Source organism: Suncus etruscus, chromosome 20 (assembly GCF_024139225.1).
Source record: "Suncus etruscus isolate mSunEtr1 chromosome 20, mSunEtr1.pri.cur, whole genome shotgun sequence".
NCBI lineage: Eukaryota > Metazoa > Chordata > Mammalia > Eulipotyphla > Soricidae > Suncus > Suncus etruscus.
In genome coordinates, this window is record NC_064867.1 from 41,137,090 (window position 1) to 41,209,178 (window position 72,089).

General features: G+C 40.9%; 2 non-coding genes across 2 annotated transcripts; one reads left to right on the forward strand and one right to left on the reverse strand.

Annotated features, from left to right (window-relative positions):
* Positions 1-25,563: 25,563 nt before the first annotated feature.
* On the reverse strand, positions 25,564-25,696 carry LOC125998469 (small nucleolar RNA SNORA51). Its single transcript, XR_007492035.1, has one exon. It is a non-coding gene; the product is annotated as a small nucleolar RNA SNORA51 (small nucleolar RNA).
* Positions 25,697-32,321: 6,625 nt separating this feature from the next.
* On the forward strand, positions 32,322-32,447 carry LOC125998483 (small nucleolar RNA SNORA51). The gene has a single exon (XR_007492045.1). It is a non-coding gene; the product is annotated as a small nucleolar RNA SNORA51 (small nucleolar RNA).
* The last annotated feature ends 39,642 nt before the right edge of the window (positions 32,448-72,089 follow it).

Consider the following 72,089-nt stretch of genomic DNA (forward strand, 5'->3'; position numbering starts at 1 on the left):
ATGGAGAGTCCTATAGTAGGACTGGGATTTTGAGAGAGTGTTTACTACCTTATCTCAGAGGCAGTACTCAGATGGTGAACCCAGACTCTGGGTGCATGAATGGTCAGTCTTGTGTTCTTGATTCCTGAGTTGTCGGTCCAGCCTCAGATCTTTACACTCTTCCATGTCTCTGTCTGGTATTGGTTTGAGTGGTTCTGGCCATGACTGCTTTCTTTAAAGGTTTGGGGATTGGGGCTCAGGAGATGCTCAAAGGTCTGAGTACAGTTTTGCATTTGGGATACTTAGATTTAATTCCCAGCACTTAGTGGTCCTCTGAGCACCACTAGGAATAATCTCCCAAGCACCACATTTGGCCCTTAAAAAATAAATCAAAACAGAAAAGGTTAGGTTTTGAGTTAGAGTCAGTAAGAGAGAAACTAGAATTCTTAGCTTCATGCTCAATGAAGAAATCTTAGCTTCATTATTGAGGTTACAATCTCAATAAAAGTTCTCAGTGTGTTTGGAAAGGGACATTTTGTAGATTTTGTAGATTATAAGAGGCCTAAGAAAAGATGACTCTATGCAAATGAGACACGAGAAAAGAGCAGATGTCACAAATATGCTACCCTCTGTGTAAAATTAGTGAAAACATCTCTGGTTAGGTTCCTGTTCTCTCCTGAGGCTGTCTTGCCAGGATATAGTCTCAGATATAGTCTTGGTTTCTGCTTTAGAAGTTTGGAGGCATCAGTATCTAATAATTCTGCACGTCTGTTTCCTGACAATATTCCCAGTAGGATACTAGGAAGTTAATTAATTCTTAATAAAGGATAGGAGGTATTGTAAAGTAGAGTGCATTGATCTATGCCTGGGATTTCGCCCATGCTTAACACTAACAGTCAGACCTCTTTATTTTGGGATTCCTGCTGCTAAAGCGAGCTCAACAGAGCTGCTTCTTGTCATCAAAGGTCTTACGAACAAAAGCTGATTAGCTAAGAAAGACAGTCAGAGTTCTGGCAGACAGATCGGAGTTTAGATGGACTGAAAAGTGCCAAGAAAAGTTGTAAGGACAAAGTAAACTAATTTCTATGTAAAGTTGTTTCGAAAGAGAAGATTACAGAAGGGAGTTAAAACTAACAGGAAAAAAAAAAAAAAGAGGAAAAGCTATAGTACAGAGAACAGAGAAAAGGATGTCAGAAAATGTTATTTTCAAGCATGAATCAGTAGAACATTCATGGAGAAGAAAGATGAACTCGATAAGAAGCACTTCTTTTTAGCTGATTTTAAAATGATCTCAACTGGACAAATTATGTTCTCTGGGTACAAAGAAAAGACTGAACTATGACTATTATCAGTGATCTTTGAGGAGTTCTGACACACGAGAAGTGCTGGAAATAGAAGAAGACATCTCTAGTTCTGACCTTTATTTAATGGAAAGAATATAGTTGAGTGAGTACTGGTGGTGGGTGAAACTATAGAGAATATAATTTTAGAATGGGTTGTTCTTGCTTCTAAGAGGTGGCAAAGGCCTGGCCTGGGCTTCAGGACAACTGAACAAGGCAGAAGAGCTCTGTGTACTTCTGTGAGTGACAATTGTCTGTCTCTGTCAACACAGGGCAAGGCATCCGGCACCCTTGGTGACATTATTATTATTATTATTATTATTATTATTATTATTATTATTAGGTTTTTTTGTTTTGTTTTGTTTTGTTTTTTGGGCCACACCCGGCGGTGCTCAAGGGTTATTCCTGGCTGTCTGCTCAGAAATAGCTCCTGGCAGGCACGGGGGGACCATATGGGACACCGGGATTTGAACCAACCACCTTTGGTCCTGGATCGGCTGCTTGCAAGGCAGACGCCGCTGTGCTATCTCTCCGGGCCCGGTGACATTATTATTTTTGTTTGTTTTTGAAGTAAATCCGTGTTTTATTTCTTTCAGAGGAAGAAGAGGGAGAGAAAGGGAAAGAGTAAAGTGCTCAACAGCACCTCAGAACATATCCCAGCATGAAAGTAGCAAAGTATGAAAGTACACATCTCAGGAGGGGAATTTTTTTATGTATCTTTAAGGGTTAATAATTTTTAAGGGGTGATGACTCCTGTCTGAAATGGCCAATGGACTGGGAAACACCCCTGGAATGGTCAACCTGGCAATTGGAGGAGAGCCTATGAACCAGCATCAGCCATAGGCATCGGTGACATGCGTGTTTGGGCACCATGTGCATACCAGCAGCACAAGTGTGAAGAACTGACACATGGACCCAGGGAGACATTTTTCCCTTCATGACATGCCTGTGATCAAGAGGAAGACAGCTGGTGGGTTAATGTTAAAGGGCAGGCAGCCTTTTCCCCATTGGTGTTGATGTGTAAATCAAACATACGTATTGGAATAATCTGTTGAAAGACTTCTCTTGCCGCAGCATAAGGTATTAATCATATAGCTTCATGCTTTTCTTTTGCTCATACCAGCCCTAATGATGGAAAATCTCCATGTGTCTGCTGCCCAGTTCAGTAACCAGCTCACAAATGATTTTCTCAAATTCAGAGTGTGGGTGGTATAGTGCGAGTACTGAGTTTATCTAATTTGCAGTCCTTTTAAATTAAACTTCCACACATGCCCAGTGGCACAGCTATTACACAGAGTAGCTTTGCACTCTCTGTGGTCATTTTTTTTTAATGAAATGGGCAAAGCATCAGGTCAGGTGTCTTTGCAGTATGTGTCAGAGAGCCGGGATCCAGGAGCTATTTGCAGAGACAAAAGGTTGGAATCGAAAAATGTTTGCAAAGATGGAATATGTTCTGAGAAGGGTCTTCTTTGCTGCAAGCTCAGGACAAAGGCCAAACCCCACTTAAGAGTCACTCCAGGCAGAACTGATGCCTGGAGAAAACGGACAATGTTGAGAACAGCAATGCTGGGGCCAGAGCAATAGGCCGGGCTCTTGCCTTGCACACAGCTGACCCAGGACAGACTTCAGTTCAATCCCCGGTGTCCCATATGGTCCCTTGAACCAGGAGCAATTTCTGAGAGCAGAACCAGGAGTAACCCCTGCCTGAGCTTCACCGGGTGTGGGCCAAAAACAAACAAAAAATTAAAAAGAAATAAAGAAATAAAAAAACAACAGTACCAGGGTAGACCCTACTGCTGCTCTGACATTGATCTACTCAAAAGAGTCTTCCCTTAACACTGAGAAGATTTAAACAACAACAACAACAACAACAACGACCTGCGTACTGGACAGGGCTTTCTGCATTGCCCTTTAATTGTGAGTTGAAATTAGACGACGCTACGCACCATCCTGGCTTCAATGTAGGATATACAGATTCCAGGATCTTCAATACAGAAACATGATACCAACAACAAAGACTGTGTGAAAAATAAAACTGTATTGGCACTACAATGACATGGATTGGACAAACTAGTTTGCCTGGAGACTAGAATTGGTCTTATATCAGGAAATTTCAGGGGTAGGGTCTCCTTGTATTTAGGCCAAGGCTTTTCCTTTCCATGTCCCCCATAGTTTGGTGGGCCAATGCAAATAATAATTGCCACTCTAACACCGTTTTTACTGTGCTCCTTTGACTCTAAACCTTAAAAAAAAACCCACTTAAACTTTAGAGGTTAACTTAAACTAATATACGTGTGCATGGAAATGTAAAAAAACTACTATGTCTTCACATTTAAGGAGTTCCATAAATTTTATGGCTTTAGATTGCTTTATGTACCGCTAAGAAAATGTATAATGTACTACAATCTGGGGTCTTGAGGGACAAAGTAATTGTACATAGGTTCTGTTTTATCTTTCTTTGATTGTAAGTTTAAAATTAAGGTGTTAGCAGGGGGATTTCTTCTGAGAACTTTGTTTTTGTGTGATTGTCCTTCCACTGTAACTTTACCTTGTCCTCTTTCTTTGCGTCATTGTTCACATAATTAAAAATAAAAAATTAAAAAAATTAAAAAAAAAGAACAGCAATTCCTTTAGTTCAACTGAAGGCAGTATAGACAGTAGTTTCATGGCAAGTGTTTCACAGAGGAGCAAAATAAGACCCAAAGGAAATAGATGACTTATTCAGAACCAGGAGGTGCTAAGTAGAATCTTCCAACTCAGATATGAATTTGAATTTTCATTTTTATTTGTACCCCATTGTAGAAAGTCACCTATATATTACAGATCCAGCCCCAGGGGCCACCTGAAGCTTTGATATTTGCTGAAGATAAGTAGTAGTCATGTTAATGCACTGCTAGGGATTGTGAAAAGTGGAATCTCCAGCGTTTATTTCTCACTCAGTGAAGGCCAAAGTTAATTAACATTAGATCCCAATGAGTCAATGCATCTCATTTTTGAGATGGCTATTTTTAGGTCTCTGAACTTCAGGGTTGATTTCTTCTTTTTCCTCCACTCAATTAAAAACTATATTATTTAGGTCTATGTCGCTATGCTAATGTCCTTCTGAAAAGACAAGAGGTACCTGCTCTGTGTAAAACTGGTAAGAAATTACCAGGGAAGGGACTAGAACAATTAAAATCCTACATTCACAAAGGTTGGAAGCAAAGTCTGATTAATAAGATTACAGGCTGTATTCAGAGGAAGGAGAGCGACATGCTTTTCAGGCATTATTTGTATTGAAAAGAACTCATTATTTTTTTTTCTCACTCCGTGAGATTCAGGAAAACTGTCCTTTTAATGTTGAACCAACGAGGTCTGCACATGCTGGTATAATTTTCTTAAGAGAAGAATTGGATCATCCTGATGCCTTTTCAAAGAAAAATGTGTTTATTCTTTCTCTCCAAGAAATAGAGTGGTGAGTAAAGCAAAGCTAACTTGTTCTCAGAAGTGGGCTTTTTTTGCTTTTCAGGGGAAAAAGCACCAACAAAAGAAACTGAAGTGGATCTTTGTTTGGATTATTGGTAAATTCAGATTCTACTGTTTTGGAGCCATAGGAATGTTCTCTCTTATAAGGAAAGGGAGAGAGTTGAAAGAGGGTCTGGACCAGGAAAATACCTGGTTAGCTCTAAGGATGAAATAAGTAATATTTGTCCTCAAGGAATCACCTATGATATGGTCAAACATCAGCTGAGCTTCCGTATCTGATCAGTTTTGGTGCTTTCACAGTATCCTGGTTGCTTTTCTCCTCTGCTCTCCCATGGACCATGTCCCACTTTCATGGAGTCTAGAGAAATAGTTCTAAAATGTCTGCAGTCACTTTCTCAGTGAATGTCCTAGAATGTGAAGACAAGCTGAGTCAGAGAGAGGCCTCTCAGTTCCCAGCTCAGGATTCTTTTCCATCTACTATGTCACATTTCTGCTTCTGCTGAGCACAGATGTTCAGAACTGGCTTAATTTTTCCTCCCAACAGTTTGATCAATATAGCAGCAAAAGCACATATGTTTTATTCTGAGCCTGTCAGAGCTCACATCTGAGAAGAAAAGATGTTTTATTCGCCTCCTACAGACAAAATGGAAAAATGATATAAATGATCTGAACACTTCCCCCCTTGCACTGCTCCCCTAAAAGACTACCTTTGGGACCCATTTATTCTCTTCCTCTCAGTGTGGTCTTCAGTTATTGACCCTGGGCTTAACTGAGATGAAGGATTTGTATTAGCAAAGCTACTTTCCTCTGTCTTTGGCATCACTGCCTGTCCCACAGTGCCTTGAAGATTTGATTACACTACTGCAAACATCATTTGTTAGGGGACGTTCCTGCCACTCTTAGCTGCAGCCATCCAGTTATCCCCTCAGATCCTCATTCCTTCCTTCTTAGCTCTGTTCTTACCTGAATTTATCTGTGGATGAGAAGTAAAGATGGCCTTATCTTTTGTGCCTCTTTTTCTGTATTAAGTGAATGCAAGGATGGTTTTTGTCTCACCCACAGACTAGAACAATTCTTGATGCCAAAGGGTGGACACTAGCTATCTTGGGGATGGATGAGCTACTGACCACTAGTCCTGGCTGACATGGTTCTTGAACATGATCCTGGCCACCTCTAGGGAAAAATGAGATCCTAATGTGGAGCTGGGGTGCCCTTTTGGTCTCTCCTTTGCTAACTGGAGCTCCTCCTTCATCCCTGGGAAAGCCCATTCCTTCCCAGTCAAAGCACAACAACACAGCTTGGCCAACTGCAGTCATTCCTGTTGGGATGGGAAGGTTGAATCAGAGTTGCTGGTTCCTAATGCCCATTGTCCTGTGTTCTCCTGATATCACTATGCAAAACTGATGACTTAAAAATCGCATTAGTGGCATGTGGCATCTTCACCATGTTATAGAGCCACAACTTCTATTTTTCTCAAACATTGTCATCATCTACAAAGTAGTAGAGTTGTAGGTCTGAATATGCCATATATGTAGAATTGGATAATATGTGGCCTTACACTGTTCATAGTGAAAATACTGACCTTTTTTACTCTTCATCAAGTTTTTTTTTGGGGGAGGGTCACACCCAGCAGCACTCAGGGTTTACTCCTGGCTCTACTCTCAGAAATTGCTCCTGGCAGGCTCAGGGGACCATATGGGGTGCTGGGATTCGAACCACCGACCTTCTGCATGCCAGGCAAATGCCATATCTCCATGGTATCTCTCCAGTCCTTCATCAAGTTCTTAAGGTTCATTCATGTTTTAGTCTGTATGTATCGACCTGCTCAAAAGAGACTTCCCGTAACACTGAGGAGACTTAACAACAACAACGACCTGCTTACAGGACAGGGCTTCCTGCATTGCCCTTTAATGGTGAGGTGAAACAAGAGGACACTCCACATCCTGACTTCAATGTAGGATATGCAGATTCCAGGATCTTTAATACAGAAACATGATGCCAACACAGAGACTGTGTGAAAAATAAAAGTGTGTTGGCACTACAGACAATGTCTTGGATTGGACGATCTAGCTTGCCTGGAGCCTAGAATTGGTTTTATGCCAGGAAACTTCAGGGGTAGGGTCTCTTTGTATTTAGAACAAGGTTATTCCTTTCCATGCCCCTCATATTTTGGTGGTCCTATGCAAACAACAATTGCCACTCTAACACAGTTCTTACTGTGCTCCTTTTACTCTAATCCTTAAAAAAAAACACTTAAAATTTGAGGTTAACTTAAGCTAATATGCATGTACATGGAAATGTAAAAAATACTATGCCTCTAATGTTTAAGGAGTTATGTAAGTTTTATGGCTTTAGATTGCCTTGTGTGCTGTTAAGAAATATTATGATATGTTACAATCTGGGGACTTGAGGGACAAAGTAATTGTACATGGATTCTGTTTTATTTACCTTGATGTTCTTTGGCTGAAAGTTCAAAGTTAAGATATCAGCAAGGGGACTTCTGAGAATTATGTTATGGGTGATTGTCCTTCCACTGTAACTTTACCTTGTCCTCTTTCTTTGCATCTTTGTTCTCATAATTAAAAATTTAAAAAAATAAAAAAACATATTTTAGTCTGTATGAATACTTCATTCATTTTTTTTGACCAAGTAATATTCCAGTGGTATGGGCATGACACCTTATTGCATCCAGCCCTGGGGATGTTTGAGATGTTTCCACCATTGGGCTATTTTAAATATTGCTACGTGAATATGTGTAGAGCATTTGTTAAGATCCCCTTTTCAGTTCTCTTCTGTCTATCTATGTCTAGAAATAGAATGTCAGGACCATATGGCCACTCTCCCTGTTTAACTGATTAAGAAACACGGTGTTTTCTGCAAAGTTGGGCATAATTCATAAAGGTCCTGATAGATGGTTCTTGGCAGAGGGAAAGTTCTACATGCAGTTGACTTGTTTGTTTTTGATAATGATGCTCAAAACTTACTGCTGGCTCAACACTCAGGGATCAGCAATGCTCAGGAGACAATATGAGGTAGGTATGAAAACCTGGGGTTGGTGTTGAAGTAAACACCCTACCCACTGTACTATTGCTCTGGCTACTTATTTTTGAAAGGTGATTCCTCTTGTCACTCCATATAAACTTCCACCCGCAATGCTGGATTGTGCATGAGAGCTCATACATAGCATAGATTAGTACAGAGGTCTCATTTTTTGGTAATTTATTATCTATTTGACCTGGAAAGTTTATTTTATAATTCTGGCCTCGATTTTTTATTCTTAAAAACTATGCAATTTCTTCAGCATGGTTTGACTTCAGAACCAAGGCTATTGTGCGGTGCTTGTCTTTATTGCTGTAGTGCTCATTGGATATTTAATTTGATATTTATTTCTGTATTGTTGAGGTGCTTCAATTACCTTTTTCATGTCCTCTCTCAAACTGAGGTTGAAAGCCTCTAGAAGGTCTCCGGCCATTTTCAGCATATTTGACTTTTTTTTTCTTCTGATTTTGTACCCCATTCTATTGCTTTTCTTTCCTTCAAACAAAACCACATAACTCGATTTATCTAGCTCCGCCTCTCAAATAGAGGGGGAAACAAGGGAGGGTACCAGGACCAAACAGATATATGATCACTGATAGTAAGTTAGACAAAGAAGAGACCACCTACTCTAGCAGCCCCGGGGGGTGATGGTGGGGGATCTGGGCTGCAGGAAGGGAATGGGGATGGGTGGAGGACAAATTTGGTGATGGGTATTCTCCTGATTCAATGTTAATATGTACCTAAAATACTACTGTGAAAGATATGTAAGCCAATATGATCAAAATAAAAATTAAAAAAAACTATGCGATTTTTTTAAATTATGGAATTAAGTATAAAACTAATGTATGGAGGGTTAGGGAAATACCTCAAAGGATTGGGGCACATACTTTGCATTCCAGATGCCTGACTTTCTCTCTAATTACTCAGGGTCCCCCAAAGCTTTACCAGGAGTAAAGCCCCCAATCAGCAAAGGTGTTGGTTTCTCAACTCCAGCACTAAAAACAAAAAAATAAATAAAACAATCCCAAATCAACACACCTGATGTGTGGAATCTTAAAAGTTAGTAATATCTGGAAGAATTTTAATAAAGTCCAGTTCTCTGTAAATACAGTTGAGGAAGTTGCATCCTTGACTGGTTATATTACTGGCTCAGAGCACAATGAATGTTCTTGCAGTTGGTTAACTTTATCTTTAGTTGGGTTCATTGCATGAAATGAGTTCTAGTTTAGTTTGGAACTTTTGAGGCAGAAAGCTGGAGAGGAGCCTTGGTAATGTTGGGAAAAACAGAGTCTGCAGCCTACACTACCCATAAAGGAAGCCCTGGGGGGTTTTAATACAAAAGACCCTCTTTGTAGGAGCTCAGAAAACTATTGAGATGCAGAATTCCAGGCCAGGTGCACCAGGGAACAGAAGTCTGGCAAAAAATGTGAAAGAAGATCAGCAACTGTTCCCACTCCGATCACTTGGCAACTATCCTAGCAAATGACTGGAGTTCTGGGGCAATTGTGGAAAAGTATAAAGAAACTAACTTGGCAGAGGAAGAGGCCCACATTTCCTCTTGAACTTTGGACTTTTATACTATTTTTAATATCATTTTTATTTTAATCATAGTAGCCTACATATCTCTGACAATAATATTTTAGGTAGATATTAACTTAAAATCAGGGGAATTCCCATCACCGAATTGTCCTCCCTCTACCTCCGTTCCCGTCCTACCTCCCATATCCTCTTCCCTCACCGGGGCTGCCAGAATAAGTGGTCCCTTCTGTGCCTAGCTAACTACTTAGTGGTCCTACACCTGTTTTGGTCTTGGTACCTCCCTTGTTTCCTCCTCTAATTGGGAGTTGGGACTAGATAGTTCAAGTTATGTGGTTTTGTTTGAAGAAGAGAAAAGTAATAAACTGGGGGAAAAACTCAAATATGCCGAAAATGGGCAGAGTCCTTCTGGAATCTCTCATCCTAGTTTTGAGAGACAAAGGGGATAAAGGAGGTGGAACACCACAACAGTACAAAAAGAAGTGCCAAATAAAACACTCCAACAATAAAGATAAGCACCACATAAAGGTCATAGGGTGAATTACTTCCTTCTGTGGAAATGTCCCCGAATTCCTGTTTGGGTGCATATAAGGCTTTCTCCATCTGACCCTTCAGATGGAGCTGTTTTTTCTTGAGCATGGATCTAAATTTACCTCTCTTCTTTTCTTCCTTTATTTCCCTAATAAACTAGTTTTTGTGTTATTGTTTTTTGTTTGTTTTGTTTCGTTCTTGGGTCACACCCAGCAGTGCTCAGGGGTTACTACTGGCTCTGCGCTCAGAAATAGCTCCTGGTAGGCTTGGGGGACCATTTGGGATGCTGGGAATCAAACCCAGGTCCATCCTGGGTCTGCCGCGTACAAGGCAAATGCCCTACCATTTTACTAACACTCCAGCCCTGGCCCAATAAACTAGTTTTCCTTCATGATTCAGCTCTTCCTGTGTAATTCCTTTCCATAATGAAGGCAATGGATGGCAGAAGCCTGGGTAAGGTCTAAAACTGACTTTCCTTTCCTGCAAAGGACAATTCCTTACTCCAGCCTGAGTTCGTGGCTTCCAGAGAAATCAGGAGCAAGTGGACTTTAGTCATAGCTTGACAGCTGCCTGGTGGGGATGGTGAAACATGAGGCACACCACAGACATCAGCAGTCTCTGGGTGACCAACTTGGGTAGAGAAAAAAATGACAGATTTCCTTCCTCCTTCTCTACTTCCCATGAGCCGACTGGGAACCTTAATTCTCCACTGGTAGAGAGTCAAGTCTCTCATTACAATAGTAATGATTTACTATCAGTGATTGGCTCCCCAGCTCAATATGGATATTGGGGTCATTATCTAAGTGTTCCTCAGTCTCTCAGAAAATCCTCACATCTTGCCACTGAGGAAACAGAGGACCATGGAGTTCTGATCATGTCCATTCAATTCACAAATGGGGAAACCAAAATTGGTCATAGAGTGAATCTGATCGTCAACTATGAACTGTTGCTGGCATCCAGATGGAAGGCAGTTGCTGAAAAGTGGGAGCTGGGGAGAGGCTGCATAGAGAAGAAGCAGCTGCTGGTGTCATCTGCTCCTGGACTTTGAGAGAGGTCTGTTTATCTAAGGCCTACGCCCTCATGCCAGGCCTATCACCAGGATGCAAACATAAATAATAGAGGGTCCAGAATTCAGCAAGCTCACAGGCTGAGAGAAGAGATTAAGACAGAACTGTATCAATTAATCAATAAAAAGACAAAGTTGGCAGCTTGGTATAGATAGTATAGGAAGGAGAAGTTTCTTAGTGTAGGAATCTGCAGCCAAAAACTGTCCTCAGGGACCAAAAGACTATTGTTGTGTCTGACTCAGTTTCCTCATCTGAGGTATGCTCATACTGGGTCTGAGTTTAGGGTTTCTGCTTCTGTCTAAAAGAGATATACATGGGCCTTCGTGCCTATAAACTCTTCTGGGCCCATGTGAGCTCAGTATGAAGGGGTAAATTTCAGGATTTTTTTTCTCCCTCAAATCTGCCTCTGCCCTACCTGAGGTAAGCATGAGTGCAACACATAGCCTGTGGAAACCAAGGAGGAAGCAGCTCAGGGAGAGGCTGCATGTGCCCTGGTGTGTGGCCATGTCTGTGGAGTCGTGTGTGTGTGTGTGTGTGTGTGTGTGTGTGTGTGTGTCTGCATGTGTGTGGCTTTGTTTTGTAGAGCCTGAGCCTCACTTGTATGAGTTTTTACACTGGAAGAAATTAAGGAGGAAATTACAAGCAATGGGAACAGAATCAAGTAAATGAAGTGACCTGATACAATCAGGGTCTAGAGGCAGAATCTAGGTTGTCTGGGACTGAAGTTGAATGCGTCTCTATGTAGCACAGAGTAAGAAGGGGCTCTTTCCCAATTGTAAAAGATTCTGATGCCAGGAGAAAGAACTTGAACCAATGAGAATCTCTTGAAAGATTTTTTTTCATGTGCTTACAGATTTTTAAAAAATTTTTAAACTTTTATTTTTAACTTTTTAAAATCTTTAATTGAGCACCATGAATACAAGCATGTTTGTAGTTGGGTTTCAGTCATAAACAGAATACCTCCTTCACGTGCAACATTCCCACCACCAATACCCCCTTCCTCCCCCACCCCTACCTATATTCGCGACAGGCATTCTACTTCTCTCACTCTTTAACATTGTCATGCTAGTTGTTAGTGTAGTTATTTCTCTAACAGCATTTATAACGTTGTGGTGAGCTTCAAATTGTGAGCCAGTCCTTCCGGCCCTTCCAGCCCTTCCAGCCCTTAACTCTATTGTCTCTGGGCCTTATTACAATGTCCTAAATTTTTCTTAAAACCCATAGATGAGTGAGACTATTCTGTGTCTATCTCTCTCCCTTTGATTCATTTCACTCAGCATAATAGATTCCATGTACATCCATGTATAGGAAAATTTCATGACTTCATCTCTTCTGATGGCTGCATATTATTTCATTGTGTATATGTACCAGTTTCTTAAGCTATTCATCTGTTGAAGGGCATCTTGGTCGTTTCCAGAGTCTGGCTATTGTAAATAGCGCTGCAATGAATATAGGTGTGAGGGAGGGATTTTTGAATTGTATTTTTGTGTTCCTATGGTATATCTCTAGGAGTGGTATACCTGGATCATATGGGAGCTCAATTTCCAGTTTTTGGAGGAATCTCCATATCGTTTTCCATAAACTGGACTAGATGACATTCCCAACAACAGTGAATGAGAGTTCCTTTCTCTCCACATCCCACCAGCACTGATTATTCTTGTTTTAAGTAGGACAAAATCAGGTTTTGAGGAAAACAGCAGGCAGTATGCAAATGGATAAATTGACACAGAAAGAGAATGAGGTCTGAAGAGAAATGACAGCTCACTACCAGGAAGTAAATTGCAGAGTGGAGAAGGCCAAAGTAAAAGCTCTTTGAACTGAAGTTTGAGGAAAAAGTTAGAAAGACCCTATGGTTTTTTTATGCGGTCAGGCCATTATGTTGGATAAAAAATATAACATTAATTGGCTTTGGGCTTTGGAGATGGAGAAAATGATAAAATACTGAGGTCATTCTTATACTTGATAAGTTTGAGGTATTTTTTTAGGTGAGGATATAGACAGTGACAATAAAATCATGGGATAGAGGTTGACCATGTTTGGTTGAAAGATTAGCAAATGAAACTTGGGCATAAGGCCATCTAGCAGGACTGAATACTAGGAAAATAGGTAAGATAAAGAAACCTCAAGAGACATCAAAGTTTGAGGTAATGAGGAAGTAGGATCAATAAAGGTGATAGCAGACACTGGGGGAAGAGAGCTTTGCTTGAAATTCAGAAGAAACGAGGAGTATTCAGATGCCAGAGTTACATTGCTCTCCTGAAGTGTAAGTATTGAAAATAGGCCATTACAGTTGGCATTTTGCAGATCATGATGCATGTAAACAAATGCAAATATACTTTATAAATAATTTATAGATAAATATATATTTTATAAATATGCTTTATAGATGATAGGAATAAACTAGAACAAAGTGAACACAGTGAGAATAAATACAATCTTAAAAATTCACTTCCATTTTAATCAAAACAATGTATGTGCATGTCAGAATTTTAAGTAAAACAAAGAGGATCTTTAGGAAAAATAAAAGAAATTATTTGGGGGTTCATACCCAGATGTTCTTTGTGCTTACTCCTAGATTTACATGCAGGGAACACACCTGTTGGTTCTCAGGGGACCATGTGAGATGCCAGGATGGGACCCCAGTCAGCCCCATGGAAGGCAAATGCCATTCCCAATGTGCTATCACTCTGAACTGTGAACAAATCCTTTTTTTGGGACTAATATGTGGCATTGATCTCATTAATTGAATCTCTAATTTTCTTTTTCTTTCTTTCTTTCTTTCTTTCTTTCTTTCTTTCTTTCTTTCTTTCTTTCTTTCTTTCTTTCTTTCTTTCTTTCTTTCTTTCTTTCTTTCTTTCTTTCTTCTTTCTTTCTTTCTTTCTTTCTTTCTTTCTTTCTTTCTTTCTTTCTTTCTTTCTTTCTTTCTTTCTTTCTTTCTTTCTTTTCTTTCTTTTTCTTTCTTTCTTTCTTTCTTTCTTTCTTTCTTTCTTTTCTTTTCTCTTTTTTTTTCTTTCCCACACCCAGTGGTGCTCAGGGGTTGCTCCTGGCTATGTTATCAGAAATCACTCCTGGCTGGAGGACCATATGGGATGCCAGGGGATCAAACCGTGGTCTGTCCTAGGTTAGCATGTCCAAGGCCCTACCTACCACTTGTGCCACCATTCTGGCCCCAAATCTCTATTTTTTTTTAACTTGAATCCTCATTAATTTTTTTGGTTTATTTTCTGGAAATGTCCTTGATGAATTATGAACATTTTCTATTAGTCAGTTGGGCTTGTGCAACAGTGTTGACTGTTGAAAGTGGAGAGGGAACATTAAGTAAAAATCCTGCTATAAAGACCTATACATAAAGACATTCTGTTTTGCTTGCTGAAAATAACATAGAATGGTCTCAGACTCTTGGTAGGAATAGTGGAAAGATTAAATGATAGCTATGGTTAGATTTGAACATGCATATCATGTACCAAGTCACCAAAGGGAGCAAGAACTAAGATCTCTATGATCTAAGTGATCCTTATCTATTTTAAGGGAAGAGGTAGAAAGTCAAAGTGAAAATCACCAGAAATTCATGTTTAGGTTACTAGTTTGAATTCTGACTTTATGTATTTGAACTTCGCATATTTTTTTTTCAGATGAATTGATCATCACAGAGACAGTGATTTTTTGTAGGTAGGGATGGATTGAAAGATAGCCAAGACCTTCCAGCTCTAAAATGCCTCAGGCTTCTGGCCACTAAACCATCTAATTGCTGCCAAAGAAGTAAAAGAAAAGAAACTAGAAAGTCGTTTGCAAAAAGGGGGAGGATGTCTCTTATGTTCTCTGCTTCCCTGGAGTTGCTAATCAGTGTGCATTGTTATCATTGTAATTTCCATTTCTCTGTGAATAATGACATATGCTTTAGGCCCTCTCCTTCCTTCCTTCCTTCCTTCCTTCCTTCCTTCCTTCCTTCCTTCCTTCCTTCCTTCCTTCCTTCCTTCCTTCCTTCCTTCCCCTTCCTTCCTTCCTTCCTTTCCCTCCCTCCCTTCCCTCCCTCCCTCCCTCCCTCCCTCCCTCCCTCCCTCCCTCCCTCCCTCCCTCCCTCCCTCCCTTCCTTCCTGGCAGGCTCCAGGGACCATATGGGATGCAAGAAATCGAACTTGACACTCACAATTCATTTACCTTTCAACAGGGAAGATCTGCCTCTTTTTAATGTTTATTAAGTAGAACAAATGAATTGCCCGTAGGCTTAGGGATGAAGTTCCAATAGAGAACTTATCTTGCATGTATGGGGCTCTGGGCTTGATCCCTAGCACCACTCTACACCACCAAATACAATGCTTAGTGCCATCACTAAGTGTGTGACCCCACTCTACTCTGCAACACATCACTGGAACAACTATTTATGGTAGAATTTTCATAAAAATGGGTAATTCCATTTGCCTTCATGTTGTAACAAGTAATATGAAACAGATGTACTTGTGCCTGCATAGAGGCTTATAGTGGTGGGTGGGAGATTGGGGACACTGGTGACAGGAAGGCCATACTGGTGTTAGGATTGGTGTTTATACATTTAGTGTCTGAAATCACTGTATTATGAACAACTTGATAAATCACAGTGTTATAATAAAAACTAGAAAAAAATAAAAGAAGCTAGAGGTCTAAAACGTAGGACAAAAACCATAAAAATTTAAAAATAAGCAAAGAATTAAATTATTCCTCTGCTTAATAAGAATCACATTTGGGGGCTGGAGTGGTAGCACAGTGGTAGGGTATTTGCCTCGCACACGGCTGACCCAGGATGGATGTGGGTTCAATCCCCGGCATCCCATATGGTACCTCGAGCCAGGAGTGATTTCTGAGCACAGATCCAGGAGTAACTCCTGAACACTGCTGGGTGTGGCCCCCAGAAAGCTCACCACATAGAGAGATGAGTGCAGTTAGAGAAATAACTACACTGAGAACTATCCTAACAATGTGAATGAATGAGGGAAGTAGAAAGCCTGTCTCGAGTACAGGTGTGGGTGGGGTGGGGAGGAGGGAGATCTGGGAAGTTGGTGGTGGGAATCTTGCACTGGTGAAAGGTAGGGGGGTGTTCTTTACATGACTGTAATCATACAACTACAATCATATTGGTAATCACAGTGTTTAAATAAAGATAATTTAACAATAAAAAAAGAAAAAAACAAAACAACAACAACAAAAAAGAATCACAATTTCTGGTCTTTTAGAAGTTTATGGATAAAATTAAGAATGGGCCCCCTTATTATTATCATTATGTAAGTTAAATACTACTGTGAAAGATTTGTAACTCACTTTGCCACAATAAAAATTAAAAATAAATAAATAAATAATAATATATAATGCTAAATTTTATAACTAAAAGAATGGGCCCATATAATCTCATTATCATAGCTCATATTAGTGAATATAGAATTTTTAATCATATGATATATGATTCTAAGTAAAAACTAATTTTGTGAACTCAAGGATGTAGCTCAAATGGCACAAGCCTCATGTACGTAAGGGTCTGAATTTGCTCCTTGCCAGCACTACTGGGTATGGCCTGGATGGCACTCCCAAACCCAAGTGCCAGGAGCGCTGGGAGTAGCCTCTATAAAAAGAGACAGAGCTTATTTTGTTTGTCCAGCAGACCAGCTTTGTTTCATACAAAATTCTAAATGTATTTCCTTTATCATTTGAAATCTCCTGCACCTGAACCTATGTGCCTTCCAAGTTATGGAAGATGTGGACAAAATTTTATAACATTAATCCCAGTCGACCTGAAACTTGATGGAAGATGCTGGTACTATCCAGTGAGCAGTAAATAGTTGTGTCGATCTTGTTTTCAGTCTGATCCCCGACAGTGAATACACCAGATAAGAAGTTATTAAAGCACAGGCCAAAGAGACTCAACATGAAGCACGGCCACTGCTTCATTACTTTTCAGGGAAAAAAAAAAGGAGGGCATAAAAAGGAAAGAACTCAGACAGAGCATACATGAATTTGACTTGCTGACCCTTGAGAAATTTGGGATTTGAGCACTGAATCTTAAACACCTTGATGGTCTCTGAGTTCAGCATGCAACAGATGAAAATGGGATAAAAGCATGCACGCCTCACACCTCATGCTTTTCTAGAGAGATTCAGGGCATGCGTGGGAAGACTTTGCAGGGAGCCAACTCAGTGAGGTAGTGGGTGAAATTGCTTCTTCTAAATAAAGAGACAGAAGAATAATCAGTGCTTGAATTTCTTGGACATAGGCATCTAGAATTTGAAGATATGGACTCTGATGTTCTCTGATGCAAAGAGAAGTGACACAGTTCATCTTAAACTAGGAACTAGAAGATCCAGGCCCCCTTCCCTACATTCATTTTATGATGAGTCTCCTATGGCTTAATGTTTTCGCCTCTCACGTGGGAAGGGCTTTCACTGTAGCTTGATCCACTTGGTGGAAATGAAATGGCATAATGATGTATGAGGGTTTTTGCTTATTTGGGGTCACACTTCGCAGTACTCAGGGGTTACTCCTGTCTCTACACACAGGAATTACTCCTGGAGGTGATTAGGCATCTATATGAGATGCCCAGGATTGAACCAGGGTCAACCGCATGCAAGCAACACCCTACTCACAGTCATATCTCTTTGATTCCCTGATGTCTGAGTTTGATTGACTTCGCTAAGCGGGCCTTTTGGCAAATAATTCTTTTAGAAGAGGAAAGCCTTGCACCAGGGAAGGAAAAGACCACGTCTGGTGCGTGCTTTCCTTAGATGGGATGTAACATAAGATGAAATCAGAAGACATGTCATCCTTTGATCTGTGCAAAAGCCAACATCGCTAACTACAGAAGACTGACTGTGACACCATGACTGGGCAGAACTTTTCCTGGGACCAAATAAAAAAGATCCTAGTCTAGACTTTGAAAGCACTTTGGAAAGGGTCAAGTTTCATGAAACCACAAACACCTATCCTTTACTTCTGCTCTGTCAAGTACCTGATCACAGCTTCCTGGGAAACAATTTCTAAAATATCAGTTTATATTTATCCATTTCTAAAGTATTTCCCTTAAAAGACCTTGATAGTGTATCTACCATTTCATATATAGCAGACCTGGCCCAAAGTTAGACATCATTACAGAATTGATTTTTTTTTCTTGTTTGCTTAAAACTATACTAGAGCAATTTCAGCATGAAGTCAAGAAAAAAAATCAGGTAGAGAAAATTTCACCATGAAAAGCATTTAGACTAAAAGATGAGATCATTTCATTCAAAAATTAGATTCACACATGAAAAAAATGTCAAGTATTCAAACAAATCCCAACCTGTAAACAACTTGATTATCTAGTTCAAGAAACTGATGATTTCTGTTTACACAGAAAGGCTTCAGATCTTAAATCAGTGGGAAGGATTTTAACAAGAGACTGTTGCTCTTTTTATGAACCTAACTCTCATCTCTTGTGATCATTCTTTGTGAAAGGCTGCATATGTGTGTAGAGAAAACATGAGAAATGGCTCAATATAGCTTTCGGTGTTATAAATAGTTTGAAAGCTGACTTTTTTTCTCAGACCAAACCTTTCTTAGTGAATTGCTTTATTCAATACTGCCATGTTTAAAACACAAGTAAGACGCCCCCAATTTAGCTTCCTTTAAACCCTAAGTAGCTCCTACTAGCTGAGGTTTCTCTGTGCAGTAGATCTGACTCCTGGTGCCATTAATCTTTATTTGGCCCAGAAGGGTGCCATCAAACCAGGAGTCATGCATTGTATAAGCAAGTGTGTCTTCTCTGTAAGCCCCTCAGTGATCAGTAAGGTGTATGCTAAGAACTTCAAGATTCTGTGAATGCACACTTTGCCCTTTCTCATCAGTTTATTTTTTTTACCCCAAATCACTGCAGACACATTAGTAACTTTCTGAATCATTTATATAATTAATCTTCATATTGGTCTCTTAAGATTTTCTCTATAAAGAGTAAGGCAGTTCTAAACAAAACCTCGGAGGAAGCTAAATTGAAAATCGGTGCTCGTAGATGCCAAAGACAAACACCCCAGATTCTTTCTAGCTTCTTTGACAATTCCTTCTCAATTCTTCAATGACCACTGTCAGTTTCCTTAATTTTTTTATGTATGTTAATTAATATCTTTATTTAAACACCTTGACTACAAATATGATTGCAGTTGGGTTTCAGTCATGTAAAGAAGACTCCCCTTCAGTGCAACATTCCCACCACCAATGTCCCAAATCTCTCTCCTCCCTACCTCACCCTCCCTTGTACTCGAGATACAGAAGGGGCCAAAGATGCTAATTCATACCTCAGCTTCGTCAAATCTCCCGGCATCACTGGTTGGTCCTGGGAATGTTTTTGTTCTACTTATAAGACCTATTTGATATACTTGAAGTTTTAGCCCACTTTTAAATATTCCTTCTAGATCAGTTCCTGGCTTGCTTTGAGGGCATCCTGGTTTGTTTCATTGATAAAGTTTAAATCTAGTCTAAAGTTAATAGTAGAAATGATCTGTCTGCCTCAAATTAATAGAGAGAAATAGAATGAGGGTCACAACCACCTCCTCTCACCTTTTATTGGTCTTTACATATTCATATTTTCTCTCATTGCACCTTAGCATCTATACCATTTTGTGACCTACTTTCCACTTAACAATATTATGAATATTCTCCAGGATTCCTTTCAAGAAAATTTTAATAAATGAATAGTATTCTGGGTCGGTACATTTTATATCAGGAAACAGTCTGTTCTATAACTGACATACATACATAGGTGCCCCAACTCCACATAGTTAAGTGAAAATAAATTTCATGGGAAAATATCTCATAAAAATTGATATGCTTTCATAAATTCCAATCTATTCTGCCTTATTCTATTTCAATTTTTATCCATTTTATTAAAAAAAAAACCACCAGGCATCGACTAACTGAAATATTTAATCACTCCCTAGAGTTTACAGTCTGTGTTTAAAAACCACCTTTGCAGTCTTTGATCCTCATTGTTAGGCATTTGGGTTATTGCTTGAAGCTTCTCTCCTCTTTCTTTCATCCTTTCCTGCCCTCCCTTTTGCTTTCATTTTCTTTTTTATTATCAGAGAATTCTTGGATCATATTGCTGTGCATTTGGTAGGTTGCTTTGTTGAATTATTCTCAAGGATGGATTTACTAGGTCAAAAATGAAGAGAGAATGACTTATGCCACCAGGCTGAATAGTGATTCCTGAAAGTCAGGTTAGCAAGAAGCTGGGACAGAGAAAGCAAGGAGATGCTGAGACTCTCATTCCACATCTATTAGAAGCTGGGCAGAGCAGTGTCATGGGAAAAAACACTGTCTAGGAACTGAGTAGGTTCGAGGATAGTAAATGGCTGGTTTGTGTCTGTTCAGTACCCTCTGGGCTGTTGGAAAGAGTTGTTAAAAAAAAAGTTCAGCACTCTGAAATATGTTTGTTTTCTGGTTATGGCTTTTCTTTTGACAGCTTCCTCTGTTCTCCTAAGGAAGCATTTCTTCTCAACTTCACTGAAAAGGGAAACATCATCTCCTCACTGCTGGCTTCACTAGACTGCGTGGATTTGTGTTGAGAGGGTCCGACATCATAGCTCCTGAGTTTATTTTATGTCTATGGAATAAGGACAACTCCTAACTCAGATTTGACCATCTTTCTGAATGCTCTGGAAGGGACATAAGGGTTTTTGTTTCTTCCCCATAATTTGCCTTTGTAAAGGATCAACAAAAAGGTAATTTTTTATTTGATAGTATAGCTTTATGATTTCAATAAATGCACTGCCTATTTGACCAGGACAAAGGAATCCTAGTGCATTTTTACCTCTTGGAGTTCTTGAAGAGGTTCAGTGTCAGGTTTGACATCACAGTTGATGAAGAATTGATCTTTTGGTCTCAAATCAGGGAGCCCTCATTGGGTGGCACATTATTCTTATGAGTTGAAGTGGAGTCAATTTCTGATTTCTCTGGTGATTACTATAGTAGGTTATTGTCAGACATTCTCCATCTTTGGAAAGTTATCTGTTATTTAATCATTAGTGCTTTTATTCTTTGATGCACAGGATAAAGGACTTTAGAGAATGGAACACTTAAGAGAGCTGAGATTTCCTTTGTGTTATGGTTAAAATATAGTTTCATAGCAATATGGAGACAGTAAAAATGCACTATACGATACAAGTTTGAATGTTCATGCCTCTGGCTGGATGCCACCAAATAGTCATAAAATAGATGGTCATAAAATAGATGGTGGGCTTGGAGTGAATCAAATGTGTCAATGTAGGTTCTTTTACTCTACCATGGCATGCTGAGAGCAGGGAGGCTGTGATGGTGAGTGTGGAGGAACAATGGATGAAGATTCTTGGTATTACTTTAATTTTATTCTGGATATAAAACCACACTAAGAATGTCTTTAAAGTATGGTTGTAGGGGCCAAAGAGATAATGTCTTTAAAGTGTAGTTGTAGGGGCCAAAGAGATAGCTCAAAGGGATAACTCTATGTTTTGCATGTGGGAGAATGGGTCCAATCCCTAGCATGACATGGTCCCCTGAACACCACCTACCCTCCCATAAAAAAGTAATTGTAATAGAAACTGGAGCTGTAATCTATAAAAAATATTTGTGATCCCTAGTTGTCTCAGTTATAGACCTAAACCTTGAATGAGATATACTGATTGTAAGGTCTTATGATTAGGGCTGGGTTAGCAGTGAATTTTCAGTTCTCAGCTAAAAATGGAATAAAATTGCAACCAGCTGGAATAATCTTGTATTTTTGGGGAGTGGGGTAGATTGGGAGGGGGTCCATACCCAGCAGTGTTAGGAATGGGTGGAATGGGTCAGAATGCTTAAAAAAATAAAGCTGGCAAGTCAGATGTAAAGGTTTTTCATTTTCTAGGCCAATGATCATTGGTGAGGGTAAACTTTACTGAAGAAAGGCTTCATGGGTTAGAGTTTGTATAGAGCATTATTAAAAACAATCATAATTTTCAAATCTAAAAACTAAGTGATATGATAATGAGCACTCTAAGAGGAGTCCACACTATGAAGAATTATTTAGAGGGTCTTGAGCATCCAGGATCTTTTCCTTCTCTTCTGTCTCTTTCTTTCTTTCTTTCTTTCTTTCTTTCTTTTTCTTTCTTTCTTTCTTTCTTCTTCTTTCTCTTTCTTTCTTTCTTTCTTTCTTTCTTTCTTTCTTTCTTTCTTTCTTTCTTTCTTTCTTTTTCTTTCTTTCTTTCTTTCTTTCTTTCTTTCTTTCTTTCTTTCTTTCTTTCTTTCTTTTTTCTTTCTTTCTTTCTTCTTTCTTTCTTTCTTTCTTTCTTTCTTTCTTTCTTTCTTTCTTTCTTTCTTTCTTTCTTTCTTTCTTTCTTTCTTTCTTTCTTTCTTTCTTTCTTTCTTTCTTTCTTTCTTTCTTTCTTTCTTTTCTTTCTTTCTTTCTTCTTTCTTTCTTTTCTTTCTTTCTTTCTTTCTTTCTTTCTTTTTCTTTCTTTCTTTCCTTTCTTTCTTTCTTTCTCTTTCTTTCTTTCTTTCTTTCTTTCTTTCTTTCTTTCTTTCTTCTTTTTTTCTTTCTTTCCTTTTCTTTCTTTCTTCTTCTTCTTTCTTTCTTTTTCTTTCTTTCTTCTTTCTTTTCTTTTCTTTTTTCTTTCTTTCTTTCTTTCTTTTTTCTTCTTTCTTTTCTTTCTTTTTCTTTTTTCTTTCTTTCTTTCTTTCTTTCTTTCTTTCTTTCTTTCTTCTTTCTTTCTTTCTTTCTTTCTTTCTTTCTTTCTTTCTTTCTTTCTTTCTTTCTTCTTTCTTTCTTTTCTTCTTTCTTTCTTTCTTTCTTTCTTTCTTTTTCTTTCTTTCTTTCTTTCTCTTCCTTTCTTTCTTTCTTCCTTCTTCTTTCTTTCCTTCTTTCTCTTTCTTCCCACAGATCTTCCTTTATCACTTTCATTGTTCCTCTGCTTTATTGAGTGCTGAAGGAACACATGAAGATGGAAACGATATGGACTCAGCCTTTGTAAGCCTCAGTGTAGTCAGGGAGCTCAGAAACATGAGTGCATTGTAATAAATTCTTCTGTATATAATTCTGTGCCATGGGAAAATAGTATGCACTCTTAGAATAGCACAATTGAAGTCTTTGAACAGTTTCACCACAGGAAGATGCACTTGAAAGCGTGGTCAACACTTCAACAAGAAGTGTTGATGGGTGAATGAAGTAATCTTAAGATAAGAGGATCTCTTCACAGCTCTCTGAGAGGCCCAGGCCCACACATGTAGAGGAAGCTATATGGACTGTTATTGCTATATGTTCTGGGGTGTTTGCTGTGAGGAGGTTTTCCTGAAGTGCTTGGGTTTGAGTTAGGGCTTCTTTTGTATTTTTGTTTGTTTGTTCTGGTTTTCGGGCCACACCCGTTTGATACTCAGGGGTTACTCCTGGCTATGCACTCAGAAATTGCTCCTGGCTTGGGGGACCATATGGAACTCTGAAGAATCGAACCGTGGTCTGTCCTAGGTCAGCCACGTATAAGGCAAATGCCCTATCACTGTGCCACTGCTCTGGCCCCTGAGTTAGGGCTTCTTGAAGGCCGCTTTGGTCCTGGCCTGCATACAGGAACATTCTAGATAAACAGCCTCCAGCTCTGGACCCTTTCTGACCATGTGTACTGACGTCTCTACTAACCAGCAGATCTTTCAGAATAAATTTGAGTGATGAGTTGGTGCCAGTAGAAATCTTTGGATAATGCATTATGAAGCATGGTTCCAGAGATTATTATTATAATTTTGGGGGCCAATCCTGGCGATGTGCAGGGGTTACTCCTGGCTATGCACTCAGAAGTTGCTCCTGGCTTGGGGGATCATATGGGATGCTGGGGGATTGAACCCAGGTTCGTCCTGGGTCAGCCACGTGCAAGGCAAACTCCCTATTGCTGCGCTACCACTCTGGCCCCTCGAGATAATTACATTTAAGTATCATATTATAATAAAACTCACCATCTCTGCTTCCTCTGTGGAAAAAAAAAACATTTATTAGAATGTATAGTACATGAACAATGGGAGGAAGATGTATGGACATAAGCTAAAAATTAGATAATAATGAACTAAATCTCCACTATTATGTGAAAATGGGAAACATGGGTGCAAACAATAGATAATTAACAGATGCTAGAAAACATTCTGAGAGGCCCTCAAATTATAGCATATACCACAGAACATAAAAATATGTATTAAATTCCTAAAAAAGAGAGAACTGTGTTTCTTTGTGTTGTCTTTTTTCTATTAAGAAATGCATTAAATAATATCTGCTTTATATTAATAGCTGGTATTTCTGGAATGCCTAATGTGTGTCGCTTACTCTTTACAGTTTTACACATATAATAACCTTTAATTGACGATTTAGACAATATAAGTGTGGAATGAAGTTGGTTGAAGAATATAAAGGAAGTTCTGACAACTGTAGTCATGAGAAGCGAAAGATGGCACACGAGGTAGTCATGAATGAGATTCTTCTTTGCCCTCCGCCTGCAGACAGGAAGGAGTTTATGTCCCCTGGCCAGAGTTTTATAGTGAGAAAGGACGTTTAATGCTGGCTATTTGTAATATCATCCCGCACACCTTATCTTCAAGCCCAGGTGAACGAGTCTAAATCAGAGTCGCAAATGAAATAATTCAAACCAGGCTGAGTGTGAAACGTGTGTAGTCTGGCAGTCTTCTACCTAGTATGGAGAGCCAGATGCCTGAGAGAACTGCCATTTTTATTGAGGACAGAAACTACCCCTGGGTGGGACAGTAATGCAGATAGCTCAGGCTATCCTGAGCCAGTCCCACCCAGGTTTACAAGGAAGACAATCTCTGTAAGGTGGTAAATCTAAGTTGTAAACAAACATACAAAGGAACCAGGAATGATCTTTGTTATAGGTAAAAAAAAAAAGTCAATGTCACTATGTACCTAAAATATTACAGGGAAAGATTTGTAATCCACTTTGGTCAATATAAAAATTATATATATATATATATATATATATATAAAGTGTAATCTAACAGCCACTCCACCTGTAGAGTGCTGGCACATCTTCAGGGAGCAGAAGTAGCATTCAGCCAAAGAAGTGTAGGGTAGAAGCTGAGACAAAAGGCAGAGTACTCCGAAAAGCATCTGGAAGGCCAAGAAGGCCTCCTCCTCCTGGTGCAGGGCACTCTGACACTGGGCATGTTTTCACTTGAATGAATCATAATAAAACCCTTCAGATGACCCTTCTTAAGAAGCTGAAGCTTTACATGCAACATCTTTTTTATGTTTTGTTTTGGTTTGGTTTTGGGGTCACACTCAGCAGCACTCAGGGTTTACTCCTGGCTCTAAGCACAGAAATCGCTCCTGGCAGGCTCCTGGGACCATATGGGGATGCTGGGATTTGAACCACTGTCCTTCTGCATGCAAGGCAAATGCCTTACCTTCATGCTATCTCTCCGGCCCCTACATGCAACATCTTGGGCTTGGAGAAGTGGCCCAGTACATACTGGCAAGTGTGAGGCCCTAGGTTCTATCCCTGATGCTGAAAACAAAACAAAACAAAACACAGGAATTACTATAATTGATTATGATATGCATCTTCTTAGTTTATATGTACAATGAAAAGAAAATAAAACATTATTGTAATGTTTTTTTTTGTCCCCCAATTCACAATACAGACCAGGTGAAGGGCCTGGGTAGAGGTGTATATGGGGTGCATTTACTGTATCTCCTCTTTCTATACAGTCAGTGTAAAGAACACAGCTTGTGGTAAGAATTGGGAGGCCTTACCTTTTCTTTTCTTTTTTTTTTTTTTTTTTTTGGTTTTTGGGCCACACCCGGCGGTGCTCAGGGGTTACTCCTGGCTATCTGCTCAGAAATAGCTCCTGGCAGGCATGGGGGACCCTATGGGACACCGGGACTCGAACCAACCACCTTAGGTCCTGGATCGGCTGCTTGCAAGGCAAATACCGCTGTGCTATCTCTCCGGCCCCATCTTTTTTTCTTTTTTTTTTTGATTTTTAATATATATATAAAGAAATATATAATATATATAAAGAATCCTATACCAGTGCAACATTCCCATGATCAATATCCCAAGTGTCCTTCTTCCCCACCCCATTATAATGTTTTAATGAACATTACAATGATGAAAATCATTATTAAATAATAAAATTATTAGGACACAATTCATTAATGAATAAATAAGAAACATTGGGGGAAACATAATATTTTTATCTTTGTTTTAAATAAGAAGAAATGTAAACCCATAGGAGCAATGTACTATTATTTGGGGGCTGATGCGATATTTTTCTGGGGAAGGACCTGAGGCATAGGCAGTGTCCCACAAGAGGGTAGTTTACGATACATAGTGGTGTGACCACTCAGTCCTCCAATAGAAGGAGACTAGATTTGGTTCAAGTCACCACGAGCAATATATGGTGTGAGAGCAGTCTTCTTACACGGATTCATCTTGGGACTCAAGTTGGCCTAGGTTTCTCAAAGATGTGCAGTGGCCAGAGTTGTCTTTGCTATCACTGATGGGTTAGAAAATTTGCTTTCTGCAGCTCGAGTCCGCCTGATGGGAAGTGACTATTAAGAACGCACATCATGATCTTATATGTGAACAGAGTGCTGGCATGGTTAAGATAAATTGCAACTGTCAGAGATCCTTTGTGACTTCTGAGACTGAATTCATGTGAGCTAATCCCATGGTCCTCTGGAACTTTTTATCTTTCGATTTTTGTTTTCATTCAGTTTGAAGTCCTGAAGTGCAGGGTCCAGAAGCCCCCCAGGGGGGCCCAGCAGGAATTAGCTGGGAAGGCTTCTCAGACGACCGCACTTCTATTTTGCTGAGTAGAAGCACAACCACACTGTAAGAAATTTAAGAGAGGTTAATAATAAATGGCCTAAGACAATATCTCACTGTTCAAAGGCACCTTTATTGAAATACATCTCCTTCTTTTATAGTGAAGGAGAAGGGGGGCAGTACAAAGGTGCTGTCAATCATACTTTTGGCGCGAAGGCTCATAAGGAAGTGGGCAGTGGGCTAGGGGCTGGATGACCTTCAAGCTATGCTGAACGTGCTATTTCAATGGAAACTTTTAGTGTCCTTCTAGCTGCATTCCTAATTGCTTGACTATCAGGAAATGGTGCAAGATGTGCTTGTCTCAGTGATCTTGAACAGACAATATAGCATATACTTATTGATAACAGCCTAAATTACTCCGGAATGTGGTCTTAAGGAATGGGGCCTAGTTTCTGATAACTGTACCAGGCAGTTTTTACTCTCCTCCGGGCATAGAGCTAAATTATGTCCTGCAGCTGCACATTCTTTTCTCTTAGCTCAAAAATTTACAGCAAGACTGCATATTGCTTTTAGGTGAAAAGCTGGGCTATGGCAGAAAGAACAGCAAAATGTCCTCAAACAAGTCAGTTCCCAACACTGGCATGGTTAAGATAAATTGCAACTGTCAGAGTTCCTTTGTGACTTCTGAGACTGAATTCATGTGAGTTAATCCCATGGTCCTCTGGAACTTTTTATCTTTCGATTTTTGTTTTCATTCAGTTTGAAGTCCTGAAGGATGAGTTGTTTGCACAATGCCTCTTGGCAGATACAGGAAACACCCTCTAGCCCTTAGAGTAAAATCCAAAACCAACATTTAGCTAGTATGATCATGGCTTTGCCAGGGAGAAAGACACAGTGCCTAAAAATCGAAGGAAATTTATCACTGGAAAAATGGTGTACACTTAGGGTTCCAGAAAGCTCCCAAAGAAAACAGTTTTCTTTGCTATTGAGACCCATTAATCATTGCCACATAAAGGGCATTTCTTGAGAATTTCTCAAGAATAAGAGAGAAATCCTTATATTGAGAGAGGCTCTCTGCAAGGAAATAGCTGGTTAAAGCAATAGAGGTGGAGCAAACAAATAATATAACTTTTTCATATTTTAACATACAGTGATGTGTGGCCATAGTTATTCACACCTCAATTTGGGTGTTCTCTGGTCCTTAATATACCTCCTTTGAGACATTCCCTACTTGGGATACACAATCCTGAGCATGCTCATGCTTCATAATTGTGTTGTTCTCCTGAATATGTGTCTCTAAGCAGGTCTTTGCCCTTCCCCACTGCCTCTGTTCTACGCTCTCTCCTCTAGGCTCCTCTGATGCTCATTGCTCTGAGAACAGAGCAGGAGCCTTGTTGACCCAAATGGGGTGATGTTCCTGGGAGAAAGAAAGCTTTGTGTAGTACAGGCACGAGGAGAAGAGACGTTATTCATCTAGGCACCTTGGTAGAGACACTATTTTGAAAGGCAAAAGACCAGAGAATGACTGAAAAAAATCAAGTACCATTTTGTCAGGGACAGCAGTTGTGGATAGGGGTGTGGGTTTAATTAGATGAAGCCAGACCAACAGGCTGCATTGTGAGAGGGGGCCCTGAGAATTCTCTGGGAGCATGTTATCTTTATTTGTATATGGTACTCCAACCATCGTGATGGGTTGTTGTCAGTCTGATGGATGGACTGGCGCAAACAAAGCAAGGTGCAAGGTCAGCAGGAGGGTGGCCAGAAACACATCTGAGAAGGATATGGGATCTAGGTTATGCTTCAGAGACATGAGGCAGGGTACATATGGTATTTTTTCTGAAGGGTCAATTTTTGCTAGAAGATTCAGGGTGAAAACTATCTTTTTGATATTAAAGGGAACTATACTGGTGTGTTATAAGCTATAAGACAGAAATTGCATGAGTCTTAACGATAAAAGTAGAGATTTTAAAGAAACGATACACTTGTAAAAGGTAAAACTCAGAGTACCTCTTCCCACCCCCATCCTAGTTGAAGCTGTGAAAATTCTAGTCAGCTGTCAAAAGCCACGTGCTGAGGATTTTTTTAAATATAATTACATACCTAGTAGATATAGATCTAGTTGATACAGATTTCATCTGTGACAAACTCAGAAGGGACCGAGAACATTCTGTGACTTAAACTGCAAAATTTTAAGTTGGAATTTGGTTGAAAATTGTCAGTCCGCTAGATGTAATCTGATATAGGCATATTTATTCTGTAGACAAGTTTAGCTTAGTGCATCCCATCCTGAGCATATTTATTTCAATTAATTTCTAGTACACATGAACCAAAGTCCTCATAGTGGCCCAGTTTCTCTTTTAAAAATGGGAGATTTGTCTCAAATACAGGTAGGGGTGGGGGGGAAAGGGGGGCATCATTGGTGGTGGAAATGTTGCACTGGTAATGGGGGGTATTCTGTTTATGTCTAAAACCCAACTACAAACATGCTTGTAATCATGGTGCTGAAATAAAGATTTATTTAAAAATAAAATAACAACGGGAGCCTTGGAGACAAACTGATCTCTTGCATGGTGCTAATCCAATAGAGCTAAATAGTGCTGCTTTCTCAAATAGCAGACTTCAGTCTCCCCAATACCCACTGGTGAAAACCCCTCACTCTGCAATCTGCCTGATCTCTTGAGCATTAACAACCCATTCTTCTAAAACACACTGAGATTTTCTCATGTGACTTTACATAACTCAACCATCCTCCTTCTTTTCATCATGTGCCCTCCTCAACCATGCCTTTCATGATAATTGATAGAGAGTGGCTGCTTTTGCATTCTGAGGTCTGGTCCTCTTAAGTATGTATTTCATTTAATTTTTTATTTTAGAAGCAATAAGCTCAAAGTTTAATCCTAACCTACTACTCAGGAATGACCCCTGGTTATGCTTGCAAGGGGTGGGGCATAGGTGGTACTGGAGATTAGAATTTAGGGTTGCTAGGATGCAAGGCTGGTGCCTCAACCCTGCCCTATCTCTCTAGCCCTCAACTATTGATTTTAAATGTGTACAGCAAGATACTGTATGCAGTGACTTTGTGAAGATGAAGGCTGAGCCTGTTGTCTGCCATGAACTAACCTGACAGAACCCTACCAAAATATTCCCATATTTCTTCAATTTTTTTAAAGGTAGAGGTAATTCTTTAGGAAATTTTTAAGCATTTTAAGAAATTTCAAAAAAGACATGTAGCAATCTTGGGATTAAGAATAAAGAAGACAATTTGATTGCCTGGCAGTGCTGGAGGAAAATTTTAAACTAGTGAATTGGGCCCTTGGGTTGCAAGCCAAGTTCCATTTTTAGTTCACATTTTCAGGCATGCGATGGGGCTTAGTTTTCACTCTGATTCCATTTGTGCCAACTGACTTTTCTCACTCTGAAGTACATTGAAATGTAATAATGATGGCTTGGAGAGATAGCACATCAGATAGGGCATTTCCCTTGCATGTGGCCAACTCCCGGAGGTATCTGGTTCAATTCCTGGCATCCCATATGGACTCCCAGCCAATTCTGAGTGAAGAGCCAGGAGTAACTCCTGAGCACCAAGGGTGTGGCCCCCAAGCCAATCAACACATAAATAAAGTTAAGAAAAAGAAATGTGGGCCGGGAGGTGGCGCTGGAGGTAAGGTGCCTGCCTTCCCTGCGCTAGCCTTGGACGGACCGCGGTTCGATCCCCCGGCGTCCCATATGGTCCCCCAAGCCAGGAGCGACTTCTGAGTGCATAGCCAGGAGTAACCTCTGAGCGTCAACGGGTGTGGCCCAAAAAACCAAAAAAAAAAAAAAAAAAAAAAAAAAAAGAAAAAGAAATGTAATAATGGAAATGTATTCATGAAAATGGACCAACGTGGTGGAGGTCAATAATGGGGTGATGTTGGGCATCATGTTTATATAGACACCGAAATTGGAGAGTTCAGGTATTTTTTTTTTTTTTTACTATCACCGTAGACTTTTAAGAACTGTCATCTGTGTTCCCAATCATGATATAGTTTCCACTTTTTAAGGGCTGAGGAGAAAATTCAATATAAGATATAAGATTTATATCCATTGGAGAAGAAGGGACTTAAAAAGATAAAAGAATATCTTGCTATCTTTTATATGGTGTATACTAGAGTTACCGACCTTCTGCAGTGAATAGAAAAAAAATAAAGTAATATAAAAATGTGTTCGATTTTTATAGGCTAGGGGGTCACTAAGACCTGGCTTCAAATTCATTATTTGCTAACACTTCTTGCTTTCATGAACTGTGGATTTGTGCGGGTCTTTTATTTCTTTTAGGCAGCAGGAATATGAATTTGTTTTATATTTATCTGCTTATAGTAGCTGGTATAAAAGCATCTGGTTGTAGGCATGCTGTTACTCATATCTGATTTTGCCTTATATAAAATTGTTTTACTGTTTCTTGTTAGTTGCAAACAACACCAGTATTTCTCCTTGAACAATTCTGAACAAGTCTTTTGATGTCGTCTGGCTTAGCTCTTAAATCTGTGTGTTCTGGATTACAAAGCAAAGAGACATTTAGGGATTCTGTCTTCAATCTCATTCTTCAGAGTTTTTCAAAGAAAACTTTGAAAGGCCCTAGATTTTTGGCAGCGAGGAGGTTCTCACATTACATTCATAGAGGTGTCTTGCACAATAATCTTCTCAACAGAAAGCAGAGATTTATTATAAATTTAGATACAACTTTCCTATGTAAATATTTTCAAATTATATTTTAGGCTATACATAATTTTCCTTGACTCCATATTTATATATAACTTATGGTCATTGGCCCTTTTTGTATTTCTTTCTCTCACTTATTTTAAAGCTACACCTGATGATGCTCAGTTTTACTCCTAGTTCTGTATTCAGGGATCATTCCTGATGGCACTTAGGCGACATACAGGACTGAATAGATGTCAGATGTTGCCATGTAAGCACCCTACCTATTGTATTATCCAGCCTGTAATTTATATTCTCTTTATAACCTTGCTGCCAGTTGGTCATGAGACTTTTTTTGGAATGTGTTCTGGAGAACACAAGTTTTATAAGATGCTTCCTCAAGGCAGGGTTTAGAGATAAAATAGTTGCTAATGTGTTTTATTAATAGAAATAATATCTTGGCATCTTTTCTTTGAAACTATGGTACATATACACCATGGAATATTATGCAGCCATCAGAAGAGATGAAGTCATGAAATTTTTCTATACATATGTATATGAAATCTATTATGTTGAGTGAAATAAGTCAGAGGGAGAGAGATAAACACAGAATGGTGTCTCTCATCTATGGGTTTTGAGAAAAATGAAAAACATTTGTGTAATGATTCTCAGAGACAAAATAGAGGAGGACTGGAGGGTCCAGCTCCCAACATGAAGCTCATCACAGGGATCGTTTAGTGCAGTCACAGAAATAATTACACTGAAAACTATCATAACAAAACCTGACTGAATGAAGGAAGTAGAAAGCCTGTCTAGAGTACAGGCCAGTGTGAGGTGGGGAGGGACACTTGAAATATTGGTCATGGGAATGTTGCACTGGTGAAGGATTTTATATATATTAAAAAATCAAAGAAAAGAAAAGATAAGGCCTCCCAATTCTTACCACAGGCTGTGTTCTTTACACTGACTATATAGAAAGAGAAGGTACAGGAAATGCACCCCAAATACACCTCAACCTTTGCCTGGTCTGTATTGTGAATTGGGGGACCAAAAAAAGGCATCTTTTCTTTGAACACAGTGCCTTTGCGTTATTTGGTACCAAGAAGAGAGTACATGACTTTAGAAATAAGATGAGCAGTGCTGTTCCCTACTCAGAGATATTCTATTATAAACAGCATTTTAACCTCATTGTTTAAGCATCAAATATTGGGATAGCTGATGATCACTGCCTGGCAGGCATTTGACTTGACCTGGGGTATCACATCATTTATCATCTAGATAAGAAAGGAGGGCATGATGTTGTAAGTGTGCTTGACAGAAGGGTAATTGGAACAGGGCTGGGAAAATTGGAATTGCTCTGTGTATGACGAATTTACTTTGAATTCAAAATCTACCTCACATTGTAACCTCTTCGTAGATATATAGGCTTTCCCAATGGATGTAATTTTTCACTACACTGAAATCACTCCTTCATTAAATGTATTATTTTTACTTTCTTTTAACTGTAACTCAGGTTCTTTCCATATTTCCCCCATTAGACTCTAAATTCATTAGAACATGGCCTACAACCGTCTTATCTTCTTAAAATTCATATTTTATTATAATCCAACTAACAGGCTACCATATGTTAATGTTTATGGAACTTATGTACACAGTTAATATACCTCCATGCTACCTTTATCTCTAGTCCTATTTGTATTGTGCTGTCATAATAAGATGTAAAAGTTGTAGGTGGATGAATGAGTGAATAGATTAATGAGTGAGCTTGCTTTTGATCATGAAAGTGTGACCAACTTTTTCATGGTTACCTTTCTTCCTTTAATAAGGGTCTAGAGACAAAGAGATAGGCACAAAGAGTGCATAAAGAGCTTATCATGTAAGCAGTTGACCCCTGAAACCCTATATGGTCCCCCAAGTTCTACCTAGAGTGATTTCTGAGCATAGGACAAGGGTAATCCCTGAGCACAGCTAAGAGAAGCCCCAAACAAACAAACCAAAAAAAGCAGAATAGCTTATATTACATTGATTTCACTCTCTCTTATGTAGAATCATGGATTTCTCTAATTCCCAGATCCTTTATTCCTCAAGGCAATTGCTACTCTTTATTAATTTTTAAATTCAATGCAGATTATCTACTTGTAGAATATCTGGTAAATATTTTTATGTGTCATCTAGAGTTTATTGTCCAGGTCTGGGGCCTCAGTATTTTAGGATGTGGGTGGTAACTTCTTTTTTGTTTCTTATAATACATATTTCTTTTTTTTTTTTTTTTTTTTTTGGTTTTTGGGCCACACCCGGTGACGCTCAGGGGTTACTCCTGGCTATGTGCTCAGAAGTCGCTCCTGGCTTGGGGGACCATATGGGACACCGGGGGATCGAACCACGGTCCGTCCTAGGCTAGCGCAGGCAAGGCAGGCACCTTACCTCTAGCGCCACCGCCCGGCCCCCATATTTCTTTTTTTATAATATTTTATTTATACACCTTGATTACAAACCTGATAGTGGTTGGCTATCAGTCATGTAAAGAACACCCCCCATCACCAGTGCAACATTCCTATCACCAATGTCCCAAATCTCCCTTCTCCACACCCCACTCCCGCCTGTACTCTTGACAGGCTTTCTGCTTCCCTCATGCATTCACATTGCTATGGTAGTTCTCAGTGTAGTTATTTCTCTACCTGCACTCATCACTCTTTGTGGTGAGCTTCATGTCGTGAGCTGGACCTTCCAGCCCTCCTCTCTTTTGTCTCTAAGAACTATTGCAAAAAGGTCTTTTATGTTTCTTAAAACCCATAGATGATTGATACTCTCCTGTGTCCATCTATCTCCCTCTGACTTATTTCACTCAGCATAATAGATTCCATGTACATCCATGTATAGGAAAATTTCATGACTTCATTTCTCCTGATGGCTGCATGATATTCCATTGTATATATTTTTTAAGAAAAATAAAAGGCATTAATGTAATAATATCCAGAGGCAATAGAGATGAGAGCTGGAAGGACCAGCCCATGAAATGAAGTTTACCACAAAGAGTGATGAGTGCAGTTAGAGAAATAACAAAACTAACAACTATCATGACTGTGGTAGTGAATGAGAGAAATAGAATGTCTGTCTTGATTACAGGCAAGGGGTGGGAGAGGAGGGAGATGAATGGCATTAGTGGTGGGGAACATGCACTGGAGAAGGGGGTGTTCTTTTTGATAACTGAAACCCAACTACAAACATGTCTGTAATCATGGTGCTTAAATAAACATATTATTAAAGAAAAACAACCCGTGTCCAAGAATAGATAAATAGATAAAAACCTATGATGCATTTTAAGGCACATGAAACTTCCATGTTTCTCTTGTATTTTCCATGCTACAGACGTGCATGTACAGTTCCATATACATGCATACAGTTTATAGAAAATACATTCAATGTAATGCCTATTGAGTCAAGGTATTGAGCTACATGATAGGAGCAGAAAGGGGAGACTTAAATGTTAGGATAAACACGAATGTATTCAAGTTACATAAAATTATTCTTCATCTAGGCAACATGAATGGAACACTGGATTAGTGACAGGAATACAAAGTGAATGCATCACATGTGGTGACTAATCTCTCAAATATAATTTAGTAGGGCAGAGAAGCTCCAATCAAATGTTCTTATACACACAAGGCTACAGCTCAACTGTATCCTGAGAAAAACCATGGAAGCATGGTGTTGTGCGTACACCAACACCCAAGCCAAGGATAGAAGTGGTGATTTATCATTTTTGGGTTGGTTATATAGACCTGCTCTTCTGCCTTTGGCCTCTAATCAAGTTTTTCATCCAATTATACATTAATATGTGATGTCCTGGAGTTTCTTCCAGATATATGACAAATTTCTGCTTTATAAAGACACCATGTTACAGAATACAGGGCTCATATTGTAAAGTAAGATTTAGAAACAACAACCTCAACTTTCCTGTCTCACCCAAGTGTTTTCCGTCTGCTTTTTTCTGTTATTTTGATTGATCATGGAGCGTTCCACATTTCTCAAGCATATATTCTGTCTCCTAAATACCTACTTTGACAAAGGCGTAATGAGATATTCTGGAATGTTGCCAGCAGTCGCAAGTAGTATTGTAAGTAATTGATTAGAGTCCCAGGGAAAGTATTCAATTTGAAGAAAAATTACTTTACAAAATAGTAGAGACCCCAGGATTTGCCTGTGGGGATGTCATGTTTAATCTCTTGAATGCTCAGATCTTAGATTCTTTGACAAGGGACCCAAGTGTGAAATTTCAGGAGACATGAGGGAGAACTGCATGTACTCTGTTCCTTCTCTGCATGCCAGAACCTGTGATGTGGGGTGGTGCAGGCAAACACTGGGGGATTGGTTGGCTATTGCCACAGCCCATAGAAGCACAGTCAATGATAAAACCCTACAGTCTCTGTTCATGAACCCTACATTTAAAAAAAATTTATTTTAAGGATCATAGGCTGACCTTATGATCCTGGCTTTGCACTCATTATTTACCCTTGACTATACTCAGGGGACTATATGGGGTGCAGGGGATCAAATTTGAAATAGGTCTGTGCAAGTTCAATGCTCTATCCACTGTACTATCTCTCCAGTCCCTGACCCTACACTACATTTCAGTTGTGGACATAGAAGGAAACTATTATGCTGAGTGAAATAAGTCAGAAAGAGAGAGACACACACACAAAATAGTCTCACTTATCTATGGGTTTTAAGAAAATTAAAAGACATTATTGTGGCACTATTCTGAAGCACCCAAAACATACATCTTATACACTACTAATACTCAACAATCAAATAACAGGGTTTAACAGGGTAGAAACTCCAAACACTGCAATAGTCAACATATACTCGGGAGCAGTGCCCAAAATACTTGAAAAAGGAACAACGCAAACTCTTGACTACACATTATACCACAAAGAAAACAGCAACACCAAAAAACTGCAGCATAGAGAGAACAGGTATGTAATCAACCTTCCACAACAAAGGCCCACAATAATCTCTTAGAGATAGTATACAGGAACACAGGTAAAGAACACCACGGGAAATCACTGTCTCCAATGGAAACATCCAATAACACTACGTTTTAATGCCTTTATATTACTATATTTAAAATAACCTCTCAGCTTTTATGTCCACAGGCGTCCTTGGATACAAATGGCGGACAAACTAAGATGGCAGCGCGGGATACCACACGAGATACCATACCTAGCTTGCACTACGAGATGGCCCCGAGAAAACTCTTTAACATACACTTTATCTCTAGGTTACATCTTCTTTTAGGAATTGAAGCACGTGACCAGTCAGACCACCAAAGCAGTAACTGAGACGTACAGACTTAAACTACAGGCTCTATTCTTCGAACACATTCAAGCAAACTAGCATTCCCTTGCTATTCTCTCCTCTATTCTCACTACTTTCTTTTTTATTTTTTCTCTTCTTTTTCTTTTCTTTTCTACTCTTCTCTTTACTTTTTTCCTTTTCTCCCTTTCTTTCTAAGGTATTTTCTCTTTTCTCCCTTCCTACCCCTTCCATATACCTTCCCCTTTCCCCCCTTTGGAAATCCAACTATCCCTTCACCCCTCAATCCCATACAGACCTCCCGCCATATTAAAACTCTCCACCCTCAGTCCTTAATCTATTAGGCATCAAGATTGACCTCCTACCCCAACGAACCAGTACCCAGCACCCAGTCGAGAGGACACCCAGTCAAACCCACACCTCGTCTCCTGCAAGAAAAGGCAGCCAACTCCCCTGCGGATTCATGCTGCGCTGCCCTCCCTACCAACTCCCCCTAATGTGGACTGTTACTTGAAACCGGACTTAGGTCTAAAAGTATCCTCAATGCAAGAACTCTTCCAGGACCTCCCTGCCGCAAATCTTTTGCCAATCTGAAGAAGATCAGGGGATGGGATGGAAAGACGCCTGGGAACCCACACACCACAAGAAAAACCCAAAAGACAATGGGAAAACCTGTACTTCCAACATAAGCATAAGACCTGTATCACACCACCTCTTTACCTGCTTTTCCCCAAATGTAAGATAGTCTTTTGCATCACTTTGGTCCTTTAAATACTTTGCTACCTCATTTAAAAAAAAAAGTCTGACCTACATATACATATGTAAGCACATACATTTTTATTACCTATTTTTTTCTATTTTTTATTTTTTTTTATCTTTTTTTGGGTATGTAACCTGTTTCTGTTTCCCCTTTGACCACCCCCAAAGGCACCGACAATATAATGTAGCACCATTTCCCCCTGCAAAGGCACACTAAAAAAAGGGGAATTCTTACATATAAAAAAAAGAGCTCTTATCTACTAGAGATAGGAACTCATAGTTGTTTACAATACAGGGATATCTCCTACCTTGAAAATATGTCATGTGGAATCAACTTAGACCTCAGGTGATTAGATACCATCCGTCCAGCCTTGAATCCTGGATCCCAGACATAGAAACGGCACAGTTCTTCACAACTGCTACAGGAAACAAATCCCATCCGGGACAGCCTTAATACTGCGAGGTCACCAACAAGTGTCAGCTCTAATATGACATCCTGACAACGAAGAAAATGGGAACAACTTGACCTAAGTGCAGGTTATCCTACCTTTCCAGCTAACGACAAGACAAAATCAGAAGACTTGTCACCCTTTGGTAGGACCAAAAGCCAAGATTTCGAGTTACAGATGACTGGCTGCTAGAACCATGACCAGACTGTATACAGTCTGGGACCAATAAAAAAGCCCTAGCCTAGGGTTTGAACTACGACCTGCACAATAAACATGATCCCCAGTTCCAAAGGTCTGGCAGAGACCATTGTAACGGAATGGGGCTTCTGGAAGCACAAAGAAAGACACTATCCTAGGTGCCATCCTAGGTTCAGTGCAAAGACCAAGATACCCAACCACAGAAGATGAATTAAAATGACACTGATGGAACAGAACTTCTAGAACCACAAAGACTGACTTCATCATAAATCCCACCGCAGGTTCTGTGCAGATACTGAGTTCCCTAGACACAGAGGCCTGATTGTATCACCCAGGACAGAGCAGAGGTCTTCCAAACACCACAAAAGCACCACCGGGAGAGTAAATGATCCTGAACAGAGTCTATAGTTGATCCCATGACAATACACTCCAAGGGCGGAGAAACCCCATATCTCTTAGGCCAAGTGAATTCCTTTTCAAATGACCCCAATATTTACTGTGCCAGGGCAGGAGGGAAAAAAACAAAAAGCACAAAACATTATTTATTTTTTTATTATTTTTATTTTCATTTATTATTATTTATTTTTATTTACCTATCTATTTTTGGTCAATTTCTTTGTTTGGGTGTGATTATTGAAGTTGTCCCCAGTTATACTTATTCTTTCTCTTCCTTTCTGTTCTTTCTTTATATGCTATGCCATGTTTCTTATATCAAGACCATGGCGGGTTTTTTTTGTTTGTTTGTTTGTTTTGTTTTGTTTTGTGTTTTTTGTTTCTGTTTTTGTTTTTTGTTTGTTTGTTTGTGTGTGTTTTTTTGGTGCTTGTCGTTATTGTTGGAGTCCTCACTGGATATTTGACACTTCTTTTTGTACTGGTGGAATGTTTCACCTTTTTTCTCTCCTTTGTTTCTCGAACCAATGATGAGAGCCTCTAGAAGAATTCCGCTTATTTTCGGCGTATTAGACTTTTACCCCAGTTTATTATTTTTCTCTCCTTCAAACAAAACCACGTAACTTGAACTAGCTAGTCCTGCCCCCCCCCCCCCAGTTAGAGGGGGAAATAAGGGAGGCACCAGGACCAAACAGGTGCAAGACTACTAAGCAGTAGGCTAGATGCAGAGGAGACCACATATTCTAGCAACCCTGGGGGTGAGGGAAGAGGATATGGGAGTTAGGACAAAAACGGAGGTGTAGGGAGGACAATTTGGTGATGGGAATCCCCCCTGATTTTATGTAAATATGTACCTAAAATATTATTGTCAACAATATGTAAGCCACTATGATCAAAATAAAAATTATATTAAAAAAAAGACGTTATTGTAATAATGCCCAGAGATGAGGGCCAGAAGGATCGGCTCACAATATGAAGCTCACCTCAAGGAGGGGTGAGTGCAGTTAGAACACGAACAACTACCATGACAATGTTCATGAGTGAGAGAAGTAGAATGCCTGTCTTGAATACAGGCAGGGGGTGTGTGGGGAGGAATATGGGGTGAAATTGGTGGTGGGAATGTTGCGCTGGTGAAGGGGGATGTCCTTTTTGTGACTAAAACCCAAATAAAGTCATGTTTGCAATCATGGTGTTTAAATAAAGATTAAAAATAAAAATAAAGAAAGCAAAAAAAGAAGGAAAATTATTTGGATGAATGAAATTTTATGCATGTCAGGGGCAAAAAACAGAAAAAATAGAGAGGATGGAAGTGGTAGATAAGTGGAGTCAGGGATGGTATAATCTGTGAGCCTTATACACTACTGGATGAGGCAATAGTGTTTTTCAGTAAGACCTAAAGAAGATAAAAGTGATTAACAGTCCTTCACAGAACAGTTGCTGAGAGAATGAAGATGGCCCTAGTGTGAGGTGAGGCTTACCTGGTAGATGAAGCAAGAGACAGAGTTCAGAATATTTTATTTGCCCATTTCCTGAAGCCAGAGGCTAATTTCATGCCTGAGTAAAAAATCAGATTGGAGCTATGGAGTCTGAGTGGAGAGGTTGGCTGGAGGAAGGAACCATGATATGGATTTGGGAGAAAACAGAGGAGACCCTGGGCCCCATCTTTATATGGAGCCTATACATCATGTAAACTCAGCATTCCTGTGCCTCTCATTTCTTCCTCAAACCAGGCTTTGGTTTAGGAGATTTTTCATTACAGATTAGCATCAAATATATGAAGACATTTTATTTTTCTAAGCAAGCTCTCCATCATTTATATATCTTCGAAAACTTTTTTTTCGGGCTGTTAACAAAAATAAATGATCAGTAATTGCTAGTAGCGGTTGAGTTGTCTGGGATTATCGCTGAAGTATAAAATGTAATTTAGAAGCTCATTATGATGATGACTGCATTTCATTCACTAAATATGGCGACCTCATTTGGAAATTTAAGATGCATATTAGATAAGTGTTAAAATTTGACTGTTGTAATTGTAAATATATTTACTAGATTCTTTTTCCTATTTGCTTCCCATTGCTTATATGATATCTTGGGTTATTGGGACTGGTGAAATAGTGGAGTGGTTGCCTTCCAGGTTTTTGAGTCACGCCATGACATATGGTCCCCTGAACACCACCAGGAGTGATCCTAAATCACAAATAAGTTCTGAGCACAATGGGTTGTGCCCCCCAAGCCAAACAAACAAAAAGTTCCAGTTGTGAGTATTGTTATTGCCATTGAAGTATAGAGTGGGAGGCAATGGCTATTTTCTATCACGATTTTCTATGACGTTAGGAAGACATAAAAGGGTCTTTGCATATTATGCGAACAGGCTAGTTTTCTCTCTGAGTTAGTTCATAGAAAATAGAGTTTTTTTTTTCACAGTTTTATTTATAATAGCATGCCATGGGTTTGTGATTTTTAGTTTTCAAAGGAGTCCATAAAAGTTGAAAGATTTTTGTGATATTAATTTCCATTGTAGTGTAACTACAAGAAATGGTTCATCAGATGTCTCAACAATTCTGAAGTCCTGAGCCCATGAAGTTTGAGGGTTGCTGAAATTAATTGATTGTGGCTGAGTGCAGGCGACCCCGAGCAAGTACCAATAATCTCAGCTGTAAAATGGGAATGAGCTCGTGACTGGACTCCTGGGCTATTCTGAGACACAGCTGAAAGTATGACAGGTGACCTCCTGTGAACATTCGGGGCTTTCATTGGCCTAGTTGCATGCCGGAAAGAGCAAGATCTGGTCAAGACAGCTTGAAGTTACACGCATGTGCCCTTCTTGCTTCTAATCTAATTCTACTCTATTGGCTCTCAAATAACTTTACGACTATTGGCTTAGGAGTTGCTCAGAGTAGTGAAATTATCACATTGCTATTCCCTTGGAAAGAAACATATCTTTGGATATGTTTGTCTGTCTGTCTGTCTGTCTGTCTGTCTGTCTGTCTATCTATCTGTCTATCTATCTGTCTATCTATCTATCTATCTATCTATCCATCTATCATCTATCTATCTATCTATCTATATATCTATCTATCTATCCATCTATCTATTTATCTATCTATCATCTATCTATCCATCCATCTATCTAACTATCCATATATCCATCTATCCATCTATCTATCCATCTATCTATCTATCTATCTATCTATCTATCTATCTATCTATCTATCTATCTACCTATCTATCATCTATCTATCTATCTATCTCTATCCATACATCTATCTATCTATATATCTATCCATGTATAGATTCTTGGAAGCAAGATGATGGTGATCTCTCAGCTTCATCATCAAAGCATAACACTCATCCTACTTTCAGTGGGACTGTCTTCACCCCTCAGAGACAGACAGGTAGAACAAGAATTTTTGCTTCCATTTCTCAGGTGAAAATGGTGGGGCTAAGGGTGGAGTGTATGAGTGTTTTATCTAACATCTCACAACAAACCATTTATATGTCAGCCTTCTACTTCTTCTGGTCATATAACGTGGCTTCTCAGCATTGTAGCTATTGTCTATTCTGTCTTTCTAATTTCAGAAAGGAAAATAAGCTTAAGGGAGATTAAATGATTTTGTGAAGGGTGTGAAGTTCAAGTAAGGTGGAGAAAAAAGCTGAAAGAGTAACTGGGTATGGAACACAGTTTTTCTGTGTTTGGGTTGAGTTTTCTTGCATGTACGGATGATACATTTGTTTCTTTACTTCAGATTCTGCATTACATGGACAACGCAAGACATCATAGCTTTCAACATCATATATTTTGTCTTATCAGCTGAGTTTTTGTTTGTTTTGGGACCACTCCCAGTGGTGCTGTAGCTTACTCCTGGCTCTTGGCTCAGGGATCACTCCAGGTGGACTTGGGAGGTGGGGTACTATATTGGGTGGTGGAGTGTTGAATCATACAGGGAATTGTAGGTTGAACCTTCCACATTCCCCAGAGGAGGTAGGGGAGGATAGGAGAAGCTGGTCTGATAGTAATTAGCCACAATAAATAATCCACACAGATATGGAAGTTTTAGCAGGAAAGAAACTCACACTGCAAGCTCTTTGCCCACAAGCCAGTCGCTCCATCATGGGGAACCACAAGCCTGGATGGCAGCCTTCAGCTAAGGCCTTTTGACTAGCATTTATTGAGCTCAAAAACAAAGACCCTACCCCCAAGAGGAGGGGAATAAAAACAGATGAAAAGGCCAATGGAAACCAATTAAGATACATATAAGAACCAATGCAAAGGAAACCAATTGAGATACATATGAGGACTAATTCAAAGGTCTCTATTTACAGTGGGGATCAAACCTGAGTCATGCTCTATCTACTGTACTATTGTTCCTGCCCAGCTAAGTTGCTTAACGGCCTGTTTATATGTTCCTTGTGTTTAATATTATTTGCTATGTGTGTTTCTCATATTTAAAAAATTTGAGCTTGTGCATTGTGGCACTTGATTGGCATTAACTTCTGCCATAGGATGCACTGATTGTCTCCAAGAACTAAGCTTTACTTCAGATATTATAAATTTTATATTTTTTGTTTTGGTTTATGGGTCACACCTGGCAGTGCTCAGGGGTTCCTCCTGGCTCTACACTCAGAAATCACTCCTGGCAGGCTCAGGGGATGATGTGGGATGTCGGAATTTGAACCACCGTCCTTCTGCTTACAAGGCAAATGCCCTGCCTCCATGCCATCTCTCTGGCCCCATATACTATACATTTTAATTTTGCATTTTTTGTGTTGAATAGGGTTTTCTATGCAATTTTTAATTTGGGGGAGGAGAAGAAAGGAATGATTAATTCTGATATCAGATTTTTAATTATACCCCATTAATTATTATGATATAATAATTAATATAAATTACATAACCATCTGTTTTGTAAGAAGTATATACAACATAATGTTTCCAAAGCAATTATTCTGCTTCTTTTGAGCTTGGTATCAAAATAGTTTGAAGCCTTATATTTTATATTCTTTTTTTTGTGTGTGTGTGTTTGGTTTTAGGGCCACACCTGGCTGCACTCTGGGGTTGCTCCTGGCTCTGTGCTCAGAAATCACTCCTGGCAGCACAGGGGACCATATGAGATGCTGGGATTCGAACCACTGTCTGTCCTATGAATCAGCTGCTTGCAAGGCAAATGCCTTACCACTGTGATATATCTCCAGCTCCATATTTTATATTCTTTGGTTGAGAGAGAGAGAGAGAGAGAGAGAGAGAGAGAGAGAGAGAGAGAGAGAGAGAGAGAGAGAGAGAGAGAGAGAGAGAGAGAGAGATTTGAGAGCCAAATAAGAGCAAAGAATCCAAGTTTTCTTAGCATTACTGTCTGTTTCCTATGTGCCTACATGACAACTACATTATCTAGTTTGGTCTTAGGGAAATAAAAAGAATCATGGAAGTAATTAAAGAACAGAGGGCAGGATATACCATTGCTCATGGACTATTCTTGGTTCTGTTCTAAGAGGGACTCCTGTCTGTACTTGGAGACCTATATGTGGTGCCAGAGATTTGAACTAGAGTCAATTAAGGCAAGAATCTTAACCCCTGTTCAAATCTATCTCTGGCCCACATCCATTGTGAAAAGTTCTATTTCCTTCATACATTCCTTTCTCTTTATGAATGGGCATTTATGTTTATGCAAAGCTGCTCATTATCAACCTTTAAAACCAAAACAAAAACAGGAAGTGTGAAGAAGTAGGCAAAACCCATCATTGAAAGAAAGCAACATTCTGACACACCCCACATAAGTTTTTCCCTTTTGGAATGTCTGTGTACCAAAGACAGTGTCACATTTGTTTTTGTTTTATGCTCCTCTCCCCCTCCTTCTTTCCTAGGCTTTGCATTCTCAGAGAACAGAGATGGTGTTTCATGAAACTTTGTATAGTGTTTTGTTGTGTATGTAAATATTTTAGGGGATTATTATGTTACTGACCCTAACCTGATCGGTGATTGTGCCCTACCCTAGGGTGTGACCTGGCATTCTGCCCCCACCCTAGGGTGGTACCTGATTCTGCTTCCACCATTGGGTGGTATCTGATCCAACCATTGGGTGGTACCTGATTCTGGGGGATAAAAACAAGGGTCTGTGGAAGGTGAGAGGCTTTTGGCAGGAACTGATGCTGAGGCTTTGGACTTCAGTCTTGTCCACCAAATAAAACTGATATTTCCACAAGCCTGACTGCGAGCTGTTTACCCGCCGTTTCACCTCAGAACCGTCAGCTGGACAGGGTGGCAGACGCGTTCTCCGAGCTGAAGGGGAAAGACCTCATCCTCCATCCCTCCATCAGTCAACCTCTTCAGGGGATGACTTGCAACAGTGTTTAATAAGACATAACACTTGTGAAGGTATCAAAAATGCTTTTTGAAATATGAAAGTCAGAGATAGAGGCACAACGAGAGCCCAATTTTGGATGGTCTCTGCTCTTTTTTGGAACAGATTGTAGAGAGAAGAACATTGGGAGAGCAGGGGGTCATGGACCCAGAAGGTTTTCTCTGTCCATGCTGCTGTCTCTGTCAAAGGTCTCCATCTCAGTTGGATATGCCTTCTTCATGTCTGTAACCCTTCCTGATGTGTGCTATGTCAGAGCAGGCACTCCCCAGAGCTGATGGCTGTATTTTCAGTGCCTTCAGGTTCCAGTTATTTCCAGAAATGTGTGCCTTGGTGAAAGGACAGGGTCTTAGCTTAAATGCCATGCTTAAAGGGTAACGAGTCTCTTGTGAGCTTTCAGTTGTGAAGCCGCCAACCAAGTTTGAATTACAATTTTAATAACAAATTACTGATCTGTTCCTCAGAAGTGAGGCATTAAAACAAAGCCTGTGTCCCAGTACAGAATAGAAGATTCCAGGCTTTTTGGCCTGGGCACATTTTTACAGGGGTGTACTTTGATTTATTGGAAGGCCTAGACCTGGGGCTGTCTTGATATTTTCTTTTCTCTTTCTCCCTCTCTCTGTATGTGTGTATATATATAATTATTATATTATGTAAATACATTAATAATGATATTATATAACTATTATACATATAATTACTTTAAGAACTGTGCTTAAAAATAGTTCATGATTGAGTTTCAGTCATAGAATGTACAGCAGCCTTTACCAGCGCCTATTTCCTACCACCAATATCCTCAGTTTTCTTCCTACCCACCCACCTACTTGCCTTGGATGCAGTCATTTTATTTTCTCCTCTCTCTCACTCTCTCTTCCTTTTTCTTTTTGACACCATAGTTTTCACTATTGTTAATGAAGGAGTACCATGGATATTTTCTAAGTAAACTTATTTACTGCTCTATGTAGAGGGGGCACTTTTAAATATATAGACCCCTGCTAGGCAGAGAAGTCTGTCTAGTCACTGACCTGCTGGATACTTTTTATAAAGAATAAGAGCTTAAATAGACAAAAATTATACTTTAAAATAGACTGATTTAGCCTGGTTCCTTCTTTTCTGTTTTTATTCTTCTCTAAAGAATGTACAGCCATTGTTCCTTCAGTTCAACCCAAGTAGATCATGGACTTTTTTGAGCCTTTGGGAATTCACAGCTTACAGAGATGTGGTTACAAAATTAAATTATGAGGAAAACGAGTTGTAGTTCAATGATATTAGTAACTTTAAATTATTTAACATTGGGGGCAGAAGCAGGGGTCTCAAACTCAATTTACCTGGGGGCCACAGGAGGCAAAGTCAGGGTGATCCTTGAGTGCAAAGTCAGTAGTAAGCTTTGAACATTGGGGGGTATGACCCAAACAACTAAAACAAAACAAAACAAAAAAAGATTCCTCTAGGGCAGGGCCACAAAATATTGTATGGAGGGCTGCAAATGGCCCGCGGGCCGGGAGTTTGAGACCCCTGGTTTAGGGAGTAAGGGACATGGTTTCCATGGGGCCAACCCCATTTGAGTCCTGGAAACACATGATCCCCAATTACTTCCTTTCCAATCCCTTCCTTTCCAATCCCTACCATGACAGCTCAGATAACCCCTAGCTCAGGGTCTGCTGAGCAAACTATACTGTGTCTTTAAGCCAAGCATTGATCTGCCAACTGATCTTAGAATCAACAGTATGGTCCCCATTCCTCTAAGCCCTACTTAACTGCTTGGGAAACCCCAGCATCTATCCCCAACACACACACACACACACACACACACACACACACACACACACACACACACAAATGGAAGAGGAAAAGCATTTAAAATTGGCTAATCTCTCTTGTCAGTAGTCTTTGCCACAGATCCTTCGATTGTTCCCAGAATGAATCTGTTGAAAAATTTCCAATTAAATTTGCTTAGTTATTTAGTTTAAAATTACCTAAAAATGATATAAAATGCAAAAAATAGAGTGCACAGAATCAGCATATATTATCTGCTGGATTCCTCAACTGTTATTTTCCTGTATTTGATTTTTCATTATACTACTATCATTGATAGATTTTATATATTAATTATATTTGTAAATATATGAGTTTTCAACTGACTTGTTTGAACATAGTAGGCATGATTTCTTTCAGTATTATGGACAAATCGGGGATGGAGCTGTGGTGTAAGCCATAAGGCATCTGCTTTGCACACACTAGCCTAGGAAAGACTGCACAGTTCGATCCCCCGGTGTCCTATATGGTCCCCTAGGCTATGAGCAATTTCTGAGCGCATAGCCAGGAGTAACCCCTGAGTGCCACCAGGTGTGGATCAAAAACCAAAAAAATATTTATGGACAAAGATAAAATATGTTTGCAGTCATTGTGTTGAAGGCTTTCCCCCTATGCATTTAATAACAAAAAATGATGAATCTCTAATCTGCCCTAACAATTCACAGACAGAATAAAATCTCTGGGTGAGGCATGTATTTACTTAGTGCATTGGTTGGGCTCCAACCAGAACATAGAAGAGGATGAGCAGTTCTCTCCCAATGGAAACTCAGGGCCTCTCTGTTGGATGATGGGTTGTGCGTTCCACAATCCTCAAAGAAGGAGAGGGATTCCCATGCCCTTGACGGGTAGGACAAGAGAAGGCAACAATTCTGATGCAGGAAATACGCCACACACAGTAGGGAAGGTATAGCAGGCCAGAAACTCATGCCGCAAGCTGTTCACTCACAAGCCAGTTGCTCCACCACGTGGAACCACGAACCAAGATGGCAGCTCCTCCTCCATGCCTCCTGAGTAGCCTTTATTGCGAAAAACAAAGCCCACCTCCCCAGGGGAGAGGGAAAAAGCCAGATTTTAAACATGTAAAACAATGGAACCAATTGAGAGACATCTAATTAGAAGGCAATATGAGACCAATCTAAAGACCTCTACCAACACCTCTCTATATCCATATTTTTGTGCATATCTCACTATGTCCATTAGAAACAGAGACGGAAGGACAGAGATTTCAAGGTGCTTCCCAATATAGTTTAGATCTTTGAGTGAAGCTGACCAGAATCTGGACAAAAACAGACATTATGGGACCTTTGCTCAGGGATTCTCAGTCCTATTTTTCTTTCTTTCAAAGTACTAGGTTAGCCTCACTCAGACGAGCTCAGATTATTAAGCATTATCCTTTTTTGCCTAAAATCAACTAACTTTTCATGTAATCCTCACTAGTAAAACACCTATGCAGCCTTGCAAAGATTTGGGTTTTAATAAATGTGTGTCTACTTTTAGCCACTGTCTGCTGCGTGTTTACTTATTGGCCAGCCAAGCGGACATGCAAAACTGGTCATCACTGACTCTCCAGGTCAGTGCTCAAAGCTCTGTTACAGAGGCCCTGCTGATCTATTTATTGCTGACAGAATTTGGCTGAAGTACTTTTCCCACAGTAGATTTAATCATCAGCAGAGGCGAGAGAATATGAGCCCATCAAATGTGGCTCTTCATCCTTTACTCCAACCTTTTCTACAGATGAATGAAGGACTGACAGATTAATTTGAACTCACTAGGTATTCCTCAGCTTACTCAGCCCTGAAGAGTGCCAGACAGCAAGACTACAGCAAAGTGGTTCTTTCCCTCAAGAAGCATTTTGGTATGGAACCTGATCCATGTCGTGATGCTCAGACAGTAGAGTTCTAGTGGTGCTCAGCTGTGGATCTCCTGGGGTCCAATGGTCCAAAGCTATTCATCTTCCGGTGACACAATCAGATCTCTGATGGGTATCTCTGTTGGCATAGCAGTGCTCAAATACATGTTGCACAGTCCTAAAATGTGTGTCTCAGTCAGGTGGGGCAGAGAGAACACTAGTTTTGAAAAGAAATGGTCTGAGAGTCAGAGAATTGGGTGCTGATCCTGGCTCTATTACTAAGCTCTATCTTGCCTTGTTTGGTTCATGATTTAGACAACTGATTCACTTCATCTCTCAAGTTCAGTTTCTTTATTTTTTTTAATTAAATAATTTTATGTTAACCAAAGTGGATTACAAATCTTTCACAGTCATATTTTAGGTACATAGTGACATTGAATCAGGGGCCTTCCCACCACCAATGTTGTCTTCCCTCCACCCTTGTTCCATGCTTGCCATATCCCCCTCCTTTGACCCCCAAATTTAGTATAAGTGGTCCTCTCCATGTCTAGCTTGTTTTAGATTGGGTTTTGATTCTGTTGTCATCAGCTTTGGATTTGGTGTTTAAGTATGATCATTTTTTATTTCTACTCAATGTTCATACACCTGTTTGGTCTTGGTAATATATCTTTATTTAAGCACCATGATTATAAGCATGATTTTAGTTGAGGTTCAGTCATAAAAAGAACATCCCCGTCACCAATGCAACCTTCCCACCACCAATGCTCCCCATCTCTACCCCTCCTGCCTGGGCTAGACCTGGTTGTTCCATATGATCCCCCTAGCCAGAAGCGATTTCTGAGTGCATAGCCAGGAGTGACTCCTGAGTTGTCACCAGATGTGGCTCCAAAACAAACAAATAAAAGTCAGATATAAGCACCCAAGCCAAAGTCAACAACAATAGAATCAAGAAACTCAAACTACAACAAGCTAAACACAAAATGGATCTGTTTTGGTGTGGTTATTGAAGTTGTTGTCTTTGTTCATATTTATTTTTTTCTTCTTTTCTTTTCTTCTTTTCTGTGCTCTGCCATGTTTTTTTCATCTCAAGACCATGGCCTTTATGTGTTGCTTATCTTTATTGTTGGAGTGTTCACTGGATGTTTTATTTGAGACTTTTTGTACTGTTGTGGTGTTCCACCTCCTTTTTCCCCTTAGTCTCTCAAAACTAGGATGAGAGCTTCCAGAAGGACTCTGCCCATTTTCGGCATATTTGATTTTTTCCCCAGTTTATTACTTTTCTCTTCTTCAAACAAAACCACATAACTTGAACTATCTAGTCCTGCCTCCCAACTAGAGCAGGAAATAAGGGAGGTACCAAGATCAAACTGGTGTAGGACCACTAAGTAGTTAGCTAGGCACAGAGGGGACCACTTATTCTGGCAGCCCCAGGGGTGAGGGAAGAGGATATGGGAGGTAGGACGGGAACGGAGGTAGAGGGAGGACAATTCGGTGATGGAAATTCCCCTGATTTTATGTTAATATGTACCTAAAATATTATTGTCAATGATATGTAGGCCACTCTGATTAAGATAAAATTATATTAAAAAAGAAAGATTTGTAATCCACTTTGGTCAAAATAAAAATTAAAAAAAAACTAATAGTTCAGGGGGCTAAGGATGGAGATATGGGACACATGCTAAGGACAATGGTGGAGGAAGGTCAACATTGGTGGTGGAAATGGCCCTAATTTATTGTCACTATATGCCTGAAATACAACTGTGAAAGACTTGAAATTCACAGTGGTCTCAATAAAACATTAAAAAAAGAAAATGCATATTTTAACTTTTCTTGAGGCAATGTCTATTACCAAGACACCTTTTTTCTTGATGTGGAAATAGTTTTGAGTTAAATATAAAGCCATAAAGAGCCATGCCAGAAAGCTCAGCTTCATCATCTAGTCTAACCCCACCCCATTTTTATTACAGCACTATGTTTTATCAAGTTGCTCATAATACAATAATTCAGTCATTAAATATTCAAATACCAATGCCACCACCAATGTGACCTTTCCTTCACCATTGTTCCCAATCTTCCACCGTAGCCTGCATCCATGCTGGCACAAATAGATTTACTTCATATTGTTTGTTACAACACAAAGGCAAATGGAATTATCAAAACTTACATAAGAAGTCAACTTGAAATGATTGTTCTAGCCTGTCAGGCAATTCTTGCTGATGGCTGCCTCCATGGGCCTTGAGAGTACTTGCGCAAGGTCATCTGCTTTCATTCTCCTGGGATGGCCCTGCTGGAGGGGCTCTCCCAAGGAGGATTAGAACTTTTCCCAGTTTGTCTGCAAGGAGAGCAGAATGAGAACAGCTGGCAAGCCAGATTCTTGACAAACCAGAGCCACTGCAATGAGGTGGGGCTGCTGTTTAAGCCTGGGTCTAGGAAACAGGGTGAGTTGGTATTGGGGAAGGAAGACAGTCAACTAGCTAGGTTAATGCACATGAGTTAAATTGACTTGAATGCATTCTCAGCAATTCTTCTGTGCTGCGCCAACTACTGTTCCAAGGATGTGAATAAACAATGATTGTTCCTCACTCCCAATCTTGGAGGAAGATGCTAGCGAGATTGAGTCTCTTATTTGCAATTCCAGAATTCAAAGGATCCTGAATAAACAAAAACAACAGAATTTTGGAAGGTTTTTTTTTATAAACTTATTAGTGGCAAAACCTAATTAAAATATCTTTATTTAAGCACTATGGTTACAAACATGCTTGTAGTTGGGTTTTAGTTATAGAAAAGAATGCTCCCCTTCACCAGTGCAACATTCCCACCACTAATGCCCCCCAATTCCTCCTCTCCCACCCCCTGCCTGTATTCCAGACAGGCATTCTATTTCTCTCACTCACAACCATTATCATGATAGTTGTCAGTGTAGTTATTTCTCTAACAGGACTCACCCCCTTTTTGTGGTAAGCTTCATATCGTGAGCTAGTCCTTCCAGCCCTCATCTCAATGATCTTAGTGTATTAGTACAATAATGTCTTTTATTTTTCTTAAAGCCCATAGATGAATGAGACAAACTATTCACAGTCTACTGATTCGTGTAGTGTTAACAACCGTACACTTAGATTCTGTGTTCACATCTTAGTCATGATGTCCTGCCTAAGACTACTGGGCATTGACCAGATCTCTGGCAGAAACTTGAACCTTTCCTAAATCTCTCAAATCTCAAGCTTCAAATACTGACTTAGGTGTGGCTCTTGAGAACCTAGTACTTCTGGGGTGCCTATGGAGACCCCTGGGGCCTCTTTGGGTGTCCCTGTTGGTCTCAGGTACTTGAAGTGTTGGCTTATTGATCCTACCCTAATCAATATTTTTACTCCACTCTAGGGTGTGATCTGTTGATTGTATATTGGATTATTCCCTACTTGGTATTTTTCTCCCACCCTGTGGTGAGGCCTGGTTCTTGTCAATAAAAACAGGAGTTTGATGAAGGTAGAGGCTCATTGTTTGGTCTTCTTCCACTGAGCTGCATTCTATCATAGGAGCAGAAAGCTTCGGTGGTTGAATTCCTTGCTTAAGCACTGGATTTCCTGAACCCATTCTTGTATCTCTTCACTGTGTGGATTGTTTCCTGTGTTGACATTTGCTTCCAGGCCTGCATTTCACCAGACCCTCATTTTGGAGCCATAGGCTCCACCAACAGATGCCCAACTGACACTGGAGTCTGGACACCACCACATCCCAGGGTCTTAGCACTGCTCTGCTGATCTGGTTAGCCAGCATGCCTGCTTGGGAGCTCTCCCCATAATGAAGAAATCCCGAGTAAATACATAAAATAAAAATCATTGCTTGTCCAAACTTTCTCTTCCAGAGGGGGATTCTAGAGTTTGCTTTTCTGGCATGAGTAGAACCAAGACAATACAGTTGCATGAAAGGGATGGAGAGAAAGTTCACCCCTTCCTGAAACTCGGTGACAAGTGTAGTAATGAGGAGGTGCTCAGCTTAGTCCTCATTGAGAGGCAGATGGACAGACACATGTCTATGTCACTCCTAGGGCATTGTGAAGGCTGCGATGCCCTGGCTGTCCTCGTTCCAGGGCAAATGTGGATGCAGCAGTGGTTACAGAGGTTTGTTTGGAGACTGTCCACACAGAAGCTTACTGTATATTTGGAGCGATTTGCTTTTCCATATGTTGTCCCCAATTTTCTCTTTCCCCTACAGCTCATTCTTGCTAATGAAAAGGAAGGTGCCTTTTATTTACAGGTTTGTCAAAGGCAGTAATCCATTACTGGGGGGGTAATTGCTTGAGTAATCTCACCTCATTGGTTTTCAGCAAAGCCTTCCAGGTTGACAGCTCGCAAATTGAAAATTAAATGCAGTATAAAAGCTATTAACTAGACTTGGCTGTCTGGTGAAGGGGCATTGGGTTAACGCTCGGAAATACTAACTGTTCCCCCTCTTTTCCTTTGCATGAAGATCAAAAACTTTTATTCTCTGTAGGATGCACTGCAGGAAAACTGATAGGACTCTTTCTCTTTTTAATTTTAATAAATTTGTAATTGAATCACATTGCAATACAGTTACAAAGGGGTTCATCATTGGGTTTCAGTCATACAATGTACAACATCCTTCACCAGCGCACATTTCCTGCCATCAATGTCCCCAGTTTCCTTACCATCTTCCTCCTTGCACTCCCCACTGCCAACCTCTCTGGCAGACATTTTTCTTTTTTGTTTTCTTTTTGCATTCTTTTTTACTGAAGTCAGATTGCCTTTATTCCACAGCCCTGTGCACCATGAGTCTCTTTCAAGCTCTCTGCTGCTTCTCTGTTCTGCTTTTTGCTGCCCCTCCCCTCTCTGCCTCTTTCTGCTTCTCTCTCGCCTCCCTCCAGCCTGACTTTTTTCTTCTGTCTCTCTGTCTCTCTCTATACATATATGTATCTATGTGTATATGCATATGTAGTATGTGTATACATTTATATCTTCCTTTTGTCCTTTTAGACACTGTGGTTTACAATAGCGTTACTGAAGGGTTATCAAGAAAGAGCATTCTTTCTGATAAAACTCTTTCTCCTGGACTGGCACTTTCTTTTGCATCTTTGGAGTTGGCTAGCCAGCATGTCCTCAAGAGGGGTGAGGGAACCAGGGTGTGGTAAACAGATGTCTTTCAGCCCAACTTTCACTATTCTCTCATTTTTCCCTTTTCTTCTCAGCATCTCCATTGCCCTATCCTGATTCTTGATATTCTCTCTCTCTCTCTCTCTCTCTCTCTCTCTCTCTCTCTCTCTCTCTCTCTCTCTCTCTCTCATCTATCTAAACACCCACTTTGTCTGCTTCTGTCTCCCGCCCTGCACATGACTATATTCAGGTCTTTTTAGCCTAGTTTAACAACTTCAAGAGTCTGTGTTCTGCTCACATGTGGGAATTGGGGTTTTGTGGTGTGGGCCATATGGAAGGGGGTGGCTGTACAGCTGGGGAGTCCTTTGGGCATGGCATATCTCTAGGGTTTGGGCATGGCTTGGAGTAACATTCCTAGATTTGTGTCTTGGCTTCCATCTATGTAGTGCTGAGGTTGATCCAATCCCTTAATGCTTTACTTTTCTTATTGGTAAGAATAGAGACAATGATCTCATACAATATTGAGGGGATGTAATTAATGACTTTAACAGAGAACTTATACCATGAACTGTCAAGAGAAAACACTTAGTTTTACTTACAGGGACTCCAAGGTCTCTGTCTCCACTCTACTTCTTCTCATAGCTTTGAAACTCTGAATTTTAAGGCAGTAGAGGCTGGGAAAAGTACAGGATTTGCACCAAGGTTTTGAACTCCACCATTGATGATTCTGTGACCTGAAGCAAGTTAATGCTCTTCTTGGGTCACCATCTTCATCTCTTAAAACATGGCTTATTCAGGGGCCAGAGAGATAGCACAGTGTAGGGCATTTGCCTTGCAAGCAGCCGATTCAGGAAAGTGGTGGTTCAAATCCAATATGGTCCCCCAAACTTGCCAAAGGTGATTTCTGAGCATAGAGCCAGGAGTAACCTCTGAGTGTCACCAGGTGTAACCCAACCCCCCCCAAAATGATGGTTTATTCCAAGAAGTTTATTCCAAGCACAGTACTAGTCTGTGCCTTCCTCTGAAATGTCTTTCACTTTCTTTAGACCTTTCCTTAGTGCCATCAGTCCTAAACTACTCATCATTAGCTTCACATCTTCTCTGCACTCTGTTGTGTGTGATGGTTAAAAAAAATACACAGTAGGGTCCCCTGACTCCACACTCCAACTCCATCCATCCCCAGCAATTTTTTGTCTTGCCTCTAGAAGATTCCAGGGACTTCTGTCCTTTCACAAAATACTTATCAGTCCTTCCTCATTCTCAGGCCTCAGAGTGGTTGGTGGCACATCCCTTGGGTCCTTCTCCAGTCCCTGTTGCTCTGCATGCTGCCCCGTTGGTGCTCATTCCTATGCCTTTTATTTATTTTTTAATAATCTCCTGATTACAAAAGCTATTCAAGCTTATTATAAAAATATGTAACACAGTTAGAGAAAGGCAGAAGGCACACATAATTCGACTACCCTTGGATAAACATTGTTAATATTTTATTATTTAGCTTCTGGTTTATTTCAGACTATATGAATCTCTCTGGCACCTGAGTTCTGATTGCAAGAGTTCCAATAGAGGAAATTCAAACAGTAAGAGTTTCTAGGTATAAAGCCTCAATATAGATATGAATCTTTCTCTTCACCCCTTTCTGACCTCAGAGTCAGAAAACAGATAGTGGGAAGCAGGAAAATGGTCCCCAAAATCTCTGCTCCGATTCTCAAAAAGTATGACTATATCCAGTTTCATGACAAAGGCAAAATAAAGTTGCAAATAGGATCAGGATACAGTCAGCTGACCATAAATGAGAAAATTCCAGGCCATGGGGTCAATTTCAGGTGGCCATGAGGACATCAGAATTGGGAGGCAATAAGAAGACAGAAGTGGGGGAGGGAGATTTGGGACGTTGGTAGTGGGAATGTTTCAGATGTGAAGGGGGGGGTGTTCTTTACATGTCTGAAACCCAACTACAATCATACTTGTAATCCAGGTGTTTAAATACAGACATTAATATAAAAAAAGAAAAAGAGGAACAGTTCTACTATTAAAACAAAGAGAAGACAGAAGTGGAAGGGATAGTGGCAGGCATGTGAGCAGTTACTGCTGGCCCTGGGGATCGAAAAGAAGACCCTGAGCCAGAAAGGGGGGCAGGAAAGGGCAAGGAAAAGAATTTTTCTTAGAGGCCCCAGGTCAGGTTGAACGTCACCAGTATTTCTATTTGACCTCTTTGAAATCTGGTTCAGATTTCTGAACTATAGAAATATGAGAAAATAAAATTCATGTTGCTTAAAATAGCTATATTAGGCAGGGTCTTTACTCAGTATTTTCCTCATTTTGTCGACACAAAGTCACTGCCTTATGCCTACATGCCTTTTGTGTCTGTTCCTCTGGGATTTTGCAGCCTGGATAAAAATTTGAAAGTCTCTGTTGCAGTATCTGGGCAGGTCTCCGAAGCTGTGGGCTGGATGCCCAGGGTAGCCAGGACAGGTATAATTTGACAAGGTGATGTGTCATCACAACATTACTGCTGAAATCAGCAGGTTTTTCTGTTTCTGCTAATCTCCTGCTTCTTTTATGATTTCTGGACCCAGTACTGACATTTCCAAAATATTTGATCATTTATGTGATAAGTTCTTTCAATGGAAGCTGCCTTATTTCAGGGAAGGGTGGGCTTGCTTCGAAAGCCATGTTAGGGACCGGCATTTTAATTATGCTCCTCAGCTGTTCTCATCACTACAGCCTGTGTACATTTATTTAAAATTTATTTAGCTCTCAGGGCGTCGGCGAAACAAATGGTGTTGCTTGAAAGGTCACGCTTGAGTTTCCTCTGAAGTGATTGGGTTTTTTTATAGTCTCCATTATTTCTCAGGCATTCCCTTTTTTGAATATGTGACTATTGATCAAGTTGGAAATTGTTTTGGTAGGAAATAATTTGGGGGATCCTGGCAGCTTGAAGCCCACAGAAAAGGCAATGCTGAACCTTCCTGCTTCTATGGGAGTTAGTAAGTCTGCTAAAGCTTTGGTCCTTGTGGAAGGATTTTAGGGTAGAGAGATCACATTATCCTTAAAGCTCACCTCCAAAGCACATCTATTGTACCCGACAAACAGAAACTATTCAGACACTCTGGCATGGAGTTGCATGGTCTTCTTGTATGGCTACATTGGGGGGCATTTGTCTTCCACTCTCCTTCTGCACTGTTTCTTCAGTAGCATCTTCCTAACTGTGCATCCTTGTCACTCTCTGCCTCTCTACAACTTGAAAATGATTCCTAACAACTCAGGAGGGGAGCGTCAGCATTGAATCTAGTTACCAAAGGATGCTAGAAATGTATGGTTTCTCCTGAACCCCTTAAATCTCTCAGAAAGTGACAGACCCCTGTATCCCAATCTGTGGCCCAGGAAAGATGTCTACCCCCTCAGCGATTCCCATCCACTGAAGAAGCTAAGATCATGCTGAGGCTCTGGGTTGAAGGGAAAACTTAGTGGTCAGGGCACAGATAATATTCAGTACAGGTCCTGACCTTGGAAAAAGGCATCATGCATTTAAGAACCCTCATGGATTCTTCTAAGCAGAAGGAAAATTTGGGGCTGTTTTTTCATAGGGTTCTAAATTCTGGTGCCTAATGCTGTGTCTGCTTGCAAGGAATGGATGCCTGTGTGGAGATTATTGTCTCCTCAGGGTGCTAAAACTCCCTGATTAATAGTGATAGCCACCAAATATTGAGTACTGCATGAACTGGGTGGAATGGCCAGCACAGATGCCATCTGGCTCTGCATACTTCCTTCCCCTCCTCATCCCTGCCTCCCCTGCAGAATGTCTGAGGGGTAACTTCATTGGAAAAGTGCATTTAGAGCTATGTTTGTGGGAGCCCAGAACTGACACTTCCTAGGCGAAGAGACTGACTGAGTTCATCCATCTTGTCCTCACGGGGAGCACAGAAGTCACAAGCGACCAACCTGGCATCCACCAGGGGCCACAGCAACCATGTGAGGCTGGCCCTGCTTTTCTAAGGCTCTGACACAGGGAGGGACAGACTTTGCAAGAGAGCAAGCCAGGCCATAGCCAGCACAGCCTGGTGATTGTAAATTGAAAAGAACAGCATGAAAGGGGTTGCGATAAGAAGTGTGGGAAAGCCTGAGAGGTCTCATTTAATTGGAGACTTGGGGGGCCGGAGAGGTAGCACAGCAGTGGGCTATTGGCAGTGGGCCAACCTCGGAGGGACAGGTTAGATTCCTAGCATCCCATATATCCCTGGGGCAATTTCTGAGTGCAGAGCCAGGAGTGACTCCTGAATACTGCTGGGTTTGGTCACAAAACCAATCAATCAATCAATCAATAAAGTTTAATCGGAGACTTGGGAGGTTGGTTCTTTTGCTTGTTTGTTTTGATCTGGGGCCACACTCAACAATACTCAGGGATTACTCCTGGCTCTATGTTTTGGGATCACTCCTGCTGGACTTGGGAGATCATGTGGGTTTCTGGGGATAGAACCTGGGTTGGATACATGCAAGAAAAATACTTTCCCCACTGTCCTATTGTTTGGAACTCAGCATTTCGGGAGCCACCAATCATACACCAAGATCCCAAATGGGATGCTCCCCCCAGAAGGATGAGCATGGCTCAGGGAATGACCCCCAGAGAGATAAGCACAGTCATGGGTGTCCCCCAGAAGGACGAGTGTGGCTACCATCTGCAAAGTAGGGCATAGTTGGTGCCTTTATAGCTGAGGGTTATAGGCTTGGGGAGAGGAGATCTGGGCTCATGCTGGCCACAGACATTGGCAGTGCTCTGGGTCCACTTCAGGCTTTAAGCTGGACTGTCCATACAGGAAAAGCCAACCTGGACAGTGTCAGGAGTAGTGGGGTGGTTGCATGTGACTCCTGATTCAGAGTTTGTCCTGGGCTCTGTGGAGAGGCAGGAAGAGGGTTGGGACAAAAGTGAAGCCATTTTCAGACTCTGATAGTCACAGAGCAGCAGGATGGGAGACATGTGGAGATGCTGCTAGGAGACAGAATGGGCAGTGCGTTGGGGAGAAGCAAGGGGAAGGCAAGGGTCCCCAGTAACTGTCTATGGTGGTACCACTGATGTTCCATTTTCACAGAGTGGCACAGAGATGTCTGGTGAGGCCCTGGGGACAGTTTCTATCAGAAGCAGGACCCTACTGTCTACTGAGACCTACTGCCTCTCTCTGGAGGGGGTGCCTCCATAAAGGGCGCTCTGAGGCCATGATGTCATTTCTCATTAGTCCCTGAAGGCCATCCTGCCTGGTTGGTCCATGAATGCTGGTGTTTAGAGACACCTAATGACAGTTCCCGCGTATTCACTGTCTCTGACCATTTCCATCACCAGCATCTCACTTGCTCCCAGCTTTAGTAGAAAGGAAAGAGTAAAACACATTTTGGGGGGGAGGAGGCCACACCCATCAGTGCTCAGGGATTACTCTCGGCTCTGGGGATCAGATGGGACACCGAGGATCGAACCTGACTCAGCTGTGTGCGAAGCAAATGATCTACCCATTGTGTTATTGCTCTGGTCCCTTAAAATACAGTTTTTGTTGGAGTATGTTTGACTATCCTCGGCAGTGCACAGGAGCTGATTTCAACTCTTGTCTTCAGAGACCCTGCCTGGTGGTGCTTAGGGGTCTGTAGAATGCTGGAGGTGGCATGCAGGCTTCTTTGGAGCTCTCCAGTCCCTGTAATCTTTTTTGTTTTGTTTTGTTTTTTGGGCCACCCTGGTGAAGCTCAGGGGTTACTCCCGGCTATGCACTCAGAAATGGCTCCTGACTTGGGGGACCATATGAGATGCCAGAGGATCAACCCACAGCCCATCCTAGGCTAGCACGTGCAAGGCAGATGCCTTACTGCTTGCACCACTGCTCCGGGCCCAGCAGCCCCTGTGTTTTGAGCCACTATTTCACCCTGATGGCGTGTCTATAGCTGGACAGGATGGCAAAGTCCCTCCCTGTGGAACTTCACAGGTGTCAACTGGGGTAGTTATAGATCAGGGCAGTGTAAGGGACAGTGTAAAGTCAGGTACAAAGGAGGGATTCCCACATGGAGAGACATTCCATAGGTGCTGCAGACCTGGAGGAGGAGCAAATCATGGACACAGAGAGAGAAGGTGGAAGCATGGGGGTTGGAAGGCTGACTAGGATATTGGAAATATCTAGGATATAGGAAAAAGAGGGGGTCCTACCACTGTGGGTGCTCACAGGAAATATGCATCTGGCCTAGAAAAGCTTCTTGCTTCTGGTTGAGGTACAACAGCGTGGTTGCCGTCTTACAGCACTCTTTGAGGGTGGGCACCAGTATCTACTCATATCAAGTGTGTACAATTCAGACCAAAGAGTGAAGGATTCTCAGGAATAGAATTTGTTATGCAAGTAGGGCCTACTGGACAGTCCTGTGGGCGAGGGCTGGAATTTTGGAAAGAAGCTAAGGTACAGGGAGACCTCAGTTTTGCTCTTAATGACTCTTGGGCTGAAACACACTCTCAGGTTGTCTCATGACAGGGATTGAACTAGGTTCTCAGGGGTTGATCTGTTCTCTTTCTCTTTCTCTCTCTCTCTCTCTCTCTCTCTCTCTCTCTCTCTCTCTCTCTCTCTCTCTCTCTCTCTCTCTCTCTCTCTCTCTCCAGGATTGAACCAGGCTTACCCATATCATACAAAAAAACCTTCTTTCCTGAGATCAACAGATTCAGAACTTTGTTTCTACCGATTCCTTCAAAAGAATACCCAGGTTAGCATTTGTTTGAATAAAGGGGGATCAGACTAGTGAAATAATGACCCTAAAACAAACGACCTTCTCTCACAGTTAAGGTAAGGTTTATGAACTAGGGCAAGGAAGGTCAGAGAAATCAAAAGTTATGCAGATAATTATTTGGCTCTTTATTTCATATGAATATGTCTTCCTAGGTCATTTTTAGTCTTTCTTTCTTTCTTTCTTTCTTTCTTTCTTTCTTTCTTTCTTTCTTTCTTTCTTTCTTTCTTTCTTCTTTCTTTCTTTCTTCTTTCTTTCTTCTTTTTCTTTCTTTCTTTCTTTCTTTCTTTCTTTCTTTCTTTCTTTGTTGCTTTCTTTCTTTCTTTCTTCTTTTTTAAATTTGTATCTTTATTGTCATTTATTTCCAAGAAATCTTTTGATTTCCTCTCTGACCTATTTTTGTACAGTAGTGAGTTGTTTGATTCAGCTGTTAAAATTATTTCTTTATGGTCTGCTTGAAATTCACATCTATTTTCAGGGAATAATGGCTTGAGAAGATAGTTGATACTATTTCTATCCTCTTGATTTTTTTTTTTTTTTTGGTTTTTGGGTCACACCCGGCATCACTCAGGGCTTACTCCTGGCTCTACAATCAGAAATCGCTCCTGGAGAGCTCAGGGGACCATATGGGTTGCTGGGATTTGAACCATTGTCCTTCTGCATGCAAGGTAAACACCTTGCCTCCATGCTATGTCTCCGCCCCCTATCCTCTTGATTTTCAAGGAGCTATGTTTCATGGCCAAGCATGTAGTCTATCTTGAAGAATGTCTCATGAACATTGGAGAAGAATGTGTATTCGGTTTTTGGGGGTTGAAAAGCCCTGTATATACTAACCCCATATTTTCCATTTTTTTTCTTCCAAGCTATTATATCCTTCTGGAGTGTTAACCTGGTTGATCTCTTAAGAGGTGACAGAGAGGTGTGAAGTCTCCCACTACTACTGTGCTGCTATTGATGCTTTTCTTTAAATGTATTGGCAGTTGTTTTAGGTATTTTTCTGGCCCCTCATTGGGTGTATATGTATTTAGGAATGTGATATCTTCCTGTGTACATATACCTTGACTGTTAAGAAATGACCTTCTCTTTGCTGTGCCTATGCAGAAAAAAAAAAAAGAAGCAGAACAAAAAAATTCTTCTGGTTTTGTTATTGGTGTTGCTTTCATTTTTTGTACTTTGTTTTGTTTTTTTATTTCAGGACTGTAGTTAGTGTGTGGTGGTTGTCTTTATTGTTGTAGTGCTTTTTGGATTTTTGTTTGCTTTTTATTTTTGTATTGTTGTATTTCTCTCTCTTTCTCCCTTTCTCCTCTCAAATTGATATTTATAGCCTCTAGAAGGACTCTGTCTATTTTTTTGCTTGTTTAATTTTTACCCCATTTTATTTTTTCTTTTCTTCAAACAGAACCACATAACTTGAACCATCTTGTCCTCCTCTCAAATTGAGGGGGAAATAATGGAGGGTACCAAGACCAAACAGTTGTATGATCACTAAGTAGTAATAAAAATGATCATACTTCAACACCAAATCCAAAGCCAATGACAACAGAATCGATACCCAATCTACAATAAGCTAGTTACAGAGGGGACCACTTATACTAGCACCCCAGGGGGTAAAGAAGGGGGATATGGGATGCATGCTGGGAACAGGAGTGGAGGGAGTACAACATTGGTGGTGGGAATGCTCCTGATTCAATGTCAATATGTACCTAAAATATTGCTGTGAAAAATATGTAATCCACTTTGGCCAAAATAAAAATTATATATATATAAACGAAATGACCTTTTCTGTCACTTATAACCTTTTAAAGCCCAAAGCCTAAGTCATTTGATATTATCGTGGTCATCCTAGCTTTTCAAAGGAATTGGCTGCTCGAAGGATTGTCTTTCAATTTTTTAGTATATCTTTATTTATACTGACCATTTTTGCAGGTAGAAACATGTTGGATTCGATTTTCTGATACATTGTGTATCACAAAGACACTCTGTGTCTTTTTTTTTAAACTTTTTAAAAATATTTTTATTTAAACACCGTATTACAAATATGATTGTAGTTGGGTTTCAGTCATGTAAAGAACACCCCCCCTTCACTGGTGCAACATTCCCATCACCAATGTCCCAAGTCTCCCTCCTGGCCACCCCACCCTGCCTGTACTCTAGACAGGCTTTCCACTTCCCTCATTCATTCACATTGTTAGGATAGTTCTCAATGTAGTTATTTCTCTAATAGCACTCATCACTCTTTGTGGTGAGCCTCATTTACAGAGGCTGTTGAGAGGTAAGAACAAAGGTCGAGTGAGCCTTTCACTGTAAGTTGGCCCAAAGAGTGTGAAGGTGAGTGACTTTTTCCTCGACCTGAGTCTTCCATGAATCATTTTCCAGTATGGGGAAGGCCTAGAGGTTATAGAAAGTCGATGAGAGTCAAGTCTTTTCTTCTTTAATTTTACATTCAAGAGGCACAGATCCTGAGCATTTATTTCTAGCCCTAAGGCTGAACAAGTTATTGGTTTAATTATGGAAAGCTGAACTTTCATCTTTCTGTAATTGGGCATGGATAATTTGTACCTGGCATCAGTAAGCAAATGTCAGACTCTCACTTATGAAGTCTCATCCTCTTGCACTGGAGCGGAAATGCCAGATTTTTTTGTTTTTTGTTTTGTAGGCCTGGCACGGTCCTGATTTGGGGGTGACCAGTTCCATTTGTTAGTGATTATTGTCCGTGCTTCATGTCGAATGTGGTTGGAAAGTGTGTCGAGATGTTTCATTTCCTGCACAGTGACAGCATTGAGGGAGGTAGTCCAGGGTGAAGTGAACGCTTGTTTCAAGGTCTGGGCTCAGGTGGAACCCAGAGATTAATAGATGATTCTCCATAGCAAGGCCAGGAGAAATGGTCACAGCAGGCCTGGATGAAATGCCAGCACTTGAGTGCAGCTGAGCCCCACAGAAGTGACTGATTGGAGGGGGGAGAAGAATGAAGGTGCCCCCACCTTCTTCTGTGCATCCACTTCCCCTAGGCACCCCGAGAATTCTCTTAATATTTGGACCATGCAAGCCATGGCAAAGAGGATTGCAGATAAGGTGGTAAGGTGACTTGGCAGCCTGTGTGTGTGTGTAGTTTGGAAAATTGTCATTTTATCTGTTAGGAGCTGGCAGGAAAGGAACCCTGAAGTAGAATGTTGTGTAGAATTTTTTTATGGTTTTTGGGTCTCACCCGGCAGTGCTCAGGGGTTATTCCTGGCTCCACGCTCAGAAATTGCTCCTGGCAAGCACAGAGGACCATATGGGACGCCGGGATTCGAACCAATGACCTTGTGCATGAAAGGCAAACTCCTTACCTCCATGCTATCTCTCCGGCCCCATGTGGAGAATTTAAAGTATCAATTAGTGACATGGAGGCAGGACTAAGTCCCCTCAATTCACACCAGCCAAAGCTGTGATACTGTTGATCTCTAGAGAGCAAAAGAGGGAGAGATAGGAGACACAGGATTCACATAGTCTCAGGAGACCAATTGTGTGGAGCCCAGCCAGGACAGGAGCAAAGATATCCAAGACCAACTCTTGTAGGTCAAGATGCTCAGACTTAGGGACACCTACCCACCCACCCATAAATAGCTTCCCTGACTTGTGGTCCTTCCATTGGCCAATCCACCCTGGATCCAGAGATGGCGCATAGGCAATGCAATAGAAATATCATATTTCTGGGAAAGAGCGTCGGTGAAGTCCAGGAGGTAAGTGAACCTCCAAATTGGTCTCACCAACCAACCATAGGACTTTAAGAAAATCGCTCAATCTCTTTCAGAAAGTGCATTCTCTTCTGCCAGCAGCGATTGGGGATATGCCTGACCCTATTTCAGAATTGCTTATAGAGATCAGGCGATGCAATAGATGTTATTTCATTAATTTGTATTTATGTTACACTTTGTAAGTTTTCAGCATTCTCGAGTCCCTTTTCTCATTTGCTCCTTAAAACTAGCTTTTAGGGTTGCCAAGGTAAATGTTATTCCACTTTTATAGCTGAGGTGATTGTGTTGGAGAAATTAAGAAAATCTCTCAGGTTGTAAGGCTAATGGGTCTTCTGACTCAAATTAGAGTGTAATTTTCTACACTTTGCTTAAATGCAGTTGAAGTAACATTTTAGGCAGGTTTGAGGGACTATTTACACTCTTTGTAAGGTATATGAGTTCACTGAAGAGCTCCCCCTAATCTGTGCATGGCAAGTTCTGCTTCTATGGGTTAGGATTTAACTAAGCATGAATTTGGGAAGTAAAAATGGGTCTGCCACAGTCACTGATCTTGGGTCCCTCTGCTGCCTTAGAATATTTTAATTTTTTTATATGCAGTAGATATTTACCAAGTTACCTGAAGGTATCTGAAAAATTTTGTAAGTCCTTTTTTTAGGAGTTGGTGGTAGCTGTTAGATGAAGCTGATCTCTGATACTAGCTCAGTTTTTAGCCATTATTTTGACATTTAGGATGTGAAAGAAGCACTTGAATATCTGCTATTGTGTTGAGGTAGATATTTTTTCCTGACAAAATTAAAATATTTGTTCTTGTGCCATCTCCTAACTGGTCACACTGCCAGATTTTCATTGTGTGTTGCATTAAGCCCTTAAGATGGGCTTGGATGGTGGATGGATGGAGGGACCTTTCTCTGCCATCCCAGGCCAGGTGGCTCTGCAACCCCCTTTAGCCGGCAGGTCTGAAGGTTCAGAATGATGGGAATCAGACTCACTCAGACACGCTTCAGGAAGTATCCGCTTTCTTCATGCCCTATACACCACATGTGTGGTCAATCTTAACCATTTACGCATGCCCTCCTTAGCTTGCCCTGCGTCTTAGCTTTTCCAGCCATGTCTCTTCCTCTTACCTCTCCATGCTGGTAAAGACCCTAATCCCTTCGGTCAAAGGCCTTATCTAACCTTCCCAAGACACCTCCCAGGAATGGGAGGGGTCTTGCAGGTAAAGTTACACGTAGTATCCACTCCCAAGACCCCTCCCAGGAATGGGCAGGCCTTGCAGATAGTTACATGTAAATCCGGGATGGAGTCACAATTGTGGAATAACTGAGTTGATGTGTTTCTCCTCTACAAAGCCTTTGCCCTTGAAACCAACTTTCTGATCCATATTCTGCTCTGTCTCGCTGATGCCATAACGTCAGTCTCAGCTCCACACCTAGGGCTTTGAGTGAGTCTTTGGGAGAGTTTTTGGTTCGGATTTGGGGCAGGGTTGATATTTCTGGAGCATCATGAATGTTGCTTAGGAGGTTGTTGTCATGCTCTGAAGACCCCAGTTATTAGAATGGTTTGGGTCTCTGATTCCTGCTGTCCAGTCAGTGCCTGGCACTATCTGCTTTCTCTCAGCCTCACCGTCTCTTGCAGCAAATAGGAAGGACAGAGCTGCAGACAGCCTGCTCCACTTGGATGATGACCATGAATGTTGCTTCCTGCTGTTTCATATTCCTCTACTGGAACAGACAGAGAACCATAGGCTTCACTCATCTGCATCACTCCTGATGGCCCCATGCCCTGTCAGTGGAAGTGGGAGTGGGTCTAGAATTTCCTATCCTGTAAATGGAGGAGGCTTGTTAGTAGAGGATGAAGCAACAAGAGACCCAGAGATAGGCTCCCTGCAGCACCTTTTCTCAAGGAGCCAGAGTCCCCTCAGGTCTTTATTTCCACTTGAGATGGCACTTAACTCTTCTCTGTCCTCCTGGTTTTTTGAAATCACTAGAAAATTTCAAGAGGTAGTTACCTTGGTCTGAATATGTCTAGGCAATAGGCCTGTTCCTGAGCCTCTAAGGCCAGTGTCCTTTTATCCTGGGGCAGAGCCACACACTGTGAGATGATGGCTCTGGGAATAGTGCAGGACAAGGAAGCCTTTATTCTGCTATAAAGACCAGATGTTGAACACCTCACAGTGAGGGGACAGCTGCCATGCTCTGGTGGCTGGGACTTGGCCCCCATACCTGCTGCTGCTTTGGTTTTGGCTACTGCTTATTAGGGCAGTAAATCTCACAAAGCTGCTCCTCAGCTCCATGTCAGCTGATGACATAAAGCCAAGAATTGCACCTGCGACTTTCACCTCCCATCCAGGGCCTTTAATCCTGGAGCAAATGACTAGCTAATCACTTAACAGTGTATAGTCCCTGAACCATCGTTGAAGACCTTGCTATATCCAGATGCTGTGCCCCATCTTGGAGAATGTAGGCATCTATTCTCCAAAACAGCTTCATTGCACATTTACCACCAGCCCCACAAAGGTTCTATGGATCCTCCATAGAAAGTAGAAAGATTAGTATTGAATAAGGTTTCCATCCTAGGCAGGCCCACCTTCCAACACTGCGCTGTGTCACTGCTCTGTAGTTTGTATGGGGCTCCTTAGAGAACCTTTTTCTTCTCCCAGAGACTGTGACTGGTCCTGAAAAAAAAGGTGTTTTCAGATAAACTCATTCAGGATCTCAAGATGGGTTCCCCTGTTCATGGGGAGGTTGGAGCCATGGACACTGACTGGTAGGTAGGAGAGAATTGAGAGAATACAAGCCTAGTCACTAGAGCATGCAGAGCAGAGCTGCCTTTTTCCAACATGGAAGCATGCAGTGTTGGCCTGGGGCCTCCAGATGAGTGAAGTGATAGGTCTTTGCTGTTAGAGCTCTTTAATCCAGTGGTGGTGTCTTTATAGCAGGATGGAGCTTGTTCTGCTTCTAAGCCCAAGACTGAGTCTTTCTCACCCCTATAGCCTGGTCTCAGGTTTATGTTTGCCCTGTTGGACTCAGCTTCTGCTTCTCCTCCTGCAGCCCTGAAGAACAAGCGTGTGACCAGGAGCCACTCATGCCTTTATGTACCGGCATCCTTCTGCCAGAAGTGCCTCCCTTGTCCCACACTTCGAACTACTGATCTTACTTTTAACCTCGTCTGAAGCTTTCTGAAATTCTGGAGGGAGAGCTCAGCCCAAATTAGCTGTTGTGTCCCTCAAACTGTGTACAGATCCTCTTAGAACTGACGTTTGTCTGTCCTATTTTGGTTTGATTTAGCACCTCAAAAATTCAGAGACTGGGAAGGACTCTGTACCCTTTGTTCCCCCAACCCCTGCCAGCTGGGGAATGTCTCCTGGTTGATGAAGACAAAAACTTCTCAAAGAACTTCCTAGCAGTAAAGACTCTACGAATTCTGCATGGGTGGCGTGCTGGTAAGGGACTATTGCTCCATCCTACTGCCTCAATTCCTCCTTATACTCGTGAGCCTGACTATGCCCAGAACACAGTGTCCAAAATGGGATCTAGGAACCTTTATACTGTCTGTTCATTGACACATTTGTTCATTGACAAAACTCTGTCAGGTTTTTCTTAGGATCTAAAAAGTGCTCTCAAATTGAATCTGTTTGTGGAAAGACAAATCAAATCATCTTCTAAGACTTCTATCCCTATTGTAAGCTCTACCTTAGCCGCCTCATGGTCTGTTTCTTATTACCTGATCTTCTGGGTGGGTGTGCGGATGGGACAGCTTTTATTTAAAATTTAATTTAATTTTATTGAAACCATTGTGATTTACAAAAGTCCTTCATACATTAGTTTCAGAGAGACCATGAATCAGGGCCAACCCCACCACCAGTGTCGACCTTCCTCCATGGGACTGGCTTACTTTTCTTTTTTTAAAGTAATATTTTTATTTAAGCAGCATGATTACCAACATGTTTTTACTTGGGTTTCAATCATAAAAAAGAACACCCCCTTCATATTTAAAATTCAGTAGGCATCTGGTCTTACTCACACAACATCACTTCTCTGTTTCTGCTACAGGATTAGATTCCAGTATCTCTCCACTCTCAGAGTTCTAGGGCATTGCTTTGGGCATTAGTAAGGAAGTTTCACTGTAGCATTCATATAGGGTCCCCTGTGCTGCCTTTCTGTCTTGAGGGGCACCCTCTCCCTTTGAGAAATGTGCCCTCACATTCTCTGTAGCATTTGTGTAAGACAAATCAGAGAAGAATTCAGTCTACATGAATGAAATCTCATTCTGTAAGCTCCAAATTTATGTCACAGAAGTGGGGCATTTGTGTCCGCTTCTAGCTGTGAGAATTAGACAAAATTCTTTGCTAATGTCAAAAACATTCAGTCAGACATTGGACCTCAAGGAGGGCCTAGTTGTGGCGAACCTCAGAATCAACAGCAGCTTAAAATTTCCAAACATCGCCCACCACCAAATCACGGAGGCTCGTTTAGTGTTGATGTTATGCCCAGTGTGTTTGCGGAGACAACTTGCATCCTGGTATCAGCCATTAAATATCACCATCCTGTCCTTCCTGATAGCTTCTCACAAACGGGGCCACTAATATAGACTCCTGTTATCTGTGGCTTCAGGTGTGAGATCTGAGACTGTGTCCCTCCTGCAGATGCAGGGGTGTGTGTGTGTGTGTGTGTGTGTGTGTGTGTGTGTGTGTGTGTGTTTCCTGACACCTAAAAAAAACTGCACCAGAGTTTTTTTTAAATACATATCTTTATTTAAGAACTATGATTACAAACATGTTTGTAGTTGGGTTTCAGTTCTATAAATAAAAAAAAAATAAAAGAACACCTCTTCACCAGTGCAACATTCCCACTATCAATGCCCTCCATCTCCCTCCTCCCCATACCCCCCACCCCATGCATGTCTTTGAGATAGGTATTCTATTTCTCTCACTCACTACCATTGTCATGGTAGTTGTCAATGTAGTCATTTCTCCAAATGAACTCACCACTCATTGTGATAAGCTTCACATCATGGGCTGGACCTTCCAGCCCTCATCTCTTTTGTCTCTGTGTTTTATTACAATACTGTTTTTCACTTTTCTTAAATCCCATAGATGAGAGACTATTCTGTGTCTGTCTCTCTCCCTCTGACTTATTCCACACAGCATAATAGATTCCATGTATATCCATGTATAGGAAAATTTCATGACTTCATCTCTCCTGACGGCTGCATAATATTCCATTGTGTATATGTACCACAGTTTCTTTAGCCACTCGTCTGTTGAAGGGCATCTGAGTTGTTTCCAGATTCTGGCTATTGTAAATAATGCTGCAATGAATATAGGTTGCACCAGCATTTTTTTAAGAAGTGCTCAGAGAGTAGAGACCGTGTCTGCTCAGGAAGGGAAACTCCAGAGAAGAGGCAGAGATGACGATAGGAACCGAGAGAGAAATAGACTCAACTCCCCACTGCAGAGTGAACAGCGAGGAAACTTAAGGGGCCCCTAGAGTCTTCCTTCAGCCTTCAGCTTCCTTCTTGTTTGTTTCTGAGCATCACTCCCAAACAAAGGTGAGTATATCCTGATTTGTTATTCTGAGTTGTACCCTCAAACAAAGACTAGCATGCTGCTTTATGCTGGTGGCTTTGGGGAAGATTGGACATCAAACATAGTGGAGTTGGGGGTAAGATTAAGGCCAAGGACAGGCAGCCTGTGACAAGAAGCTGTAGCTGAGTAAAAACACCAAGAAGATGATGCCATGCTCTTGGCTAAATGAACCCTGGGTAGCAGTGAGGGGCATGAGTGCTGGAAACGGCAAGAAAATGGAAGGGGAAGAGGAGTAGTAAGTCAATTCTGGCAGTTCCCTTTTTGTCCAACACGCATCAAAATCCCTTATACACAATTCACTCATTTTCAAGCAATAAAGGAAATGTCAGGCTGTGTAGGATATGTTTGTAAACTGTGCACTGTCCTTTTATGTACAGTTACCATATGATCAGAGGGTCTTTAGACAGCCCTGACTATGGTGGAGGGGAGCTTGCTTTCAGTCACCACTGTTCTGGTTCAGTACAGATGGACAATTTTGTTGTCCATGGCAGGAATGAGTTAGATAGGAGACGTCATGTTTCCATCATCATGTCGCAGATGCAGCTTGAATGAAGTCACTAATTTTTGTTAACTGAGTACAGGGCATTTGCAATAAAGAATGATAAGGAAGAGGAAATGATAGGAAAGAAAGAGGAAGAAGAGAAGGAGAAGAAGAAATTGATAAAGACAAACAAGAGGTAAGTAGGTAGGAGAGCATACGGGTAGAGATTGTCCGGGGTCTTTCAGTTTGTTCCAGGAAGATTTGCAGGGCCTTCTAAGGTGACCAGCTTTCTGATTTCTACTGTCAAGAGCACTGACATCGCCAATACTTGGGAATAGTTTGCTTCCTGCTAAGGTTTTCATACACTTCTTCCTGCCATCCTTCCCTCTGCAAAGAAAACAGAGTAGCAGAAGTAGGTTTCTTCATCGTGGTTACATCTCATCTATCTTTGCCTCTATTTCTTTTCTTTTATTCATGTAGAATAAACTTGACTTATTTTATCAAGACCAGGAGATTAAAACAGGGCTAGGAATGAATTCAGCAGTGGGTTCCTTCCATGGATGTGTGAGACCTCAAGTTCAATTCCTTAATCCTTTTAGGGCTGTGTGCCTTGAAATGATAGTGTTCAGAAGGTTTCAAGTTTCAAGGAACAACTCTATGAAGACCCACTGGGCTGAGTTCTCCTTGAGATTCCTTCCCTATCAGCCTGATGGGGAACACTTTAACAGGATTTGTACCTCCCAGTATTTCTCTGTGTTTGGATATTTAGGAATGGTGCGTTTAATAAAGACAAAAGATAGGGAGGGAAAGGAAAGGAAATGAAAGAAAAGAAAGGGGAGAAGAGGAGGGGAGTGGAGTGGAGGGGAGAGGAGAAAATGGGAAGGAAGGGAAGAAGAGATGAAAGGGGAGAAGAGTGGAGAGAGGAGAGGAGAGAGGATAGAAGAGGAAGGGGGGAAAGAGAGGAGAGGGGAGGGAGAGGAGAGAATAAGGGAAGGGAGGGGAGAATAGGGATGGGGAAGGGTCAGGAGAGGGGAGAGGAGAAGGAAGAGGAGGGGAGAAAGGGGAGAGAAGAGAAGAGAGGAGAAGGGAGGGAAGGGGAGAGGAGAGGGTAGGATCGGAGAGGAGAGAGGAAAAGGGAGAGGAGAGGAGAGGAGAGGAGAGGGAAAGTAGAGGAGAGGGGAGGGGAGAGGGTAGGAGAGGCCAGAGTAGGGGAGAGGAGAGGGGCGAGGAGGGGTTAGGAGAAGAGAGGAGTAGAGGGTAAAGGAAGGGAGAGGGGTGGGGGAGGTAAAGGAGGGGAAGGAAAGAGGGAAGAGAGAAGGGGGAGGGGAGGAATTTGGTCCCTGTTTGTGTCTATTTCTCAATGGCTCTGATCCTTTCTCAATGTTTTGATGCATCGCAAGCAGAAGAAATCATGAATCCTAATCCAAGATTTGAAATTATATGTGAGTGTAAGCTACAGTGCTTGCTCCTTCAAAATTCCCCTCCATCATTCAATAACCCCAATTCTCTGGGAAAGCTCTCACAACATCTGCTGTTTAAATTTCGGGGGTCCATGAGGACTAGTAAGTTAAAGAGGACCACTTCAGGGCCAACAGATATGGTACAGAACCTGGAAAACCTGTCCTTGCATTTAATTGACCCAGGCTCAATCCCAGACACCTCAAATGGTCCCCTGAGTCCAACCAGATGTGGCCTCTGAGCAGAAATCCAAGAATAAGTTCAAAGAACAACCAGTTGTGGCCTCCCAAATAAAAATGAACCATTTCACTCTCCAAGTTGCTGGTGTTCTCACTCAAAGTCAGTCTTTGATCCTCAATGGCCATTGCTCTGTTTGGGGTCAGAGAGAAGAGCCAATTTAGTCTCTTGATATGATCTGGTGGGAAGTACTGAATGAATCAGTAGGGACGG